Source organism: Carcharodon carcharias, chromosome 12 (assembly GCF_017639515.1).
Source record: "Carcharodon carcharias isolate sCarCar2 chromosome 12, sCarCar2.pri, whole genome shotgun sequence".
Taxonomy (NCBI): Eukaryota; Metazoa; Chordata; class Chondrichthyes; order Lamniformes; family Lamnidae; genus Carcharodon; species Carcharodon carcharias.
The window spans coordinates 1,813,559-1,885,647 of NC_054478.1; the positions used below are offsets into that span (position 1 = coordinate 1,813,559).

The 72,089-nt window shown below is 46.1% G+C and overlaps 2 protein-coding genes across 2 annotated transcripts in view; one reads left to right on the forward strand and one right to left on the reverse strand.

The window, feature by feature from the left end:
* Nucleotides 1-550: 550 nt before the first annotated feature.
* On the reverse strand, nt 551-47,818 carry LOC121285054 (rac GTPase-activating protein 1-like). The gene is made up of 15 exons (XM_041201175.1): nt 47,737-47,818; nt 47,440-47,639; nt 39,344-39,477; nt 28,046-28,118; nt 27,727-27,780; nt 27,526-27,630; nt 20,426-20,543; nt 19,761-19,894; nt 16,336-16,500; nt 10,158-10,253; nt 9,625-9,823; nt 7,677-7,779; nt 5,881-6,013; nt 2,119-2,233; nt 551-792 (listed from the first exon to the last, which is right to left on the reverse strand). Exons 1-15 carry the CDS (start codon nt 47,816-47,818, stop codon nt 551-553), a joined length of 1,953 nt encoding a protein of 650 aa, XP_041057109.1.
* Nucleotides 47,819-63,981: 16,163 nt separating this feature from the next.
* LOC121285332 (chondroitin sulfate synthase 2-like) overlaps nt 63,982-72,089 on the forward strand; it is a 621,627-nt gene continuing 613,519 nt past the window's right edge. Inside the window, exon 1 of the mRNA XM_041201821.1 lies at nt 63,982-64,773. Within this exon, the coding sequence (XP_041057755.1) occupies nt 64,502-64,773 (272 nt within the window). The 5' untranslated portion in view covers nt 63,982-64,501. The remainder of the gene's footprint in view (nt 64,774-72,089) is intronic.

A 72,089-nucleotide genomic window follows, 5' to 3' on the forward strand; every position in this document is an offset into this window, starting at 1 on the left:
AGGGGAGTGCCTGGGAGGGGAATCAGGCCAGCGTCGAGGGGAGTGCCTGGGAGGGGAATCAGGCCAGCGTCGAGGGGAGTGCCTGGGAGGGGAATCAGGCCAGCGTCGAGGGGAGTGCCTGGGAGGGGAATCAGGCCAGCGTCGAGGGGAGTGCCTGGGAGGGGAATCAGGCCAGCGTCGAGGGGAGTGCCTGGGAGGGGAATCAGGCCAGCGTCGAGGGGAGTGCCTGGGAGGGGAATCAGGCCAGCGTCGAGGGGAGTGCCTGGGAGGGGAATCAGGCCAGCGTCGAGGGGAGTGCCTGGGAGGGGAATCAGGCCAGCGTCGAGGGGAGTGCCTGGGAGGGGAATCAGGCCAGCGTCGAGGGGAGTGCCTGGGAGGGGAAATCAGGCCAGCGTCGAGGGGAGTGCCTGGGAGGGGAATCAGGCCAGCGTCGAGGGGAGGGCCTGGGAGGGGAATCAGGCCAGCGTCGAGGGGAGTGCCTGGGAGGGGAATCAGGCCAGCGTCGAGGGGAGTGCCTGGGAGGGGAATCTCCAGTCCCAGGAGAAAGCAGTTAGAATCCATTAGGGTAGGCCTGACACCAACCCCCATCAAAATGAGGTGGCCAGCCACAAGCTCTAAGACCCCCTAGGTGGGGTTGGAGTGATCGATGAGAACATGGATCCAAATGAAATGCTGGACCCATTTGCAGTTTGAGGGTCCACTCAGAAGACACCACTGGCCACACATGCAATAGTTCAGAGTCCTTGATGTCAGCTTGTGACAGAGCCCAGGACAGAGGATGTGGATCTAAAGCTGCAATGGAGAACCACACTGACAAAGGGTCAGCATGAGGGAGACGCTAAAACAGAGACCTTACCCCCGCAGGAGGATGGAACTGACCTGAGCAGCAGAGCTCCCTGTGTCTCGAGCAGTATTTATCCCCAGATCATCAAAACCGATCTGATCATCAGATTGCTGTTTGTGGAATCTTGCTGTGCTCAAATTGGCTGCTGAGTTTCCTGTAATTGTGACTACACTTCAAAAAAAAAAAAATCATTGGGTCTAAGGGGCTTGGGAATTCCTGAGAGTAGTAGCAAACAGAATTCAACCTGGAAAAGTGAGAGATAATGCACATGGGGAGGGTAACAAGGCAAGAGATTACACTATGAACCCAGGTAGGACCCTGGAAAGTACTGAAGATCAGAGGGACCTTGGTGTGTATGCCCACAGATCCCTGAAGGTAGCAGGGCATGTAGATAAGGTGGTTAAGAAGGCATATGGGATACTTGTATTCTATGCCTCGGCTAATAAAGGCAAGAGCAGGGAGGTTATGCTGGAACTGTATAAAACACTAATTAGGCCACAGCTGGAGTACTGTGTGCAGTTCTGGTCACCACATTATAGGAAGGATGTGATTGCACTGGAGAGGGTGCAGAGGAGATTTACCAGGACACTGCCTGGGCTGGAGGGTCAGAGCTATGAGGAAAGATTGGATAGGCTGGGGTTGTTTTCCTTGGAGCAGCGAAGGTTGAGAGAAGACCTGATAGAGGTGGATAAGATTATGTGGGGCATAGATAGGGTCGATAGGAAGGCACTTTTTCCATTAGCAGAGGAGTCAATAATCAGGGGGCATAGATTTAAGACAAGAGGTAGAAGGATAAGAGGAGTTGAGAAATATTTTCACCCAGAGGGTGGTGAGAGTCTGGAACTCAGTGTCTGAAAAGGTGGCTGAGTCAGAAACTCTTGTAACATTTAAGAAGTGTTTAGATATTCACTTGCGTTGCCACAGCCTCCAGGGCTATGGGCCAAGCGCTGGAAAATGGGATTAGTGTAGTCAGATCCTTTTGACTGGTGCGGACAAGATGGGCTGAACAGCTTTCTGTGCTGTAAATGTCTGAGTATGTTGTTCCACACTCAACTGCTTTAAGTGTGCCCCCCTCTCACCTCTCACGCATTGCTTTGTTCACCTACCCACTCCCTCTTTCCAACATCCTCAGTAACCCACCAAACTGGCCTCCACCACCATTCACCACTGGCTGACCTCTGAATCCCAGACACTCCATCCCAATTTGTTCTTCCACACAGAGCTTTGGTCTGTCACTGAGATTTCTACTAAAAATAAAACAAGAGCATTCTCACCAACTATGAGGAGACCTGGTTCAGTGTTGCTGGGTCCCATCTGGGCTGTACCCTGTCCCACCGGCACTATCTGGTTCCAGTAGTCAGAGGACAATGAGAGAAGCTGCTCCACAACCTGAAGGAGTGAAGAATATGCAACAGCAGCAAAGGGATTGAGACCAACCAGATAGAGGATTCAGTGCTTGATCCTTCTCAACATTTCATTGAAATTCAATTAGGGGTAGAGTGTTGTTGATAGCAGTACAATCACCTACAGGATACCATTCACCAAGACCCTCAAAGCACCTTCCAAACCCACGACCACTACCATCTAGAAGGACAAGAGCAGCACATAGATGGGAACACCACCACCTGGAAGTTCCCCTCCAAGTCACTCACCATCCTGACTTGGAAATATATCGCCATTCCTTCACTGTCGCCGGGTCAAAATCCTGGAACTCCCTCCCTAACAGCACTGTGGGTGTACTTACACCACATGGACTGCAGCGGTTCAAGAAGGCAGCTCACCACCACCTTCTCAAGGGGCAATTAGGGATGGGCAGGCCAGCAATGCCCAGATCCCTGAACCAATAAGAAAATTTTCAGGATTAAGAGTATTTTTTTGTTCAGGTGGACAGAGATGTGGGAAAATTAGATCAGTTCATGGATTTAATTCAATTCCCATTTTCATTTAGTCACAGAATCACAGTGCAGAAGAGGCCCTTCGGCCCATCGAGTCTGCACCTACACGTGAGAAACACCTGACCTACCTACCTAATCCCATTTACCAGCACTTGGCCCATAGCCTTGAATGTTATGATGTGCCAAGTGCTCATCCAGGTACTTTTTAAAGGATGTGAGGCAACCCGCCTCCACCACCCTCCCAGGCAGTGCATTCCAGACCCTCACCACCCTCTGGGTAAAAAGGTTTTTCCTCACATCTCCCCTAAACCTCCTGCCCCTCACCTTGAACTTATGCCCCCTTGTGACTGACCCTTCAACTAAGGGGAACAGCTGCTCCCTATCCACCCTGTCCATGCCCCTCATAATCTTGTACACCTCGATCAGGTCGCCCCTCAGTCTTCTCTGCTCCAACTAAAACAACCCAAGTCTATCCAACCTCTCTTCATAACTTAAATGTTTCATCCCAGGCAACAACCTGGTGAATCTCCTCTGCACCCCCTCCAGTGTAATCACATCCTTCCTATAATGTGGCGACCAGAACTGCACACAGTATTCCAGCTGTGGCCTCACCAAGGTTCTATACAACTCCAACATGACCTCCCTACTTTTGTAATCTATGCCTCGATTGATAAAGGCAAGTGTCCCATATGCCTTTTTCACCACCCCACTAACATGTCCCTCTGCCTTCAGAGATCTATGGACACACACGCCAAGGTCCCTTTGTTCCTCAGAACTTCCTAGTGTCATGTCGTTCATTGAACACTTCCTTGTCAAATTACTCCTTCCAAAGTGTATCACCTCATACTTTTCAGGGTTAAATTCCATCTGCCACTTATCTGCCCATTTGACCATCCTGTCTATATCTTCCCAAGACACTCAACCTCACTGTTAACCACCCGGCCAATCTTTGTGTGATCCACAAACTTCCTAATCCTACCCCCCACATAGTCATCTATGTCGTTTATATAAATAAATGATTAAATCAATTCCCAATTCACATTTACAGACAATTTCCAGTGTAAATGGGTTACTGTAATTACACATCAGTGACCCAGGGCTGTGATCAGCATCAATGAGACAGAGGCACTTGCAGCTGACATGGGTCACAGGTAATTCCCGTTATAGTGGGGACAGAAACTCAATGGAAACAGCTGACAGGAAGTTTTTTTTATTCATTTAGGGAATCTTGGTGTCACTGGCTAAGCCAACATTTATTGCCCTGAAGGAGGTGGTGAGCTGCCTTCTTGACCCGCTGCAGTCCATGTGGTGTAGGTACACCCACAGTGCTGTTAGGGAGGGAGTTCCAGGATTTTGACCCAGTGACAGTGAAGGAATGGTGATATATTTCCAAGTCAGGATGGTGAGTGACTTGGAGGGGAACTTCCAGGTGGTGGTGTTCCCATCTATCTGCTGCCCTTGTCCTTCTAGATGGTAGTGGTCGTGGGTTTGGAAGGTGCTGTTTATGGAGCCTTTGTGAGTGGGTGCAGTGCATCACGTGTGACTGCTACTGTGCGTCAGTGGTGGAGGGAGTGAATATTTTGATTTTTAAAATCGAACCATACCAGACTGATTCCAGATTCCTGGGATGGCAGGATTGTTGTATGAGGAGAGATTGGGCTGACTAGGCCGCTGTTCACTGGAGTTTAGAAGAATGAGAGGGGATCTCATTGAAACATAAAAATCTGACAGGGATGGACAGACTGGATGCAGGGATGATGTTTCCTCTGGCTGGGGGGGGGGTGTCTAGAACAAGGGGTCACAGTCTCAGGATACAGGGTAGACCATTTAGGACTGAGATGAGGAGAAACTTCTTCACTCAGTGAACCTGTGGAATTCTCTACCTCAGAGGCTGTGGAGGCAAAGTCACTGAATATATTTAAGGAAATAGATTTCTAGACTCTAAAGGTGTCGAGGGGTATGGGGAGAGAGTGGGATTATGGCGTTGAGATAGAGGATCAGCCATGACCATATTGAATGGTGGAGCAGGCTCAAAGGGCTGAATGGCCTACTCCTGCTCCTAGTTTCTACATGAGCACAAGGGGTGAAAAGGAATAGAAGGATATGTTGATGGGTGAGATGAAGAGGGGGGTGGGAAGAGGCTAGTGTGTGAAGCATAAACACCAAAATGAACCTGATGGTTTTGTAAGTTCTCTATATAATTGTGTTTGTCAATCTGGATTAAACAGAAACACAAACTCTCCAAAAAAAAAACACCAACAGACAAGAGGAGATTCATTAACTGTTCATAAGACTTAATACTATCCATCAGGGTCATTTGGGACAATACCCTGGGGTCCAGCACTCCTCACCCCAATTTATGCTCCTCTAACTGCAGATGAATTAAACAGACCTGCTGCTGATATCTCCTTTCAGAGGGTGCAGTCACTCTCACACAAGCTTGAAAGATCCCAGTTGTCCCCAGTTTGTTCCACACAGGATCTGGGAGAAACATTTACCAGAATCTCAAGTTTCCATTGTGGCCTTGCTGTTCACAGACCTGACCATGTCACTACTCTAGAGAGGGTAGGATGGAGTTTTACTGGAACTGTTCCAGGGATGAGAGACTTCAGTTAATGTGGAGAGACTGGAGAAGCTGGGATTTTTCTCCTGACAGCAGAGAAGGTTAAGGGGAGATTTAGTAGAGGGGTTTTGATAGAGTAAATAAGGAGAAATTGTGGGGCAGATTTAAAGTAATTAGCAAAAGAACCAGAGGTGAAATAGAGGCACAATGGGCTCCTCTTCTGCTGTATCTTTCTAGTCCTTACCCTGCCCCCTTCAGTAAAACCTAGTTCAGTTGCTTGAACTTCTCCATCTCATTCTTTCCCTCCAAGGCTCGGAACAATCCAGAACCTTGGATGACAATGGCATCAAGGGATATGGAGATAGCATAGGAGGTTGGCATTGAGGTAGATAATCAGCCATGATCTAATGAATGGTGGAGCAGGCTTGACAGGCTGAATGGCCTACTCCTGTTCCTATGTTCCTTCAATAGGATTTCCAAACCCAGATCCACATACTCTAGGAGCAGATCCCTCCACTGATCACTCTGCCTTGGAAATGTGTTACTAAAAGACAGAGTCCCAAGGACTGGACACAAACCTTTGGCTGGCGTTGCGTGTCCTCAAAGACCTCCAGTGGATTTGGGTTGGGGTTGGAGTGACCCACGATGGTTGGACCAAAGACTCTGGCAATGTTCTGTTTATCCATCCTACATTCTGGACTCTCCATCACCCTAGCAGCAGACAGACAGACAGGGTCAATCATTATTCCCTTCACCACCTGCATCTCACTGACAAAACCCAATCTAGACCTTGCAACCTGAGCAACTGCTTCACTGATTGGGCTGGAGCACAGGTCCAGGCACAAGATGCAAACCTTGAGTTAGGCCCACCCCAAGCACAGATCCTGCAGGTGTTACTGGTGTGGTATTAGCTTGCACTGTCATTGAGCCATAGAGGTCTACAGCACAGAAAAAGACCCTTCGGCCCATTGAGTCTGGGTGGGAGGGTGAGCTGTGAGGAGGATGCAGAGATGCTTCAGTGTGATTTGGACAAGCTGAGTGAGTGGGCAAATGCATGGCAGATGCAGTATAATGTGGATAAACGTGAGGTTATCCACTTTGGTAGCAAAAACAGGAAGGCAGATTATTATCTGAATGGCTATAAATTGAGAGAGGGGAATGGTCAACGAGACCTGGGTGTCCTTGTACACCAGTCGCTGAAGGTAAGCATGCAGGTGCAGCAGGCGGTAAAGAAGGCAAATGGTATGTTGGCCTTCATAGCCAGAGGATTTGAGTACAGGAACAGGGATGTCTTGCTGCAATTGTACAGGGCCTTGGTGAGACCACACCTGGAATATTGTGTGCAGCTTTGGTCTCCTTATCTGAGGAAGGATGTTCTTGCTATAGAGGGAGTGCAGCGAAGGTTTATCAGACTGATTCCTGGGATGGTGGGACTGACGTGAGGAGAGATTGAGTCGGTTAGGATTATATTCACTGGAGTTCAGAAGAATGAGGAGGGATCTCATAGTAGAAACCTATAAAATTCTAACAGGACTAGACAGGGTAGATGCAGGAAGGATGTTCCTGATGGTGGGGGAGTCCAGAACCAGGGGTCACAGTCTGAGGATATGGGGTAGACCATTTAGGACTGAGATGGGGAGAAATTTCTTCACCCAGAGAGTGGTGAGCCCGTGGAATTCGCTACCACAGAAAGTAGTTGAGGCCAAAACATTGTATGTTTTCAAGAAGGAGTTGGATATAGCTCTTGGGGTGAAAGGGATCAAAGGATATGGGGAGAAGCAGGAGCAGGTTATTGGGTTGGATGATCAGCCATGATCATATTGAATGGCAGAGCAGGCTCGAAGGGCCGAATGGCCTCCTCCTGCTCCTAGTTTCTATGTTTCTATGAGTGTGTGCTGGTCAAACAAGTACCTAACTATTCTAATCCCATTTTCCAGCATTAGCCTATGGCATCACAAGTGCACAACCAAATACTTAAATGTTATGAGGGTTTCTGCTTCTACCACCCCCTCAGGCAGAGAGTTCCAGATGTCAGAGGGGCAGACCTCCAGTGACACATTCACCTGAGATCCTGCCCACTTGGGTGCATGGTAAGGATCCAATGGAACTATTGCGAATGCAGAGACTTCACCCTCAAACCAATCATGTGGTCATTCATTGCAATGCTGCTTCTCTGGGATCTTGCTGTGCAAAGCTCTGCCAAAATCTTTGCTTCATTGTAGGTTAAGCACACATGAGAAGCTTTGCATGGATGTCACACGGTGATGTAGAAATGCAAATCTGTGGAACCCAACAAGGTCTTGAGCCTTAAACTGGATCAAAGCCACTCAGGACGTTGCAAACATTCAGCCAGCTTCAGGTCGATGAGTCTTACCTCTGAAGATGGATGATGAGAAAGGCTAACGTGTCGCGATTAGCACGAGGCAGGCTGTGCACAGCTCGACTGAGGCCTCTGCTGCTCTCATTATCTGGGAGGTCTAGAGAGAGAATAGAAACATGGACTGGAGCTTCACAGTTTAGCAGAACTGCACAGGTCTCGCACATCATTCCTGAACTCACCCCTGCCTAACAGCACTGTGGGAATGTCTTTAGCACACAGGCCTCAGGGGTTCAGGGTAGCTCACTACTGCTTTAAGGACAAAATATCAGCCTCAACAGGGACACCCACTTCCCCAAACATTACCTGATCTCGACAGTGTGGAGCAGACAGCAGGTGACGTTTTTGGTGTGGGATAGAGCCGGAGAGCTGGGCTGGTTAAGGATAGCAGGTTTCCTTCCCGAAAGGACATTGGTTAACTCAGTTCCCTTTTGAATTAAAATCTATTGTCTTTGCGCCAAATCAGGATATTTTCATTTTAATGCTAACATGACCAAATTAAAATCAACTCCAAGACAAGTGGGATATTTATTGAACTGGCTGCTCAGCCTTCAAATTATTCAAAGCAAAAAAAAAAAATCAAATAAAGGAAATTCCCCACTTTAGTGTTTAACAAACAATAACTAGTCACCATTAGAAACAGCAGGCATGGATAGTGAAGTTTGAACAAATTAGAGGACTCATACAATCAGAATGGTTACAGAGCAAAAGGAGGCCATTCAGCCCATCATGTCAGTGCTGGCCCACTGCAGGAGCATTCACCATGGTATTTCAGGCACAGAAACAGGTCCTTGTAGGTGGTGATGCCGCACTCGAGCCCAAAATATTACATTTTACAGAACCTTCCATCCAGGTTCAGGATTGTCCTGCATCCTTTTGTTGAGAAATTCTAATATCAAATGTTCAAACCTTTGACAAGCTTGCTTTCTACAATAGATGATGGCAACGACCTGTTTGGTATCCAATGGATGGAATGCATCATGATTATTAGCACAGTTAAAGGGGGGATTAGGCTGGGTGGCTTGTTTCTGGGCTGGCACAGACATGTGGGCAGAGTGGCCTCTTTCTGTGCTGTAAACTTTCTATGATTCAAAGGACTTGGAGCAAACCCAGTTACGTTAAATTTGAATCACACCTCGGTTGATCTACATGTGAAACATTGAACACGTGTTCTCTCCATAGTTGAGAAAAAGGAGAGGGGTTCTTGGGGCTAGTGTAGAAAAGGTGATAACAGGATGAAGAGGTTACAGCCATCAGAAAAGATGCAGAAAGACCCCCAGCCTGTTCATAGGGAACAGGGATGGAGGGAGTACCTGGTAGAGGTCTTTAAAGTTACAAGGAGTTTTGAAAGGCTAGACCTAGGGGTGATGATTCCATTTGGATGGGAGGGGTGATTGGTGTTTAGGCAAATGATATCATGTTTATACTGATAAACACCACTCATAACGGATTGGGTTAACCTTGTTGGTTCATTTATTAAGACTAGGCACATGAGAACAGTTATAACAGGTATAAAGCTTGAAGACATCAGCAGCAGAGCTGTGCGTGTGCACTTGGCTCAATAGCAAAAGTGAAACCAAGACTGGATTGCATAGCATACTTCCCTTTTAGTGATGTCATGCTGCTATCCCTTAAAGACATTACAACAAATAGTATGGATGGATTCAAGGGGAAGCTGGATAGACATGAGGAAGAAAGGAATAGAAGGATATGCTGATAGGGGGAGATGAAACAGTTTGGGAGGAGGTCCGTGTGGAGAAGAAACACCAGCATGGAGCGGATAGGCAGAATGGCCTGTTTCTGTGACATTAATTCCATAAACATCCAGGAAGGATCCAACACAATAAAACCCAACCTCCATGTCCAGAACTGTACAGAATGCAGAGGATAGGAAGTGGAGAACGTCACGACCACCTGGAGCTTGGTGAGAGAGGAGTTGCCATACCCGTCAGTGCCATGAATGTTGAGTGGAGCTTGAAGGTCACCAGAGGCTCTTTCAGTTTACGGAGAAAGTCCTTCAGCAACCCACAAACCACATGGATGTTGGAGACTCGACCGAGCAATGGGAGACCCTTCCCTCGCACATAGTTTTCTTTCAGCTCCCTCACTGTCCGCTCACCACCAGGTATCCTGTAAATCCCAGGCTGGGAGGGAGAGAGAGAGAGAGAGATAGACAGCAAGCAGAGTGTTAGGACAACATGCCACCCCAACACACAACACATTGTCCCAATTACACACAGCATCTCAGCTGACAACACCCTGGGCCAGGTCACCACTCTGCTACAGGCAGTGTGGAGGATGGTCAGACCCAGCAACCACCTAATAACCCCTCCCATCCACACAGGACCAAATAACCTGTAAACAGATCCCTGAATCCCTCAGTTAGATTCCACCCTTACAGTTACTCTATACACACACACAACTCTCAATGGTCACTAATAAACCTCATTCTTTGAGTTAGTTCACAAGGCTCCTCACCTCCTGTAAGCCTCTTTGTTCAATTTCATTGATACAATGGACGACCAGAGATGGGATCATGGGAATTGTCTGTGGAGCAAAATCTGCAACTGTTCCCTGAAAGAGGACATGTCGAGGTTAGTGACTGGAAACTCACCCCTTTGTTAGCCTCTGTTACTCTCAGTCTGCCCCTTCCATGGACACCAGCGTCTCTCTGGTACCTCAAAGCCAGGATACTGAACCTGGAGGCACCAGATTAACACCAACTCTTCAGCCAACACCCACCTAGGGTCACTGGACATGGTCAGGAGCCAGGAGCCAGGACCCTCTCCCCTCCCATCCAATGGCACTGAGACCCACCCTCACTCCAACTCCTGTCATGACTAAGACCAATGAACTCTGCTCTGACTGGACAGACCAGAGGAACAAGCTGATGTTTTCTCACCTCTTCTCCACTTCTGATTACATATCTGTATCATCACCAGGCCTCACCCCAGCCTCAGCTATTCTGCTGCTGAAACCCTCATCCATGTCTGTGAAATTCCCTCCAGAATGTCCTCCCACACTCTACCCTTTCTAAACTTAAGCTCATCTAAAAGCACTGTCCAACCTTTACACCAAGTTCTGTTCCCCTAACGCCCCTCTGCTCACTGAGCGACATTGCTTGACCAGGAGCCAGTGTCTCTATTTTAAAATTCTCATCCTTGTTTTCAAATCCCTCCAGGCTCTCTCCACTCCCCCAACTCTAATTGCTTCCAGGCCTACAATCCTCAGGGATCTGTGCTCCTCTAATTCTGGAGCATCCAGGATTTTCACTGTTTCACCATTGGCAGCCAAACCTTCAACTACCTTGTCCTCAAGCTCTGGAATTCTCCCGCCGACCCTCTCCCCCTGACCCTCTCCTCCCGACCCCCCACCACCTTTAAGATGCATCTGAAAACCTACTTTTCTCCTGTTGTGATATTTCCTTATCTGACTCACTGTTAAACGATGTTTGATAATGCTCCAGTGAAGGGCCAGGAGACATTTTACAAAGTTAAACAGGCCTCATGCTCTGAAGAGTCTCACAGACTCAAAACATTAACTCAGTTTCTCTGATGCTGCCAGACCCAAATTTTTCTGGCTCTGTTTTTATTCCAGATTTCCAGCATCTTCAATATTTTGCTTTTAATTTATGCTGTAGAAAGGCAAGACCACAACCATAAGATGTAGGAGAAGTAGGCCATTCAGCCCATCGAGTCTGCTTCACCATTCAATGAGATCATGGCTGATCTGATAATCCTCAACTCCACTTTCCTGCCTTGTCCCCATAACCCTTGATTCCCTTACTGATTAAAAATCTGTCTATCTCAGCTTTGAATATACTTAACAACCCAGCCTCTACAGCCCTCTGTAGTAAAGAATTCCACAGATTGACTACCCACTGAGAAGAAAAAATTCCTCCTCATCTGTTTTAAATGGGTGACCCCTTACTCTGAGATTATGCCCTCTGATCCTAGACTCTCCCACAAGGGGAAACAACCCCTCAGCATTTACCCTGTCAAGACCCCTAAGAATCTGATATGTTCCAATAAGGTTGTCTCTCATTCTTCTAAATTCCAATGAGTACAGGCCCAACCTATTCAACCTCTCTTCATAAGAAAATCCCTCCATACCCGGATCAACCTAGTGAACCTCCTCTGGACTGCTCCTTAGATATCTTTCCTTAGATCAGGGGACCAAAACTGTTCACAGTATCCTAGGTGTGGTCTAACTAGTGCCTTGTATAGTTTTAACTAGACTTCCCTATTTTTATACTCCATTCACTTTGAAATAAAGGCCAACATTCCATTTGCCTTCCCTATTACCTGCTGAACTTGTATGTTAGCTTTTTATGATTCATGCACGAGGACCCCCAAATCCCCCTGTGCTGTAGCTTTCTGCAGTCTTTCTCCATTTAAATAATATTCAGCTCCTCTATTCTTCCTGACAAAGTGCATAACTTCACATTTTTCCACATTATATTCCATCTGCCAATTTTTCCCATGCACTTAACCTGTTTCTCTACCTCTGTGGACTGTCATCATCACCCCTTGCTTTCCTACCTATTTTTGTGTCTTCTGCAAACTTGGTGATAGATGAGGGAAGTGAATGTACTAAGTCATTAAAATATATTGTAAATCATTGTGACCCCAGCACTGATCCCTGTGGCACTCCACCAGTTACAGGTTGCCATCCTGAAAATGCTCCCCTTATTCCTACTCTGCCTTCTATTAGTTAGCCAATCCTCTATCCATGCTAATATACTACCCCCACACTATGGGCTCTTATTAAGTAGCCTTATGTGTGGTACCTTATCAAACACCTTTTAGAAACCCAAATATATTACATCTACTAGTTCCCCTTTATCTATCCTACTTGTAACTTCCTCAAAGAATTCTAATAAATGTCAGACATGATTTCCCCTTCATGGAGCCATGCTGACTCTGCTTGATTAGATTATGTATTTCTAAATGCTCTGCTATTGCATCCTTTATAATAAACTCCAACATTTTCCCAACGACAGATGTTAAGCTAACTGGGCCTATAGTTACCTGTTTTTTGTCCCCCTCCCTTTTTGAATAAGAGTGTTACATTGGCAGTTTTCAAATCCTTTGGGACTTTTCCGGAATCTAAGGATTCTTGGAAGATTACTACCAGTGCATCCACTCTCTCTGTAGCTACTTCCTTTAATATCCTAGGATGCAGCTCATTAGGTCCAAGGGACTTATCGACCTTTAGCCCCATTAGTTTCCAGAGTGCTTTTCCTCTAGTGATAATTATTGTATTCACTTCCTCCCCCACTTTTGCCCCATGATTTAGTATTTTTTTGGAACACTATTAGTATCTTCTACCATGAAGACGGAAGCAAAGAATTCATTCAACTCCTCTGCCGTTTCCGGTTCCCCATTATTATTTCCCCAGCTTCATTCTCTAAGGGGCCTATGTTCACTTTGGCCTCTCTCTTCCTTTTTATATATTTAAAGAAGCTCTTACTGTTTTTATATTACTCGCTAGTTTACCCTCAGTTTATTTTCTCCGTTTTTTTGGTCATTTTTGTTGATTTTTAAAATTTTCCCAATCTTTGCCACATTGTATCAAATTGAAAGAAAAACATGCATTCTTAACTTTCTTGGTTAACTATGGTTGGTTTATCCTCTTCCTAGAATCCTTCTTCCTCACTGGGATATATCTTTGTCGAGAGTCATGAACTATTTTCTTAAACATCTGCCATTGTTCATCAACCCTCTTTTCTGCTAAACTCCTTTCCCAGTCCACTCCAGCCAACTCTGCCCTCATTCCATTGTAATTACCCTTATTTAAATTTAGCACAGTTGTTTCTGACCCAAGTTTCTCACTCTCAAACTGAATGTTAAATTCTACATGTTATGGTCACTGTTTCCTAGGGCATCCTTCACTCAGATCATTTATTAAACCTGCATCATTACACATTACCAAATGCAAAATAGCCTGATCCCTGGTTGGATTCACAATATATTGTTCTAGGAAAATGTCCCGAATACGCTATTGTTAGGAAATAGAGATAACTTAAGTAAGTTATACTTGTATTTGTGGGTGTTAGGAATGGAATTTAAACTTTAAAGCTAAAGTTTGATTTGTATTTCTGTATCTGTGTGTTACAAAAGGTCAAATGGAGTTTTAGTTTCACTTTAAAAGGCTGCTTGCATTTCTACTGAGAATGTTACAGCCCCCATAAAGTGAAAGTAAACACACAAGAGTAGGAAGAACAGTGCTGTTGCCTAGCAAGAGGGGCCAGATAGGTCAGTTCCACCAACAGACACACACACAGAAGAGGAAAGACAGCAGTTTGTTTTGGAAGCTATTTGAGTTCAGTTGGTTCAAAGGCAGCTGTGAAGCAGAAGCAGCCTAAAAATGGACAGATAGCAAATCCCAAGCCAAGAAAAATCCCAAAAGCCCAGGGGAGTGGAAAAAGAGAAAGTCCAAAGAACACCTTCTAGTTAAAGGAAGGACAGGAACCTGGGAAAATGTCCTAAGTGAAGTTAAGATGGAGGGTCAGAGAGAAAGGTTCCAAGCTTCAGATTTAAAGAGAGAAAAGGTTGCAAGAAGCAAGAAGGTTCAAAGAGACAACTGAAGGTTTATAATTCTTTGCTATGTGCATGTGAAGCAGTGGCATACTGTTAAGCCTGAATTGGTGAGAAAGGGTGCATGGAAGACAACTTGAGTGAATGTAGTGACCCAGGGAAGAGGACCATCAGAAGGAGAGTCTGAAACCCTGAAGGTGGACCCTTGTGGAAGGTGTCTAAGCGAAAAAGTCAGTTTGGGAGAAGATTCCAAGGCAAGGTCCTGAAGAGTGGAAATTGGAATCCCTTGTGTGAAGGATGGAATTTAGTGAGACTGGTTGGCTCTCGGTGTGACAAGTGTCTGGGGGGAGTTGAGGAGAGATCCATAGCATCTGTTTGAGGTGGCATCTGTCACTTGGTTTCAGAGTGCGGTGTGTCTGACCACAGGGTGCCATAGGTTTACAAGGGCTGTGTACTTACTGTCAACATTAGAGTATAAGATAGCTTTTATAACTTGTGTTAGCCTTAAAAATCTGTATACATTTGTAAAGGTATAGCTGTGGGTGAAGGAGTATTGTAATATAGTTCATCTTTTCTTACTGAATAAATGTTTTATTCTTTTGTTAAAAGTAGATCAGCTGACTCCTATGACTCTGTTCCCTAGCCACTCTCTACGTATCTAAACAAACAAAAATAAAAGTGAGGATCGATCACTGTGGGTTCCACTCTGGGATCGAGCTTGTCCAGGGGAAGGCAAATGCAATGTTGGCATTTATTTCAAGAGGACTAGAATATAAAAGCAGGGCTGTGCTGCTGAGGCTTTATAAGGCTCTGGTCAGACCACATTTAGAATATTGTGAGCAATTTTGGGCCCCGTATCTCAGGAAGGATGTGCTGGCCCTGGAGAGGGTCCAGGGGAGGTTCACGAGAACGATCCCAGGAATGAAAGGCTTAACATATGAGGAACGTTTGAGGACTCTGGGTCTATACTCGATGGAGTTTAGAAGGATGAGGGGGGATCTGATTGAAACTTACAGAATACTGAAAGGCCTGGATAGAGTGGACGTGGGGAAGATGTTTCCATTAATAGGAGAGACTAGGACCCGAGGGCACAGCCTCAGAGTAAAGGGAAGACCTTTTAGAACAGAGATGAGGAGAAAGTTCTTTAGCCAGAGAGTGGTGAATCTGTGGAATTCATTGCCACAGAAGGCTGTGGAGGCCAGGTCATTGAGTGTATTTAAGACCGAGAGAGATAGGTTCTTGATTGGTAAGGGGATCAAAAGGTTATGGGGAGAAGGCGGGAGAATGGGGTTGAGAAACTTATCAGCCATGATTGAATGGCGGAGCAGACTCGATGGGCTGATTGGCCTAATTTCTGCTCCTATGTCTTATGGTCCTATGGGTAACCACAGCTGGGATTATAACACTGAATTCTTGCTCATGTCTACCTCTGCCAATTTGATTTTCCCAATCTACAAGAAGGTGAAAGTACTGCCTTTTTTACATGTCCTAATTATCTCCTGATTTATTGCCTGTCCTACAGTATAGCTACCATCGGGGGCCTATAGACTACGCCCCATCAGTGTCTTCTTCCCCTTGTTATTTCTTATCTCCACCCATACAGATTCCACATCTTCCGATCCAAGATGCTTTCTTGCTATCGTACTTATTCCATCTCACGGTAACGAAGCTACCCCACCCCCCTTTCCTTCCTGCCTGTGCTTTCGAAAAGTCACATACCCGAGGATTTAGTTCCCAGTTTTCATCTCCTTGTAACCACATCTCTAATGGCTATAAAATCATACCCATTAACCTCTATTTATGCCATTAATAAATTTATTTTGTTTTGAATGCAATACACATTTAAGTAAAGAGCCATTAATTATGTTTTTTTAAAACCATTATTTTCCCTGAGTCTATTTGCTGCTTTTTAATGTTTGTACACTCTGTCCCTTCCTGTTACACTCTGGGTATTAATACCTAAATAGCTGCCCTGCAACACTGCCTTATCCTTTTGCTTTGTAAGCCTACATATCCCCTTTTCCAGAACCCTTCCCATTTAGTTTAAAGCCCTCTCTCCAGCAAGTTGTTGTTGCTCGAGAGACTGAAGAGGGAACTATTCCACCCCGTGTCCATACCTCACCATTTTTGACAGAGGTCACAGTGAAATTGGGTGCACAAAGTGCCGGACATCGATCCTTACAATCTGGATGGGTTACCACACTGCAGCTCTGACACTTCAGAGCTATCCGTCCAAATCGGATCCGTCTCCCACAGGGAACACATGCCTCTGGCATAATGATCTGGGGGACAAGACAAAGAAATTCTGACTTCAAACAGCTGATAACTCATTTCCCTGACCAAGGCAAAGCAAACACCCAATTAAAAGCAGCAATTGGCATCTTGGTGTCAAAGAGCATAAAATCCCTCCAATAGTTCCATGTGAAACATTAAACCACAGTCCTGTCTGCCTCGAGGTGGCTGGAAAATAAAAACGCCCCTCGAGCCTGCCCCATCGGCTGATCTGATTGGAGATCCATTCACACTTCCCCACCTATCCCCAAAAGCCTTAGATTCTTGACTAACAAGGGTGTCCATCTACCTTTGCCTTAAAAATACTGAATGACCCTGTCTCCACCGCTCTCCCAGGAACAAGGTTCCAAAGATTCAAGACTCAGAAAAAAATTCTCCTCATCTTCATCTTAAATTCGATCTTATTTTTTTAAACCGTCCCCAGTTCTAGTTTTACCCACAAGGGCAAACATCTGTTCAGCATCCACCCTGTCAAGTCCCCTCAGGATCTCATGTTTCAATAAGGTCATCTCTCATTCTTCTAAACTGTATTGGATACAGGCCCAGCCTATTCAACCTGGAAGTTCCCCTCCAAGCCACTCACCATCCTGACTTGGAAATATATCACTGTTCCTTCACTGTTGCTGGGTCAAAATCCTGGAACTCCCTCCCTAACAGCACTGTGGGTGTACCCACACCACATGGACTGCAGCGGTTCAAGAAGACAGCTCACCACCACCTTCAAGGACAATAAATGTTGGCTGAGCCATCAACACCCACATCCTATGAATGAATAAATAAAAAACCTTTCCACATAAGAACACACCGCACCACATCCCAGTGTGTGAACCTTCTCTGAACTGCTTCTAACACAATTAAATCCTTTCTCAAGGAAGAGACCAAAACTGTACACAGTATTCCAGATGTGGTCTCACCAGTGCCCTGTACAGCTGCAGTAAAATTTCTCTACTTTTATATTCCATTCCCCCTGCAATAAACACCAACATTCTATTTGCTTCCTAATCACTGGCTGTATCTCAATACTCACTTAATGATTCATGTACCAGGACACCCACATTCTTATTTCTTTTAATTCATTCATGGGGCGTGGGCTTCGTTGGCTGGGCCCAGCATTTATTGCCCATCCCTAGTTGTCCTTGAGAAGGTGGTGGTGAGCTGCCTTCTTGAGCCGCTGCAGTCCATGTGGTGTAGGTACACCCACAGTGCTGTTAGGGAGGGAGTTCCAGGATTTTGACCCAGCGACAGTGAAGGAATGGTGATATATTTCCAAGTCAGGATGGTGAGTGACTTGGAGGGGAACTTCCAGGTGGTGGTGTTCCCATCTATCTGCTGTCCTTGTCTTTCTAGATGGTAGAGGTCGTGGGTTTGGAAGGTGCTGTAGAAGGAGCCTTGGTGAGTTCCTGCAGTGCATCTTGTAGATGGTACACACACTGCTGCTACTGTGTGTCAGCGGTGGAGGAAGTGAATGTTTCTGGATTTGGTGCCAATCAAGTGGGGCTGCTTTGTCCTGGACAGTGTCAAGCTTCTTGAGTGTTGTTGGAGCTGCAACTCATCCATCACACTGACTTGTGCTTTGTAGATGGTGGACAGGCTTTGGGGAGTCAGGAGGTGAGTTACCCTCCACAGGATTCCCAGCCTCTGACCTGCTCTTGTAGCCACAGTATTTATATGGCTAGTGCAGTTCAGTGTCTGGTCAATGGTGACCCGCAGGATGTTAGTGAGGGATTCAGTGATGGTAATGACATTGAGTGTCATCAGGCAATGGTTAGATTCTCTCTTGAAGGTGCGCATCAGTGAGCAGGTTTTCGCTCAACAAGTGCCACTTGATAGCATTGTTGATGATCCCTTCCATTACTTTACTGATGGAGACTAGACTGATGGGGCAGTAATTGGCGGGGTTGGATTTGTCCTGCTTTTTGTGTACAGGACATACCTGGGCAATTTTCCACATAGCCGGGTAGATGCCAGTGTTGTAGCTGTACTGGAATAGCTTGGCTAGGGGCACAGCAAGTTCTGGAGCACAAGTCTTCAGTACTATTGCCAGAATATTGTCAGGGCCCATAGCCTTTGCAGTATCCAGTGTCGTCAGCTGTTTCTTGATATCACAAGCGAATTGGGTGAAGACTGGCATCTGTGATGCTGGGGACCTCCGGAGGAGGCTGAGATGGTTCATCCACTCGGCACTTTTGGTTGAAGATGGTAGCAAATGCTTCAGCCTTATCTTTTGCACTGATGTGCTGGGCTCCTCCATCATTGAGGATGGGGATATTTGTGAAGCCTCCTCCTCCAGTGAGCTGTTTAATTGTCCACCCCCATTCATGACTGGATGTGTCAGGACTGCAGAGCTTAGATCTGATCTGTTGGTTGTGGGATCACTTAGCTCTATCACTTCCTGCTTATGCTGTTTGCCATGCAAGTAGTCCTGTGTTATAGCTTCACCAGGTTGACACCTCATTTTTAGGTATGCCTGGTGCTGCTCCTGGAATACCCTCCTGTACCACCGAGTTCTGCAATCTCTCTCCATTTAAATAATTTGCTGCTTTTCTATTCTTCCTGCCAAAGTGGACAAGTTCATATTTTCCCACATTATACACCATCTGCCACATTTTTGCCCACTCACTTAACTTGTCTCTATTCCTTAACAGACTCCTTATGAGTTCTTTACAATTTACTTTCCTACCAATCTTTGTGTAATCAGCAAATTTAGCGACCATACCTTCAGTCCCTTCATCCAAGTCATCGATACAAAGCATAAAGAGTTGAGGCCCCTGGGCTGATCCCTTTAGTCAGTTTGCCAACCTGAAAAAGACTCATTTTCCCTGCTTTCCGCCTCCTGTTAGCTAATGAATCCTCTACCCATGCCAGTGTTACCTGCTACACCATGAGCTCTTATTTTACGTGGTAACCTTTGATGTGGCACCTTATCAAATACCTTCTGTAAATCCAAGTACAGCACATCCACAGGTTCCCCTTTATCCATGTTGTTTGTTTCTTCCTCATAAGAACTCCAATAAATTAGTCAAACATAATTTCTTTCACAAAATCATGTTGACTCTGCCTGATCACACAGATTTTCTGAGTGCCCCAATATAACCTCCTTAATAACAGATTCCAGCAATTTCCCAATGACAGATGTTAGGCTAACTGGTCTATAGTTTCCTGCTTTCTGTCACCCTCTTTTCTTTAATAAGAATGTTAGTTTCTCACTCATCTCACCCCTTGCAGCCCAACTGTCAGCGTATCCTTTTACCGTTTTAGAGACAAAGATGTGCGGCCTGGTTTGGGCTGCCTGCCGCGGGGTTGTGAATGGGTCTCCTGGTGGTGCTCCTGGGGCAGTCAGGAGGGCCTGCTGGCTTCCAGCAATGCGGTTCCCTGGAATCTGCCCTGTAACAGAAGGGACACAGTCAGTGAGCTTCCCTCAACCCTTACAACTGCACAGATCACAGCACAAGGCACAGGTCTTAGTTGGTTTGGGATACTAAATCTGAGGATCTTTATTTGCGCCGATCACTTTCAGCATTAGTTCCTGATAGCTGGGTGTAGACACTCAGATTTGTCTGCAAGTTGTGATTTCAATTTTATTGTTATTCATGTTCGGAGCTGTGAGAATCAGGCCTATGATAAAGTTAGTCTATTCTGACATGGAGGAGAAGGTGGGCAGAATTAAATTCAAATACAAACATCCTGTGGGCCTTTTGAAAGTGAGCCCTTCACTATAGATCGAACTGCAGACATTTCCAAGGGCTGTGGGGTTGGAGGGATAGAGGGATTTGAAAATAAGGATGAAAACAAAAAGTTTGAGGTGTTGCCAGCCCAGTACACCAGCAAGCACAGGGAGGTGGGTGAACAGGAATCAATAGGGGTTGGTGGTCCCAGAAGTGCTCGCTTCACCTGACTCCTGCGTCCTGCACAAACCTGCCAACAGGGGGAGTCGCTTGTTCCAGTCGGCGTGTCGGCGACGAACTAATTCCCTTGGGGAGCCCGTGTGAACCTCCCTCTCACTTCCCGTTTTACTGTCCGCAGTATCACTGTCCTGGAATCAACAGAAAGACAGATAGAACGTACTGAAAAGGTGCTATAGAAATGCAAGCCCAAGCGCTTACAGCCAACTAAATACTTCTAAGTGGAACACTAATGGAGGAAACCTAGCAGATAATTTGTACATAGCAAGATCCCACAAACAGCAATGTGATATGACCAAATTTTGTTGCTGTGATGTTGGTTGAGATAAACATTGGCTGGACCAGGGAGAACTTCCTGCCCTTCCAAATAGTGCCATGGGGTCTGTGGTAATTATGGTTTTAGTTAGTGTGTAATATACCTTTAACAATAATGCCCATTAAGATCACATCATCTTCAGCACCCAATGGGAGAGTAGTGCAGGCTACCTCAACAGTTAGTGTAGAGATAGAGTTTGAGTTGTAAACACACATGTAGTTGTTGCTGAATACCTCATAAATAAACAAAGTTTCCATCTAAGAAGTGTCTGCTGATCAACTTGATCATAGTTACCAACTCAGCCACCACTCAACACGTTCCTTCACATCCACACTAGGCAGATATAGCCTCAACTTTCTGTTACATCCAAAATTCTACAGGCCTCCAACTAATGGGAAAGATAGAGGAACAAATTTGCAAAAAAATATTTAGGAAGAAGTGCAAAAACTATAATAGGGGACTTAGTTATTCTAATATGGGCAGGAATCGTGGTTGTATAAATAGCAGAAAGGACAGGGGTGCGGGGGGTGGAGGTGGGGGTGGGGTTAGAAGAGTTGAGAGAGAGAGTCCAGGAGAATCTCCTACACCACTAGGTTTCTGAGGAAGGAGGTACTGCTAGACCTGGCTCTTGGAAACCAAGTGGGCCCAAGACAATCAAGTGTCAGCAGGTATAGGAGAACATTAGGAGACAAATTATCCGAAGGTTTGGCCAGGGGGAAGGTGGTGATATTGTTGTCACTGGATTAGTAACCCAGGGACCTGGGTTCAAATCCCACCACAGCAGATGGTGAAATTCAATAAAAATCTGGAAGTAAAAGTCAAATGAAACTATTGTCATAAACACTCACCTGGTTCACTAATTTCCTTTAGGAAAGGAAATCTGTCATCTTACCTGGCCTACATGTGAGCTCAGATCCACAGCAATGTGGTTGACTCTTACTGCCCTGAAATGGTTTCAGTTATAAAACCACTAACCAGTCAGACCACCAGAAGTGTCAACGACCATCCCAGCCCTGTTGACCCTGCAAGGTCCTCCTTGCTAACATCTGGGGGCTAGTGGAGAGCTGTCTTACAGGCTAGACAAGCAACAGCTTGACAGTTATACACAGAATCATACCTTACTGACCACCATCACCAGAAGTGGCAGCACAGTGGTTTGCTGTCAGAGCGAATTGTGCTGGGAGCCCTTAACATCAACTCTGGACCCCATGAAGTCTCATGGCATTGTCAAAGGGCAAGGACACCTCCTCCTGATTAGCACATACCGTGCCCTTGCCTGCACATAGACCCCCACTTCACAGCCCAACCACCACCTCAGCTGATGAATCAGTATTCCATGTTGAAGACCACTTTAAGGAAGCACTGAATGTTCTCTGGATAGGGGCTTCAATGTTCATCATCAAGAGTGGCTCGGTAGCACCACTACAGACTGAGCTGGCCAAGTCCAAAAGGACATAGCTGCTAAACTGGGTCTGCAGCAGGTGCTGAGGGAACCAAGAGGGAAAAACATTCTTGACCTCATCCTCACCAACCTGCCTGCTGCAGTGTCAAGGACAGATGCATCTGTCAGTGGGAGTGACCACCGCACAGTCATTGTGGAAACCAACTCGTGTCTTCACATTGAGGATACCCTCCATCATGTTGTGTGGCACTACCACTGTGCTAAATGGGACAGATTTCAAACAGATCTAACAACTCAAGACTGGGCATCCATGAGGTGCTGTGGGCCATCAGCAGCAGCAGAATTGTACTCAAACACAATCTGTAATCTCATGGCCCAGCATATCTCCCACTCTACCATTACCATCAAGCCAGGGGATCAACCCTGGGTCAATGAGTTCATCAGAGCCGTGTCCTCGGCCCAACCATCTTCAGCTGCTTCATCAATGACCTTCCTTCCATCATAAGGTCAGAAGTGAGGATGTTCACTGATGATTGCACAATGTTCAGCACCATACACAACTCCTCAGATACTGAAGCAGTCCATGTCCAAATGCAGCAAGACCTAGACAATATCCAGGCTTGGGCTGACAAGTGACAAATAACATTCACACCACACAAGTGCCAGGCAATGACCATCTCCAACAAGAGAGAATCTAACCATCACTCCAAGACATTCAATGGCATTACCATCACTGAATCCCACACTATCAACATCCTGGGGGTTACCATTGACCAGAAACTGAACAAGTGCAGCTCCAACAACACTCAAGAAGCTTGACCCCATCCAGGACAAAGCAGCCTACTTGATTGGCACCACATCCACAAACATTCACTCCCTCCATCACCGACACACAGTAGCAGTAGTGTGTACCATCTACAAGACGGACTGCAGGAATTCACCAAGGCTCCTTCCAAACCCACAACCACTACCATCTAGAAGGACAAAGGCAGCAGATAGACGGGAACACCACCGCCTGGAAGTTCCTCTCCAAGTCACTCACCATCCTGAATTGGAAATATATCACCTAGAGATTAATTAAGGAAAGTCACAAGGACTTGTTAGTTAGTGTCTACATTGACTGTTTTTCAGATAACAGAAGCTTGACTAGGTGTACATGGACTTCCAAAGGGCATTTGATAAAAGTGCTACCTAAGCAATATGGATGTGAGGTTGGTGAGTGAATGGAACCAGGTGCAGGTAGTTGTTTTTCGGACTGGAAGGTGGTTTAAAGTTTCCAAGGTTCAGTGTTATGACCTCTGCTTTTCTTGATCTAGTGTAGAGCATAACTTCAAAATTTGCCAATGACACAAAACTTGCAACTATTGTCAACTGTGAACCATGAGGTGGATAGTGATGGGCTTGAAAAGGATATAGACAGGTTGATGGATGGGTCAACAAGTGGCAGATAAAGTTCAATACAAAGAAGTGTGAAGTGAAACATCTTAGGAGGAGGAACATGAAGACAAAAACTACAGAGATAAGATAAAGGGTACTGTCATGCCCAGGAAAGGGTGTACATAGTGAATTTTCAGTTAATACTTCCATAAATTGGAGACAATCAAGCTAAGATGGCCACCACAAATCATGTTACTTTTGGCATTTGGACTACAGGCAGCATCAAATCTCCAGTACATGTGAACACAGGTGAGACTGTCTCAACCATCTGTGGAATTCAAACACCTCATTGTTTAAGGATGGACCAGTTTCCAGACTGATTATTCCAGGTTTCAAACTGGACTAAAAGGGAAGATTAAACTCAACAGCCACTATAACTTCCAATTATACCACAGTGACCACCCGATCCAAACTAGACTGGGTGGGCCTCAAGTGACTGGTTTCAGAGACTGCACCCTTATTACCTCAGAGCCAGACTCAAACAAACTGCAAATTATCAAGCAGTGAAAATACTTAACCTGTTCCAGTTTCAAAGTTCACCAGAGAACCAACCTCCTGGATATTCAACTTCAAAAAATCTCAAACTGTTGTGAACACTCCACTTTATGAGGCTCTAACTTCAACTTTAAAATCATTGAATGCATTCAAAATAAATCACAGGTTTGCCATGTGGGAGACTGGAAATTGTAAATCAGACTGAATTAACTGTAATCCGTAACTGTCTGTATCCATGTTTGTGTGTACACACGTGTTATTTTACTTCAGTATAGTGTGTGAGAATAAATAACATTAAAACTCATGAAAGCTTGCTGCTGATTTAATTAGAATACACACTCTCAAGAGTAAGAAAATACATCTTTCTATAAAAAGCATCCTGATTACAAGCTGCAGAATCACAGAATTTTAGTGGTACAGAAGGAGGCCATTCAGCCCGTCATGTCTGCACCGGCTCTCCAAATGAGCATTATGACCTGGTGCCTTTGCCCTGCCTTTTCCCTGTACCCCAGCACATTGTTTCTATTCAAATAATCAGCTAATGCCCTATTGAATGCCTCAGTTGAACCTGTCTCCACCACACTTCCAGTCAGTGCATTCCAGACCGAAACCACTCGCTGTGTGAAAAAGTTTTTTCTCACATCACATTTGCTTTTGCAAATCACTTTAAATCTGTGCCCTCTCGCTCTTGATCCTTTTACAAGTGGAAACAGCTTCTCCTTATCTACTCTGTGCAGCCCCCTCATGATTTTGAACATCTCTATCAAATCTCCTCTCAGCCTTCTCTCCAAGGAGAACAGTCCCAACCTCTCCAATCTATCCTCATCGCTGAAGTTTCTCATCCCTGGAACCATTCTTGTAAACCTCTTCTGCACTCTCTCCAATGTGTTCACATCCTTCCTGTAGTGTGGCACCCAGAACTGTACACAATACTCCAGCTGAGGTCTAATGAGTGTCTTATATAAATTCAGCATAACCTCCCTGCTCTTGTACTCTATGCCCTTATTAATAAAGCCCAGGATACTATATGCTTTATTAACTGCTCCCTCCACCTTCAATGACCTATGCACATATACACCCAAGTGTCTCTGCTCCTGCACCCCCTTCAAAGTTTCACCCTTCATTTTATATTGTCTGTCCGTGTTCTTCCTACCAAAATGCATCACCTCACACTTCTCCACATTGAACATCAGCTGTAAGAAAGCAGGTGACGATGCAATTCTAAGGGGCAGGGGGTGGCCGGAACAAAGGGGTCTGGGGTATATGTGCACAAAATCATTGAAGATGGCAGACAGATTGAGAGACTGTGGTTAATAAAGCATACAGCATCCTGGACTTTATTAACAGGGTATCATGAAATTAACAATTTTTCATAATATTGTTGTGGTTTGTTGTAAAGTAGGTTGTGTGTGTGTGTGTGGATGGTTGTCTGTGTAGTTGATTTAATTGAATTAGAGTCAGATAGACCACAAGTTTGAAATTATCAAAAGTAGTTGGGGTAAAAGGCATTTGAAATGCTAATGAGTAAAAAAGGGAGAGGGTTTAGCATGTTGGGTGTGAAGGGAATTTGCATTTTTAGATACATGAAAGGGATTGTTTAGGTTTCAAAGGGTTAGGATGTTTACAACTAACGAGATAAGCAAAGCCAAGCAATATGCTTATTTTCCCCAAAGGTATTGACCATATTGGCACTATGAAACATTTTTATATTATGGGAAAAGTAAATTTCTAAAGACATTTAGGCCAATGGAATTTAGCAATTAAAAGAGAAACATATATAAAGAGAAAGGAAGGCCATCAGTGGCCATGTAAGATTTAAAAAGGACCATGTAAAACATAGCCATTGGCATAGGTATAGAACGAGGAGGAGTAGGCCATTCAGCCCTTTGAACCTGCTCCACTATTCAATATGACCATGGCTGATCCTCTATCTCAACGCCGTACTCCCACTTTCCATACCCCTTGATGGCCCTAGTATCAAAAAAAATTTCTTTCTTGAATATACTCAGTGACCGGCCTCCACAGCTTCTGTGATAGAGAATTCCACAGGTTGACCACCCTCTGAAGAAATCTTTCCTATTTCAGCCCTAAATGGCCTGCCCTGTATCCTGAGACTGTGGTCCCTGGTTCTAGAATCCCCAACCAGGGGAAACATCTTCCCTTCATCCAGTCTGTCTAGCCCTATTAGACTTTTATGCGTTTCAATCAGATCCCCTCTCATTCTTCTAAATCCTAGTGAATACAGGCCCAATCGAACCGATCTCTCCTCATATGACAGTCCTGCCATCCCTGGTATCAGCCTAGTGAACCTATGCTGCACTCCCTCTATGGTAAGTATATCTTTTCTTAGGTAGAGAGACCAAAACTGCACACAATACACCAGGTGTGGTCTCACCAAGGCCCTGTACAGCTGCAGTAACAGTCTTGGAGAAAGCCTCCAGCCACTTTTTCTAGACGTCTGCCATGTCCAGTGACCAAGGGTGGGAAAGAGCCTTTGGAATTCCACTGTTGAGTGGGTGCTGTGGTAAACTTGCTGGTTTGCATACTTAAATTTAAAATCTATTTTGGAACTGTTACCTTAAAGGGGTGTGTAGCTGGGAGCCAGGTTAATTAGGACTTTTGGGTTTTAGTAACTAATCTTAAGTACTAGTTTGAAATCTTGTTAATAAAAACTAAATTAAAACATTTAAAATATATAAAAGGTGTCAGTGGACTCATTACTTCTGAATTCAGTGTGTGAATTTTCTCATAATAATCAAATTACAAACCCATTGTGACAGCGTGGCCAAGGTCCCCATGTGAATTTGGCACACATCACCTGCCACATCATAACAAGGGGCATTCAGTACAAGAACAATAGGAGGTGATGTTAAACCTGCCTAAAACACTCATGCAGCCTCAAGTACAGCATTGAATCCAATTTTGGACGCCACACTTTAGGAAGGATGTGAGAGGGTGCATAAAAGATTAGAATGAAGCTCCTTATCCCTGAAGCCAGGCTATAAGAATAGATTGGAGAAGTTGAGGCTGTTTCCCATGAAGAAGAGAAGGTTCAGAGGTGATTTGATCGAGGTTTTCAAAATCCTGAGGACAGAGTAGGTAGGGAGACAGAGTTTCCATTGGTGGAAGGATCATGAGTATCTCCAATAGTGCAGCCCTCCCTCAGTACTGCACTGTGATTGTCAGCATGGGTAATGGGATGAAGTATTTTGAGTAAAGTTTGAATCAGAAGGAAGGGAGATGCCCACACACAGGGATGATGGCTGGTGTCAGCTGTCTGCCTGTCTCTTACATAAACACTGCTGCAGCTTTATCTGCAGGAGAGATTCACAATGCACATGCCCAATTCTCTGCTTTCACACAAACATTCCCCACACCCTCCACTCCTTCAGTACTCCCAATGATTACCCAGCTATCTCCAACACCACCCAGTCAGGATGGTCCAGAGCCAACATCCACTTACCCTTCCAGGTGTGGAGCCCACGCCATCCACAATCTGGTCAAAAGAGTGTGAGCGAGATCTCCTGGGAACAATTGGACGACGATCTACCAGAATACGACTGGAACGCTGGAAAAGACAAAGGAAGATCCCAGGTTGACTGGCCTGTCTCAGTCTCACAGCCCATGAAAAAGCAGATCAAGAGGCAAGTTGGTGGCTTCCTACCCTCTTGTCCCGATTTTTCAGCTTTATTGGTTTCACTGTCGACAAATGTGTATCCTGTAAGAGGACAGAAATGTTAACGGAGTCCCACCCTTTCCAAGAACATTGCCGGATGTCCATTATTCCATTCCTCTTCCCTGCACACCACCCCACCCCCATCAAAACATGGTACTCCACCCCAACAGCCATAAACAGGACCCTCTTCCCCCACCCTTCAGAACCCTCCTCTCAGAATGGAGAGAAAAGACCAGAGCAATACCAATAACCCACCCACCCACATCTTCCCGCTTGCACCCTTACATAGAACTCAACACTCACTGACCGATAGTTCATCGCAGGTTCTGTCGTAACTGATGCAGGAGTTGGAAGTCAACGTTTCGTCAACTGCACGGAGTCTGGAAAAGGAGACAGGAGATCAGGCCAAGGGAAGGAAGGTCTTGCATTTATATAGCACTTCTCTACCTCAGGTCATCCCAAAATATTTCAGAGCCAATGAAATCAGCATTCTAACAGCTTTAGGACAGGATTGCCAGTTAGTTCCATACAAAATCAACAACTTGGAGCAATAATAAATGCTGGAAACACTCAAGCAGGTCAGGTAGCAGTTGTGGAGAGACAAGAGAGTTAACGTCAATGTGCTTTGAGCAAAGCCCCCAATGAGTGACAGACCCATGTCCATTAAACACCGATCTGGCAGCAAAAGCTTGGTTCAGAGAAGCAGGGTACGTATCCCAGGGTCATTTCGATAGCACCTCCCAAACCCACAACCACTATGACAGGAGAATGGTCTTTATACTTAAAATGTAAAAGGATAAAGGCTGTGGCTAAAAACAACAAAAGCACAATGTGAGGAACATTGAGAGAGCAGGGGGCTTCGTGAATTGATGTCAATGCACAATAACTAGAATCGGAGAGCGAGCTCAAAGTCACTCAGGCCCAGGGATCTGCACTGAAACCTTTATAGGCACAAGATAAGGCAAGAAGGATCTGCATTGCTCCAGCACCTTCCACAACCTCCGATGTCCCAAAGCACTTTTACAGCTAATGAAGTACTTTTAAAGTTGTAATTTAGGAAAGTGGCCAACTTGTACACAGCAAGCTCCCACTAACAGCAGCATGTCAATGAGCAGAAAACCTGCTTTCACAAAGGTGGAGGTGAAATATTGGCCAGGGCGAATTCAGGTTGTTTTAAAAAAATAAATCAGTAGAGGGCAGGCCTGAGTTTACCATTTCATCCAGAGGAAAACAGCTGGCAGAGCCGCTCACTAATGTCCTTTAGGGAAGGAAATCTGCTGTCCTTACCTGGTCTGGTCTACATGGGACCCCAGACCCACAGCAATGTGGTTGACTCTTAAACACCCTCTGAAATGGCCGAGCCAGACACTCAGTTGTAACAAACCACAACAAAGTCACAAAAAAGGAATGAAACCGGACACACCACCCAGCATCGTGCGAGGCACCAGAAATGACAACAGCAAACTCAGCCCTGTCAACCCTGCAAATTCCTCCTTACTCACATCTGGGGGCTAGTGCCTAAATTGGGAGAGCTGTCTCACAGACTAGTCAAGCAACAGTCTGACATAGTCATCCCCACGGGATCATACCTTACAGATAATGTCCCAGACACCACCATCACCATCCCTGGGTATGTCCTGTCCCACCGGCAGGACACACCCAGCAGAGGTGGGGGCACAGTGGTATACAGTCAGGAGGGGGTTATCCTGGGGATCCTCAACATCGACTCCGGATCCCATGAAGTCTCATGGCATCAGGTCAAACATGGGCAAGGAAAGCTCCTGCTGATTACCACGTACCGCCCTGCCTCAGCTGATGAATCAGTGCTCCTCCATGTTAAACACCACTTTGGAGGAAGCACTGAGGGTGGCAAGGGCACCGAATGTACTCTGGGTGGGGGACTTCAAGGTCCATCACCAAAAGTGGCTCGGTAATCCCACTACTGACCAAGCTGGCCGAGTCCTAAAGGACATAGCTGCTAGACTGGGTCTGCAGCAGGTGGTGAGGGAACCAACAAGAGGAAGAAACATACTTGACCTCATCCTCACCAACCTGCCTGTCACAGATGCATCTGTCCATGACAGTATCGGTGGGAGTGACCACCGCAGTCACTGTGGAGACGAAGTCCCTCCTTCACATTGAGGATACCCTCCATTGTGTTGTGTGGCACTACCACTGTGCTAAATGGGATAGATTTCGAACAGATCCAGCAACTCAAGACTGGGCATCCATGAGGTGCTGTGGGCCATCAGCAGCAGCAGAATTGTACTCGAACACAATCTGTAACCTCATGGCCCAGCATATCCCCCACTCTACCATTATTGTCAAGCCAGGGGATCAACCCTGGTTCAATGAAGAGTGCAGGAGGGTATTCCAGGAGCAGCACCAGGCACACCTAAAAATGAGGTGCCAACCTGGTGAAGCTATAACACAGGAATACTTGCGTGCCAAACAGCAGAAGCAGCAAGTAATAGAGCTAAGCGATTCCACAACCAACGGATCAGCTCTAAGGTTTGCAGTCTGCTATATCCAGTCATGAATGGTGGTGGACAATTAAACAGCTCACTGGAGGAGGAGGCTCCACAAGTATCCCCATCCTCAATGATGGAGGAGCCCAGCACAGAGGGAGCACAGGATAAGGCTCTGCAATAATCTTCAGCCAGAAGCGCTGTCTCAATCCACCTTGACCTCCTCCAGAGGTCCCCAGCATCACAGATGCCAGTCTTCAGCCAATTCAATTCACTCCGTGTGATATCAACAAATGGCTGAAGGCACTGGATACTGCAAAGTCTATGGGCCCTGACAATATTCCAGCAATAGTACTGAAGACTTGTGCTCCAGAACTTGCTGTGCCCCTAGCCAAGCTGTTCCAGTACAGCTACAACACTGGCATCTACCCAGATATGTCGTGTACATAAAAAGGACAAATCCAACCCAGTCAATTATCACCCCATCTGTCTACTCTGGATCATCAGCAAAGGGATGGAAGGTGTCGTTGACAGTTCTATCAAGCAGCACTTGCTTAGCAATAACCTGCTCACTGACACGCAGTTTGGGTTCTGCCAGAGCCACTCAGCTCCTGACCTCATTACCGCCTTGGTTCAAACATGGACAAAAGATCTGAACTCCCGAGGTGAGGTGAGAGTGACTGGCCTTGACATCAAGGCAGCATTTGACCGAGTGTGGCATCAAGGAGCCCCAGCAAAACTGGAGTCAATGGGAATCAGGGGGAAAACTCTCTGCTGGTTAGAGTGATACCCAGCACAAAGGAAGATGGTTGTGGTTGTTGGAGGTCAGTCATCTCAGCTCCAGGACATCACTGCAGGAGTTCCTCAGGGTAGTGTCCTCTGCCCAACCATCTTCAGCTGCTTCATCAATGACCTTCCTTCCATCATAAGGTCAGAAGTGGGGATGTTCACTGATGATTGCACAATGTTCACCATTCACAACTCCTCAGATACTGAAGCAGCCCATGTCCAAATGCAGCAAGACCTGGACAATATCCAGGCTTGGGCTGACAAGTAACCTTTCACATCAGGCAATGACCAAGAATCAAACCATTGCCCCTTGACTTTCAATGGCATTATCATCACTGAATCCCCCACTATCAACATTCTAGGGGTTACGACAGACCAGAACTAGCCATATAAATACTGTGGCTACAAAAGCAGGTCTGAGGCTGGGATTCCTGCAGTGAGTAACTCACCTCCTGACTCCCCAGAGCCTGTCCACCATCTACAAGGCAGAAGTCAGGAGTGTGATGGAATACTCCCCACTTGCCTGGATGAGTGCAGCTCACACAACACTCAAGAAGCTCGACACCATCCAGGACAAAGCAGACGCTTGATTGGCACCAAATCCACAAACATTCACTTCCTCCACCACCAACACAGTAACAGCAGTGTGTGTACCATCTACAAAATGCAGGAATTCACCAAGGCTCCTTCGACAGCACCTTCCAAACCCACAACCATTATCATCTAGAAGGACAAGGGCAGCAGACACATGGGGACACCACCTCCTGGAAATTCCCCTCCAAGTCACTCTTGACTTGGAAATATATCTTCACTGTCACTGGGTCAAAATCCTGGAACTCCCACCCTAACAGCACGGTGGGTGTACCTACACCACATGGACTGCAGTGGTTCAAGAAGGCAGCTCACCACCACCTTCTCAAGGGGCAATTAGGGATGGGCAATAAATGCTGGGCCCAGCCAGAGAAGCCCCACATCCCGTGAATGTAAAAAAGTGCCCCCTCCATCCTGTCCCTCTGTCAGTGCAGCAACCTGTGGGTACAACAGCCTGGATTTTGTGCTCAAGTTCAGAGTGGGACTTGACTGTGATTCTTGCTACCCACTGAGTTATCAAAACTATTGACAGCAGGCATCAGCATGGAATGTAGGAGGTGTGGTGGAGAAAGGCTGGATATTGTTGGAGGTCAGAGGCCAGTGCATAGACAGCAAATTCACATGATGCAGAGAAACTGAAGACGCTCATCAACCCAGATTCACAATAGAATGCAAGATAACAAGTCATGATACTTAGTATTCATTCTTGGCATGTGAGTATCACTGGCTAAGCCAGCAATTATTGCCCATTCCTAATTGCCTTCGGAAGTGATTGTGAGCTGCCTTCTTGAACCACTGCAGTAGCAAGTTTGGTCAAAACAGCGTTCAATTCAGTGGATAGTTAGTCAGCTATGTTGTTGCTGGACTGGAATTTTACCCAGTGTGTAGAAAGCCCAAGGGAGGGGGCAGTTCAGGACCTAATATTCGGAAATGAACTCGGGCAGGTGGGAGGTGTATCAGAAGGGGAGCATTCTGGAGATAGTGACCATAACTCAGTTAGATTTAGGATAGTTATGGAAAAGGATAAGGTTGGGCCGGGAATAAAAGTTCTCAACTGGGGAAAGGCTAATTTTACTAAGATGAGATACGATTTGGCCCAAGTGGACTGGGAGCAGCTACTTGCAGATAAAACTGTGTCTGAGCAGTGGGAGGCATTCAAGGAGAAAATAGAGAGAGTACAGGGCAAATATGTTCCCATAAAGACAACGGGGATGACCAAGTCCAGAGAACCTTGGATGTCAAGGGACATAAAGGTTAGGATTAAGAAAAAAGAGAGAAACTTATGGCAGATACCAAAGGCTTGATACAGTAAAGTCCCCAGAGGAGTATAAAAAGTGCAGGGGGAGCTTAAAAAGATTAGGGAAGCTAAGTGCATGAGAAAGCCTTGGTGGGTAGAATAAAGGAAAACCCAAAGGGGCATTAAAAAGAATATACAAAGGGAAGAGAATAACATGGAAAAGAGTAGGGCCAATTGGGGACCATAGAGATAATGTGTGTATGGACCCAGAAGATGTGGGTACAATCCTCAATGAATACTTGGCGTCAGTCTCCACAATGGAAAAGGACGACGCAGATATAAACACCAGGGTGGAGGACAGTGAAATATTAGTGAAAATTAACAGAGTGGAGGAGGTACTAGCAGGTTTAGTGGTCTTAAAAGTGGATAACTCTCCAGGCCTGGATGAGATATATCCCAGGCTGTTGAGGGAGACAAGGGAAGAGATATCAGGGGCCCTGGCAGTAATTTTCAAACCCTCTCTGGCCACAGGTGAGGTGCCAGAGGACTGGAGGACCTCTAACATTGTCCCATTATTAAAAAAGGGAGGAAAGGATAGACCAGGAAATTACAGGCCAGTCAGTCTAACCTCAGTGGTGGGGAAGTTACTAGAAAGAATTCTGAGGGACAGAATATATCTGCACTTGGATAGACATGGATTAATCAGGGATAGTCAGCATGCATTTGTTAAGGGATGGTCATGTTTGACAAATTTGATTGTGTTTTTTGAGTTAACCAGGAATGTTGATGAGGGTAATGCATTTGATGTGGTCTACATGGACTTTAGCAAGGCTTTTGATAAGGTCCCTCATGGCAGACTGGTCAAGAAAGTAAGAGCCCATGTGATACAAGGCAAAGTGGCACATTGGATCCAAAATTGGCTGAGAGGCAGGAAGCAGAGGGTGATGGTAGAGGGATGTTTCTGTGTCTGGAAGCCTGTTTCCAGTGGGGTTCCACAGGGCTCGGTGCTGGGGCCCTTGCTGTTTGTGGTGTACATAAATGATCTGGACTTAAATGTAGGGGGTATGATCAAGAATTTCACAGATGACACAAAAATTGTTCAGGTGGTAAACAGTGAGGAGGATAGCTGTAAACTGCAGGAGGAGATCAATGGACTGGTCAGGTGGGCAGAGCAGTGGCTGATGGAATTCAACCCAGAAAAGTGTGAGGTAATGCACTTGGGGAGGGTAACAAGACAAGGGATTACACTATGAATGGTAGGACTCTGGAAAGTACTGAAGATCAGAGGGACCTTGGTGTGCATATCCACAGATCCCTGAAGGTAGCAGGGCAGGTAGATAAGGTGGTTAAGAAGGCTTATGGGATACTTGCCTTTATTAGCCAAGGCATAGAATACAAGAGCAGGGAGTTTATGCTGGAACAGTATAAAACGCTGGTTAGGCCACAGCTGGAATACTGTGTGCAGTTCTGGTCACCACATTATAGGAAGGATGTGATTGCACTGGAGAGGGTGCAGAGGAGATTTACCAGGATGCTGCCTGGGCTGGAGGGTCGGAGCTATGAGGAAAGATTGGATAGGCTGGGGTTGTTTTCCTTGGAGCAGTGAAGGTTGAGAGGGGACCTGGTAGAGGTGGATAAGATTATGAGGGGCATAGATAGGGTGGATAGGGAGGTGCTTTTTTCAATAGTAGAGGGGTCAATTACCTTAAATCTATGCCCCCTGGTTAGAGGTAGAAGGATAAGAGGGGAGTTGAGGAGAAATTCTTTCACCCTGAGGGTGGTGGGAGCCTGGAACTCACTGTCTGAAAGGGTGGTTGAGTCAAAAATTCTTGTAACATTTAAGAAGTATTTAGATGTTCACTTGTGTTGCCATAGCCTCCAGGGCTATGGGCCAAGCACTGGAAAATGGAGCTAGCGTAGTCAGATCTTTGCTGATTGGCACAGACACGATGGGCTGAATGGCCTCATTCTGTGCTGCAAACAAATGAGAGTCGCATGTAGATCAGGCTGCGTAAGAATGGCAGATTTCCTTCCCTAAAGGACATTACTGAGGGCAATAATAGTAGGAGACTTCAACCATCCTAATATCAACTGGGAGTCAAACAACATAAGGGGCACTGAGGGAGAAAAATTCATGCAGTGTGTCCAGGAAAATATTTTCAACCAGTTAGTGACAAACCCAACGCGAGGAGATGCAATTCTAGACCTAGTCTTGGGGAACGAAGAAGGGCAAGTGGGTGAAGTGACAGTTGGCGACCATGTCAGGGACAGTGATCACAATTCAGGTAGATTTAGCATTACCATGGAAAAGGACAGAGATAAGGCAGGAGTAAAAGTCTTGAACTGGGGGAAGGAATATTTTACAGAAATAAGAAGGGACTTGGCTGAGGTGGACTGGACAGCACTGCTGGAGGATAAAACAGTGGAAAACCAGTGGGAAGTACCAAAAAGCGAGATCCTAATTGTACAAAGTAGACATGTCCCCTACAACAATAAGAGTGGTACTGCCAAATCTAGACCTGCCTGGTTGTCTAGAGGAATACAGGGGAAGATCAAACAGAAAAAGAAAGCATATGATAGGCATAAAGAACTAAGCACTGCAGATAGCCTGCACGAATATAGGAAGTGCAGGGACAAAGTAAAAAAGGAAATAAGGAAATCAAAGAGAGGGCATGAAAAAAGATTAGCAAGTAAACTTAAAGATAACCCAAAGATGTTTCACCAATACATTAATGCTAAAAGGTTAGTTAAGGAAAAAGTGGGACCTATCAGAGATGAAGATGGAAACTTGTGTGTAGATGCAGAGGCTGTGGGAAGGGTTTTGAATGAATATTTTGTCTCCGTGTTTACAAAGGAAAGGGAGGATGTAGATATAGTAGTCCAGGAGGAACACTGCGAGATATTGGACGGGACAGTCATAAAGAGAGAGGAAGTATTCGAAGGGTTGAAATCCTTGAAAGTGGATAAGTCACCAGGGCCAGATGGATTGTTTCCGAGGCTGCTGAAGGAGGTCAAGGAGGAGATAGCAGATGCTCTGAGGATGATTTTCCAATCTTCACTAGACACAGGGGAGGTACCGGAGGACTGGAGAAATACAAACGTAGTTCCATTGTTTAAAAAGGGATCAAAGGAAATGCCAAACAATTATAGGCCAGTTAGTCTTACATCAGTGGTGAGCAAATTAGTAGAATCAATCCTGAGAGATAGGATTAACTGTCATGTGGAAAGGCATGGACTAGTCAGGGATGGTCAGCATGGATTTGTTAAAGGAAGGTCTTGCCTCACAAGTTTGATTGAATTCTTTGAGGAAGTGACAAGAAGAGTTGATGAAGGTAGTGCAGTGGATGTTGTGTCCATGGATTTTAGCAAGGCATTTGACAAGGTCCCACATGGCAGATTAGTCAGGAAAGTAAAAGCCCATGGGATTCAGGGTAATGTGGCAAACTGGATAAAAGGTTGGCTTTGTAACAGGAAACAAAGGGTAATGGTCGTTGGATGCTCTTGTGAATGGAAAGTTGTCTCAAGTGGTGTCCCACAGGACCTGGTGTTGGGATCCTTGCTGTTTGTGTTATATATTAACGATTTGGACGTGAACATGGGGGGGCACGATTGGGAAATTTGCAGATGACACAAAGATTGGCCGAGCAGTGGATAGTGTAGAGGATAGTCATGATCTCCAAAATGATAATAGATGGGTTGGTGGAGTAGGCGGTAAAGTGGCAGATGGATTTTAACATAGAGAAGTGTGAGGTCATACATTTAGGGAGGTCAAACAGTTACAGGGATTACAAAATAAATGGGAATATTCTAAGAGGGGTAGATGAAGTGAGAGATCTTGGCGTACAAGTACACAGGTCCCTGAAGGCAGCAGTTCAAGTAGACAAGGTTGTAAAGAAGGCATATGGAATGCTCTCCTTCATTGGCAGAGGTACAGAATATAAAAGTAAGGATATAATGTTGGAATTATATAAAACACTGGTGAGGCCACAACTGGAGTATTGTGTGCAGTTCTGGTCACCACATTACAGGAAGGATGTAATAGCTCTGGAGAGAGTGCAGAGGAGGTTTACAAGAACGTTGGCAGGGTTAAAAAAGTGTAGCTACGAGGAGAGATTGGATAGGTTGGGGTTATTTTCCTTGGAACAAAGAAGGCTGAGAGGTGACTTGATTGAGGTGTACAAAATTATGAGGGGAATAGATAGAGTGGACAAGATAAATTTGTTTCCCTTGATGGAGAATTCTAGAACCAGGGGACATAGATTCAAGATAAGTGGCAGAAGGTGTAGGGTGGACATGAGGAAGAACTTTTTTTTTTTTTACACAGAGGGTAGTGGGTGTCTGGAATTCACTGCCCAAGTTAGTGGTAGAGGCAGAAACTCTAAACTCTTTTAAAAAGTACCTGGATCCACACCTTAAGTGCTGTAAGCTGCAGGGCTGTGGGCCGAGTGCAGGAAGGTGGGATTAGAAAGGGCACCTGGGTGTCCTTGGGTTGGCATAGACAAGATGGGCCGAATAGCCTCCTCCTGTGCTGTAACTTTTCTATGGTTCTATTGAACCAGTTGGGCTGTTACAGCAACCTGGCTCCTTTTCACTGGGATCAGCTTTCTATTTTCAGTGAATTTTAAATTTGCAAGCCGCTCACTCTAATTTGATCTAGTGTTCTACTATCCAGTAATCTAACAACGACACTACCGTCCCCACAAGAAACCCATCCCCACACCGGGTGAGACCAGCATGTTTTCTGTTCTGTGAGAGGCTCAGGAGCCCGAGACTGACACATGCACCCATGAGTCCTCCAGTTTCACTCTCCAGTCTGTGCTGGGGGAATGTTGGTGTAGTGATAATGTTACTGGGCTAAATCCAGAGATCCAGGCTCTAGAGAGGAGAGTTCAAATCCCACCAGAGCAGCTGGGAGAATTTACATTTCATTAATAAATCTGGAATATAAAGCTAGCCTTAGTAACTATTGATTTTGGTTGGTTCACCAACACTCTTTAGGGAAGGTTATGACCAGGACGAGGGGAGTGAGAAAATTATCAAACCCCACTCTCTGCAGGTGGTACCATTAATTTAAATGTTTAATTCTCTCACTGTAATGGCCAATCGTTTACCTATACCTCTAGTACCCAGATCAGGCTTCGTCCAAAAACTCAATGATTAATTTATTACAAAACAAAATACTTCTTTTAACAAGTTGCCAGTACTGGTTAACACAGTTGTAAATTGGGAAGTATAACTATCTATCTCTTCCTAAAGAAATCCCCCAGCACAGCCACACAGACAGAGTCTCTCTGCAGAGATAAGCTTTAGAGGATGGACATTATAAAATAAAGGATAAAGTCCACAGGGTCTTGACGCTGTTAATCTGGAGTTCCCTCACGTGAAGACAGGCCGCTGGTCTCGGTGGATGCCTGGACGTTCCCACCACTGGTCTCATTTGTTCAAAAAGGGAGGGAGACAGAGCAGGAAAGTACAGGCCAGTTAGCTTAACATCTGTCATAGGGAAAACGTTAGAAGCTGTTATCAAAGATGTTATACAAGGTACTTAGAAAAACTCAAAGCAATCAGGCAGAGTTAACATGGTTTTGAGAAAGGGAAATCATGTTTAACCAATTTATTGGAGTTCTTTGAAGGAGTCACATGTACTGTGGATAAAAGGGATGTGGTGTACTTAGATTTCCAGAAGTTATTTGATAAGGTGCCACATCAAATGTTATTCCAGAAAGTGAAAGCTCTTGGTGCAAAGGGTAATATATCAAGCTTTTCATTAAATAAATGGCTTTGCAGTTCAAAACAAACTCCTCCTTCTCAAGTACCATAAAGGTCCGGTGATTTATTGGAAGAGGCCTGCTTGTTTACAGTTCCAAAGCAAATTTATGACTTTAGAAAAAAAAATCCCAAGTTAGCAACCAAATATCCAGATCATACCATGTCCTTCCATTTTGTACAAGAGAAAAAAAAAAAAAATCAGTCTTGAGAGAAATGATTCTAACGGGAAGGAAATCTGCCATCTTTACTTGATCTGGCCTCCATGTGATTGCAGGACCACAGGAATGTTGTTGATTTAGCAGCTCTGTGAAATGGTGTGGGAAGCGACTCAGCTGGATCTAACCCGGAGAGAAGGAAACACTGGGGTCAGCACAGGTGGCAGTGGTTCAAGGTGGTGGCTCATAACCACATTACAGGGCAGCTGGAGATGGACATTAAATGCTGCCCTTGCCAGAACTGCCCACGTCAAGAACAAGAAAAAAGCAACCAAAATGTGATTGTCGGCCTTCCAAAGAGAATGAGTTCAGGCAGCAGAAAATCCTGGTGTCAGGGGTAAGCAGGTAGCTCCAGTCAGATCAGCCATGATCTTATTGAATGGCAGAGCAGTCTGGAGGGGCCAAGAGGCCTACACCTGCTTGTAACTCATAGGTCTTCATACAAACATATGAAGGAAGCTCTTGCAGAGTCTGCAGAGAAGATGGTGGCCCTGGGAGGGAAGCTAGCTAGTGGAAGATCATTGTGCAGATTGTACCTGGCACTGGTCTGCCCCTCTGTCTCAGGGTGACCTGTCAGAGCCTTGAGGAGACTCCGCTGATCTTCGTTTGGCAACGCTGGGCTTGACGCTTCACTCTTCAGAATGTCATGAACCAGCTGCAACCTGCGTTCCTGGCGAGAGGGAAGAAGGGAAGAGGACAATAAATAGGAGGAAGAGAGACTAGACCCAGGGGTCAGGGGTAGGATAAAGGGGTAAGTCCTTTAGGATGGGGGAGGGGAGGGGAGTCTGATGTGGGAAAATAAGGAAAGGCACCTGGAGACAGGACAGCCAAGTTTCAATCCAGATCCTCATCTTGCAGCTGCCATGGAAATGATAAGAGATGATCCAAATGGAGAGTGGAACTGAAACATGGAGTGATAATCTGTACCTAGTCCATCAGCCTCCACTGCCTGAAAATATAATCTAAACTACCCCATTGTGGGGCGTGTAAGAGAAGGGCATGGGTGACAAATACTCACAAATTGGCAGCACAAGTTGGTTAAGTGAATGGGACACTTGGATTTGTAAATAGGGGCACTGAATACACAAGAGGAAGTCATGTTAAACCTTGAGAAATCTCTGGTTTAGGGGTGTGTCTCCGATAATGAGCATTGAGACACTGGAAAATAACATAAGTAGGAGCAGGAGTAGGCCATTCAGCCCCTCAAACTTGCATAGCTATTCAATAAGATCATGGCTGATCTGCCCCAGGCCTCAACTCCTCTTTCATGTCTGATCCTCATCGTCCTCAACTCCCCAAGATTCCAAAAATCTATCTACCTCCTCTTTAAATACTTTCAGTGATCTAGCCTCCACAACTCTCTGGGGTAGAGAATTCCAAACATTCACTACCCTCTGAGAGAAGAAATTCCTTCACATCTCCACTTTAAATGAGTGTCCACTTATTCTGTAACCATGTCCCTTAGTTCGAGATTCCCCCACTAGTGGAAACATCTTCTCAACCCTGTCAAGCCCCCTCAGAATCTTGTATGTTTCAATAAGATCACCCCTCATTCTTCTAAACTCTAATGAATAAAGGCCTAACTTGTTTAGCTGTTCTTGATAAGTCAACCCCTTCATCCCAGGAATCAGCCTAGTGAATCTCTTTTGAACTGCCTCCAATAACAATATATCCTTTCTTAAATACAGGGACCAAAACTGTACACAGTACTCCAGGTGTGGCCTCACCAACACCCTGTACAGTTGTAACAAGACTTCCCTATTTTTAAACTCCAACCCCCCAGCAATTCAGACCAAAATTCCATTTGCCTTCTTAATTACTTGCTGCACCTGTTTCATGCTCAAGAACACCTAGATCCCTCTGTGCTGCACGTTTTTTTTGAGTATCTCTCCATTTAAATAATAGTCTGCCTTTTGATTCTTCCCACCAAAGTGCATGACTTCACACTTTCCTACATAAACTCCATCTGCCAAGTTTTTCCCCACTCACTCAACCTGTCTATATCCCTTTGCAGATTCCTTTTGTCCTCATCACAATGTCCTCCAAACTATTTTTGTATCATCAGCAAATTTGGATTCATTACACTCTGTCCCCTCCTCCAAGTCATTACTAAATATAAGTAAATAATTGAGGCCCTAGGACTGATCCTTGTGACACTCCAATGGTCACATCTTTCCAACCTGAAAAGGACCCATTAATCCCAGCTCTCTTGTCTTGTGTGTTAACCAATCCTGAATCCATGCTAATATATTATCCCCAGTGATGGTATTACCATCACCGAATTCCCCACTATCAACATCCTGGGGGTTACCATTGACCAGAAACTGAACTGGACTAGCCATATAAATACTGTGGATACAAGAGCAGGTCAGAGGCTGGGAATCCTGCAGCGAGTAACTCATCTCCTGACTCCCCAAAGCCTGTCCACCATCTATAGGCACAAGTCAGAAGTGTGATGGAATGTTCCCCACTTGCCTGGATGGGTGCAGCTCCCACAACACAAGAAACTTGACACAGTCCTGGATAAAACAGCCCACTTGATTGGCACCCCATCCACAAACATTCACTCCCTCCATCACTCACACACAGTAGCAGCAGTGTGTGTACCATCTACAAGATGCACTGCAGCAATTCACCAAGACTCCTTCAACAGCATCTTCCAAACCCACGACCACTACCATCTAGAAGGACAAGGACAGCAGATAGATGGGGACACCACCACCTGGAAGTTCCCCTCCAAGTCACTCACCATCCTGACTTGGAAATATATCTCCGTACCTTCACTGTTGCTGGGTCAAAATCCTGGAACTCCCTAACAGCACTGTGTGTCCAAAGATCGGTATCTCAGATGAGATTTACGGGGATGTTGCCAGGACTGGAAAATTGCAGCTATGAGGAAAGATTGGAGAGGCTGGGGTTGTTCTCCCTGGAACAGAGGAGGCTGAGGGGAGATTTGATTGAGGCGTACAAAATTGTGAGGGGCCTGGATAGAGTGGATGGAAAGGGCCTTTAGCAGATAGATAGGTGACTAGGGGGCATAGATTTAAAGGGATTGGTAGAATCTTTCCACCCAGAGGGTTGTGGGAGTTTGTGACTCACTGCTTGAAAAGGTGCTAGAGGCAGAAACCCTCAACTCATTTAAAAGGTGTCTGGATATCACTTGAAGTGCTGTATCCTGCAGGACCATGGACCTCCAGAGATGTGGTTTGGCCCAAGCAGACTGGCAGCAGCTACTCAGATATATAATGGGTATTTTACCAGATCATTTTAGATATATAAAGGGTAAGAGAGGGTCAAAAGTGGATATTGGGCCGCTGGAAAATGACGCTGGAGAAGTAGTAGTGGGGAACAAAAATGGCGGAGGAACTGAATAGGTACTTTGCATCAGCCTTCACAGTGGAAAACACGAGTAACATCCCCAAAGTTCAGGAGAGTCGGGGGGCAGAGGTGAGTATGGTGGCCATTACCAAGGAGAAGGTGCTAGGAAAACTGAAAGGTCTGAAGGTGGATAAATCACCTGGACCTGAAGGATTACACCCCATAGTTCTGAAGGAGATAGCTGAAGAGATAGTGGAGGTGTTAGTGGTGATCTTTCAGGAATCACTGGAGTCAGGGAGGATCCCAGAGGACTGGAAAATCACTAATGTAACCGCCCTGTTTAAGAAGGGAGTGAGGCAAAAGATGGGAAATTACAGGCCGATTAGCCTGACCTCGGTCGTTGGTAAGATTTTAGAGTCCATTATTAAGGATGAGATTTCAGAATACTTGGAAGTGCATGGTAAAATAGGGCAAAGTCAGCATGGTTTTATCAAGGGGAGGTCATGCCTGACAAATCTGTTAGAATTCTTTGAGGAGGTAATGAGTAGGTTAGACAAAGGAGAGCCAATGGATGTTATCTACTTGGACTTCCAGAAGGCCTTTGACAAGGTGCCGCACAGGAGGCTGCTCAGTAAGATAAGAGCCCATGGTGTTAGAGGCAAGGTACTAGCATGGATAGAAGATTGGCTGTCTGGCAGGAGGCAGAAAGTGGGGATAAGGGGGTCCTTCTCAGGATGGCGGCCAGTGACTAGTGGGGTTCCACAGGGGTCAGTGTTGGGACCACAACTTTTCACTTTATACATTAATGAGCCAGATGAAGGAACTGAGGGCATCCTGGCTAAGTTTGCAGATGATACAAAGATAGGTGGAGGGACAGGTAGTATTGAGGAGGCAGGGAGGCTGCAGAAGGATTTGGACAGGTTGCGAGAATGGGCAAAGAAGTGGCAGATGGAATATAACGTGGAGAAGTGTGAGGTCATGCACTTTGGTAGGAAGAATAAAGGCATAGACTATTTTCTAAATGGGGAGAGAATTCAGAAATCTGGAGTGCAAAGGGACTTGGGAATCCTAGTCCAGGATTCTCTTAAGGTTAACTTGCAGGTTGAGTGGGTAGTTAGGAAGGCAAATGCAATGTTGGCACTTATTTCGAGAGGACTAGAATATAAAAGCAGGGATGTGCTGCTGAGGCTTTATAAGGCTCTGGTCAGACCACATTTAGAATATTGTGAGCAATTTTGGGCCCCGTATCTCAGGAAGGATGTTCTGGCCCTGGAGAGGGTCCAGAGGAGGTTCACGAGAACGATCCCAGGAATGAAAGGCTTAACATATGAGGAACGTTTGAGGACTCTGGGTCTATACTCGATGGAGTTTAGAAGGATAAGGGTGGATGTGATTGAAACTTACAGAATACTGAAAGGCCTGGATAGAGTGGACGTGGGGAAGATGTTTCCATTAGTAGGAGAGACTAGGACCCGAGGGCACAGCCTCAGAGTAAAGGGAAGATCTTTTAGAACAGAGATGAGGAGAAACTTCTTTAGCCAGAGGGTGGTGAATCTATGGAATTCATTGCCACAGAAGGCTGTGGAGGCCAGGTCATTGAATGTATTTAAGACTGAGATAGATAGGTTCTTGATTGGTAAGGGGATCAAAGGTTACGGGGAGAAGGTGGGAGAATGGGGTTGAGAAACTTATCAGCCATGATTGAATGGTGGAGCAGACTCGATGGGCTGAATGGCCTAATTTCTGCTCCTATGTCTTATGGTCTTATAAAACTGTCAGAGCAGCGGGAGGCATTGAAGGAGAAAGTAACGAGTGTACAGGGCAAATATGTTCTCAAAGACAAGGGGGCAGTGGGGAGAACCAAATCCAGAGAACTCTGGATGTTAAGGGACATAAAGGTCAGGATTAAGCAAAAACAAACATGCTTATGGCAGATACTTAGGGATCAATGCAGCAGAGTCCCTGAAGAAGTATAAAAAGTGCAGGGGAAGCTTAAAGGAAATTAGGAAAGCTAAGAGTGCATGAGAAAGCATTGGTGGGTAGAATAAAGGAAAACCCAAAGGGGTTTATTAAATATATAAAGAGCAACAGAATAACTAGGGGAAGAGTAGGGCCAATTAAAGACCTTTGAGGTAACCTGTGTGGACCCAGAAGACGTGGATACAATCCTCAATGAATACTTTGTGTCGGTCTTCACAATGGAAAAGGACGATGCAGGTATAGACATCAGGGTGGAGAACTGAAATATTAGAGGAAATTAACAGAGAGAGAAGGTACTAGTGGGTTTAGCAGCCTTAAAAGTGGATAAATCTGCAGGCCTGGATGAGATGTATCCCAGGCTGTTGAGGGAGGCAAGGGAAGAGATATCAGGGGCCCTGGCAGTAATTTTCAAATCCTCTCTGGCCACAGGTGAGGTGCCAGAGGACTGGAGGACTGCTAACATTGTCCTATTATTAAAAAAGAGAGGAAAGGATAGACCAGGAAATTACAGGCCAATCTATCTAACCTCGGTGGGGAAGTTACTAGAAAGAATTCTGAGGGACAGAATATATCTGCACTTGGAGACACACAGATTAATCAGGGATAGTCAGCATGGATTTGTTAAGGGAAGGTCATGTTTGACAAATTTGATTGTGTTTTTTGAGGAGATAACAAGGAGTGTTGATGAGGGTAATGCATTTGATGTGGTCTACATGGACTTTAGCAAGGCTTTTGATAAAGTCCCTCATGACAGACTGGTCAAGAAAGTAAGAGCCCATGAGATCCAAGGCAAAGTGGCACATTGCATCCAAAATTGGCTGAGAGGCAGGAAGCAGAGGGTGATGGTAGAGGGATGTTTCTGTGACTGGAAGCCTGTTTCCAGTGGGGTTCCAAAGGGCTCGGTGCTGGGGCCCTTGCTGTTTGTGGTGTACATAAATGATTTGGACTTAAATGTAGGGGGTATGATCAAGAAGTTCACGAATGACATGAAAATTGTTCGGGTGGTAAATAGTGAGGAGGATAGCTGTAAACTGCAGGAGATCAATGGACTGGTCAGGTGGGCAGAGCAGTGGCTGATGGAATTCAACCTGGAAAAGTGAGAGGTAATGCACTTGGGGAGGGCTAACAAGGCAAGGGATTACACTATGAATGGTAGGACCCTGGAAAGTACTGAAGATCAGAGGGACCTTGGTGTGCATATCCACAGATCCCTGAAGGTAGCAGGACAGGTAGATAAGGTGGTTAAGAAGGCATATGGGATACTTACCTTTATTAGCCGAGGCATAGAATACAAGAGCAGGGAGGTTATGCTGGAACTGTATAAGACGCTGGTTAGGCCACAGCTGGAGTACTGTGTGCAGTTCTGGTCACCACATTATAGGAAGATGTGATTGCACTGGAGAGGGTGCAGAGGAGATTTACCAGGATGCTGCCTGGGCTGGAGGGTCGGAGCTATGAGGAAAGATTGGATAGGCTGGGGTAGTTTTCCTTGGAGCAGTGAGGGTTGAGAGGGGACCTGATAGAGGTTGATAAGATTATGAGGGGCATAGATAGGGTGGATAGGAAGGCAGAGAAGAAAAGAGTTGACGTTTCGAGTCCTCATGACCCTTCCCCACACACGCACACACGCACACCTTGGATTCGCCTAGTTCTGTCGAAGGGTCATGAGGACTCGAAACGTCAACTCTTTTCTTCTCCATCGATGCTGCCAGACCTGCTGAGTTTTTCCAGGTAATTCTGTTTTTGTTTTGGATTTCCAGCATCTGCAGTTTTTTGTTTTTATCTCTGGGTAGGAAGGCATTTTTTCCATTAGTAGAGGGGTCAATAACCAGGGGGCAGAGATTTAAGGTAAGAGGTAGAAGGATAAGAGGGGAGTGGAGGAGAAAGTTTTTCACCCAGAGGGTGGGGGGAGTCTGGAACTCACTGTGTGAAAGGGTGGTTGAGTCAGAAACTCTTGTAACATTTAAGAAGTGTTTAGGTATTCACTTGTGTTGCCATAGCCTCCAGGGCTATAGGCCAAGCGCTGGAAAATGGGATTAGTGTAGTCAGATCTTTGTTGACTGGTACAGACACAATGGGCTGAATGGCCTCCTTCTGTGCTGTAAATGTCTAGAGTCCAAATACTGGAAAGTGAGATTCAGCTGGTTGGCTCCATTTTCAGCCAGTGCAGACACGATGGGCCAAGTGGCCTCTTTCTATGCCATAAACTTTCTATGATTCTAAAATTCTCCCATACCTGGAAGCGTTCTGGTAAATCTCTGCACCCTCTGGAGGATCCTCACATCCTTCCTAAAGTGTGGTGACCAGAGCTGGACACGATACTCTAGTTGGGTCCTAACCAGAGTTTTAAAAAGGTTCAGCATAATGTCCCTGTTTTGTTCTCAATGCCTCTATTGATAAAGCCCAAGATCCCATATCCTATGCTAAACACTCTCTCAATATGTCCTGCCACCTTCAAAGATCGATGCACTCTACCCCCAGATCCCTCTGACCCTGCACTCTCTTTAGAGCTGTGTCATTCAGACTATACTGCCTCTGTCTGTCCCTTCTGCTAAAATGGATCACCTCACACTTGCCTGTATTCAATTCCACCTGCCACTTGTCTGCCCATTCTGCTAGCCTATCTATGTCCTGTTGCTTCAGTGTCACTGTTTGCCTCACCAATTTGGAATCATCAACAAATTGAAATTTTGCTTTCTAATGTCATATTTAAACAAAACGCAAAGCAGCGCTCCTATCACTGACCGATGGGGAACACCACTGTCTACCACCCTCCAGTCTGAAAGACAACCATTTACCACCACTCGCTGTTAGATTATTTTTTAAATCCAAGCTGAGAATGATCCTCGATTGTAGTAACCAAGCCTTTCCATGCAGTTTGTCGAATGCTTTCTTAAAATCTACATAAACAAGGCCTATTGCTTGCTTTTCAGTCTTCATTGTTAATTAATTAGACTAGTCAAACAGGATTGCTTTCATGTTACAAATCTTTGCTGCCTCTCCTTAAGTCAAAGTTTTCCAAATGGCTATTGATTTCTCCTTTTTCTCCCACCATCCACCCCCTCATGTCTCCAGATCATTCGTCTTGACTTTCTGGCCTCTAGATTGCGAGGTTAGTAACAGGACCACTGTAGCACAGCCTGTAAATAGAATAACCATCAAGATTAGATGCCTTGTTACAAAGGCTTAATTTCCAAACTAATCAATCGTAAACCAACAGTAATGTGCTATCACAGTTTTAACGTGTGTAAACACAATCTGCTCGGCTGAAGATTACACTTCCAGCTTATTGGGGGTTTTTCTCAGAACTCCCAGACTTTCCCCAAATTCCTACCAGCTGCTCACAAGCCACTTCTGCCTTTTGTCTTCTCCTCAGCTGCACATCCAGCTGGCTGCACGTATGTTTGAACCTCACATTGAGAGCAGTCAATTCCATCTCCACCTTTGTCAACCGACTCCGGTTCTCCAGCAGCTCCTCCTCGGCATTGCTCCATCTCTTCCTGCACTTCTCAAAGTTCCTCGCCAGCTGAATTGCTGGAAGACAAGATAGCAAGTTTCACAACATCAGGAGACTTTCTGACACCTTTATCTTGGAGAAGAGATGTTGTGCTCATATCACACAAGCACTCACATTGGTCGAGTACTTTTGATGCAGTAACATTCCAAGGTGCTTCACCGGAATGAATATCAAAACAAACTGGATACTCAGCCATATAAAGAGATATGGGGACAAGTGGCCAAATATTCAGTCAAAGATGTGTTAAGGAGCATAGAGAGCGAAAGCGAGAGTGAGGACCATAGAACACAAACAGTTATAGGCACAGCCAGCAATACTACAACTTGGGCTACACAAGAAGCACAAATTGGACAAGCAGAGAGATCTCAGGGTGTATGGGGAAAGGAAAGAGAGGGGCAAGGAACTTGAATAGAAGGGTGTAAACATACTGTGTAACAGAGACTAGAGTAAGACAGGTAGAGAACATAAAAGACCAGGACTCAAACTCAGTTCCCAGGATGAACCCACTTCCAGCCAAACTGGCTGAAAACACTGTCCGTCTGAGTAGATACACTGACTACTTCCATATATACGTTTTGGAGGTTACAATCACAGAGTTTCATCACAGTGAAGTTCTGTAGAGTCAAATAGAGGGAAAAGACTACAGCAGTGTTCAGGTAAGGTGGTGTATTAAAGGGTACAGGTAACAAGGGTTCAGTTATCAGATTATTTGAACATAAATTCAAATCTCACTATGGTAGATTGAGGATTTAAATTCAATTTTAAAAAATGTATAAAAGTGACCCTGAAATGGTCAGTAAAATTAAACTAACTCACAAATGCGCTTTCAGGACAAGGTCCTGTACATCCCTGCCCAGGGTTATACAGACTTGAAACATTAACTCTGTTTCTCTCTGCACTGATGCTACCAGGGCCTGCTGAGTTTTTCCAGCACTTTCTGATTTTATTTCAGTTCCACACCAACCTGGTAACCCTTAGCTGTCCTCTGGTCTAGTAAGATGCTTGGTTACATTGAACAGGTAAGCAGGGTAATTAAGGACAGGCAAAAAGCACCAGCCTTGTTAGTGACTTTCACATCATGAGAATGAATTTACAAAGTACACTCCAGCTCCAGATTCAGTCCTGACTCTGAGTACAATGAGCAACAATTACCTTGCTCATTACTGTAGAATATTCCTTCACACAATCCTATCAGGATATCTAGTTTCTTCTCCACACTTACTTCAAACATCACCATTGTTCAGTAACTGAAAGGGGGAAAACCTGTTATTTGCTCTAAATTCCAAAAAATCTAAACTACAACAACCCCACACAATCCCTGAGTATGCACTGGAACATTCCTTTAAAATCAGCAGCAATTGATAATTAAGCAGCCAGTTAATTGTAGACTCTGAACTCAAGCAACAAGCTGGGGGTTGTAGATAAACTAATGAGTCCAGGTGTCTCCTTTTCTCAATTGTTGCTGGACAATTGGTCAATCCAGAATAAAGATTTACTCCCTTAACTTTTCAACAAGAAACAGCTACACTCAACAAACACCAATCCAGGGAGTTACTGAAACAACAGCCAGCTTTATATAGTAATTCAGAGCCACTGCAGCAGGGTTGGTCTCCTGATTAAGGTACAAGTTGCCTGTGAATCCCACTGGTGAAGACCTTAGTGTTGATACGATGGGCCGGACCTGGAGCCTGTATGATCTAGACCTCGTCCCAGCTCTGGGTTGTCCTTTGCTATCAGACAATCCTCCTATTATATGCCGTCACCTCCTCATTACCTCAGGGTCTCTGTTCAGATCTGAGACAGGGACCTACAGTTCAGTCCATTATCTCTGCTCCTTGTTTCTGATTGAGCCACTTCTAACCCCATTCACTGTATCCACCACCCACCCTGTCCCTCTTAGGCCTAGCCTGTATTTCTCCCCTTGCTTTCTCTCTCAGGTCTATCCTGGGTTACTCTTACCTCTCCTTCTCTCTCTTGCATCTAAAACAGCAGCTTTCAGTTATCACCATCTATACCCCACAACAGGAGCATTATGAAGCAAATTTTCATACTGAGCCATCTGAAGAGATAGTAGGATGGACCAAATGTCAGTTTTAAGGGATGTCACAAAGGAGGAGAGAGAGGCGGAGAGGTTTAGGGAGAGAATTCCAGAGTTCGGGCAGCTTTCCTTCATCTGCACACATACGTTATCTTGCTGTTGTGCTTGTTTTATCTCCTGTAGCTTCTTTGCAATAGCCAGCAGCTGTTTGGTAATGAGAGATGTATACGCTTCCATTTCCCTGATAAAATTCAAATCTCTATTTTGGTTCTTTCAACTGTTATTCTTGATACATCTGCTGTCGTCTGGTACTTCTCTTGAATAAACTCAGTGACTGAATCATACCTCATTAGTCTCAGCCTGAAGCAATAAATTCTAGGTGGCATCTTCACAATCTCCTTCACGTTCAGAAGGGTGACTAATGGCTTATGTCGGTTTCAATTTTAAACCGCAACCCCATCACGTAACCTGAGAACTTTTCACACACCCATGTTGCTGCCAATGTTTCCCTCTCAATTGTAGCATGTCTCTTTTTTGTGTCTCTGAGTGACCTTGAGGTGTAGTCAACTGTTCTACCTTTACCATGACTTTGTACTTGGAATAAAACTGCACCTTGACCCATAGACGATGCATCTGCTGCTACTAATGTCAGCAGTTCTGAATTTGCAGTGTGCTAAAATTTCAGGAGAAATTAGAAGATTTTTGATCTTCTGTCTTCAGTTTTCCGAAGCCTGTAAATAATCTTGGAAACTCATTCCTGAATGTGCTACTGTTCATCAGCAACTTCATCAACTTTGCCTTCCTGTTTAATGACGATGATTCCTGGTTCTGGATGATGTACAGAGGTTCAATGATTTCTGTATTCTTGAATGTTAATTTTGCCAGGTGTTAACCTATGATTTTCAGTATAGTCCCAGCCTGGTCTTGTAACTGGTGTTACAATCTCTGCTGAGGTTACTACTGGGCAAGTCAGATCCCAGGGTGGAACCTGGCTTTATAGATCCTAACTTTCATTTTTTGTTTAGAAAAGTGGAGAGTGGTTATTGAACACATTCACAGGAGTCAGCTGATGGGTTTTTAACAAAAGAATAAAACATTTATTAAACAAGAAAAAAGAACTATATTACACTACTCCTTCATTCACAACTATATATTAACAGATATATACAGATTCTTAAGGATGACACAAGTTACAAAGTCTACCTTATACTCTAATGTTCACAGTAAGTATACAGTCCATGTTTTAAAAGGCGATCTGTAGTCAGACACACCACTCTCCAGGATCAAGGACATATGCCACCCAAAGCAGATACAGTATATCACTCATCACTTCCTCCTAGACACTTGTCACACTGCATCAAGCTTGTTAACTGGTCTCATGGAACTCCATCTTTCTCCCGAGCATTTCCAATCTCAATGCTCAAAGAACATGTTTTGGAACCTTCCCTCAAACAATGATTTCACTTGATCATCTTCCATAAAGATCCACCTCCAGGATTTCAAACTCTCCTTCTGGGTCACCATGTGCATTCAAGCTTCACCTTCCACACTCTCTCTCTCAGTTACTCAGCCATGCCAACACTGCCTCACAGGCCAGTAGTAAGGGGTCACCAACGCTTGGCTGTCTCCTTGGATCTTCTGGATTCTTGCAAGCCAATTTTGCCTTGATTCTGCTCTTTGCAGCTTTCTCTCTTTAATTCAGAGCCTTTTCCTCTGCTCCTTACTTTAACTTCATTGAACAGGATCTTGCTCCAGATTCCTGTCTTTGTCCTTTGACTTCTTGGGACCTTTCTCCTTTTCCTTTATGTAAGGAACATGTCTTTTTATTTCTGTTGGACTGTGGATTAAAATTAGAATGGCTGCAGTTTGAAAGACATGTCCACTGGGACAGGATGAGAGATACATACAATGTAGCAGTCCTGGAACACAGTGTGTCATGAAAGACAGGATGGTGCTTGAAAGGAGTCCTGGACCAAGGGAGCTGCCTGGCAACATTTTAATTGGCTCCTGACCAGGTGACCAGGTTTTGTGTGAGGGCAATGCAGCAGAATAACTCTAGCCTGAAAGGAAAAAGACCTAAAATCTCTCTCTCCTGTCTGTGGAAGGTTCCAGTAATTCCACAGTAATAGCTAGCTGGCTTTTTCTGCTCATATCTCTATAACCTGCTCTGTCTCTGAAAACCTCTGTCAAGAGGGAAAGGGGAAAAATCACTGGTAGTGACATTGAAAGGCAAGTGAACAAAATACTGAAAGTGCTGGAAGACCACCTCGTGTCATCAGCAAGAACTGAAAGGAATTTGGAAGACATCGATCAAAGTCAACCCATCGAATCCTGCACTCTGGAATTGGTGCTATTGAACTGTTTTATCCCACCCTTAAAATCCATGTTTTTGTGTCTTATGAGTCTTGTATGTGTGTATGGGGATTTAAGAAAGGGGTAGAGTTTAGGTTATAGAGTTAGAAATTAGCAGTTCATATTTCTTTCATTTCCCTCTGGTTAACAACAATTTGTTCAATAAACAGTTATTTACTTATTAAGTTTACAAACCTGGTACCTGTATTCTATTAACCTAAATCAAACAGTTCGGTAGAATTGGGGAAATCTGGTGGTTTGGTTAAACTTTTCACATTAGTCACAGCTCAGGGAATAATGGGGCTGATATTACAGCGTACTCTCCCCAGTGAGTCCTGACATGAGGGAGTGCTGCACTGTTAGGGTCAGTACTGAGGGACTGCTGCACTGTCAGAGGGTCAGTACTGAGGGAGTGCAGCACTGTCAGAGGGTCAGTACAGAGGGAGTGCTGCACTGTCAGAGGTTCAGCACTGAAGGAGTGCTGCACTGTCAGAAGTTCAGCACTGAGGAAGAGCTACACTGTTTGTGAATCAGGACTGAGGGAGTGGTGATGTGATTCCATCTGCGATGCTAGGGACCTTTGGATGAGACCAAGATGGATCATCCATTCGGCACTTCAGGCTGAAGATTGTAGCAAATAGTTCAGCCTTATGTTTTGCTTTGATGTGCTGGGCTCCTCTGTCATTGAGGATGGGGATATTTGTGCAGCCTCTTCCTCCAGTGAGTTGTTCCATTGTCCACCACCATTCAAGACTGGATGTTGCCGTTCCTTCACTGTCGCTGGGTCAAAATCCTGGAACTCCCTCTCTAACAGCACTGTGGGTGTACCTACACCACATGGACTGCAGCGGCTCAAGAAGGCAGCTCAACACCATCTTCTCAAGGGCAACTAGGGATGGGCAATAAATACTCAGTGAAGCCCACATCCTGTGAATTATGTAAAAAATATACATGTGATGCACCAGTTACCCCACTGCCTGTCACCACTCACAGTCTTGGCCCCACATGGTCAGTTGGACTGGGCACCAGGAACTCAATTCCTAAATGATCTGAGTGAGAAGAGGGCAAAAACAAAAGTATTATTGTTAAAAACAAAGTATTTAACAAATAAAGTGAAGGAGTGCTGGGTGTGTGAGACTGGAGAGGGAGAGATGAGTGAGTGTTTTGAGACTGGGGAGGGAGAGGTGAGCGAGTGAGTTGGGGTCAGATGAATAAAATTTTAGGTGTTGGGTCTCTGTTTTTCGGATCTCTCTGGGACCTCTTTGGGATCGATTTGGGATCTTTGACTGGTATACTGCTGGGATGCCTTGGGACTTCCCTGTCTCTCTGGGATCTCTCTGGCTCAGTATCTCTTTGATTTATCTCTGTCTGGGATCTCTACTTGGCATCTCTCAGTGAAAGATCCCTCTGAGATCTCTCTCTCTCTCTGGAACTTCACTTTGATTTCCCTCTGTCTTGGATTCTCAAGAAGATATAATAATTCTCAAAATGTTATTGGAATTCATTATAACTTAGAGTAATAGTGGGATGTGTCTGTGTGTGTGTGTGTGTGTGTGTGTGTGTGTGTGTGTGACTTAATTGAATTAGTCTGGGTGCTTTGATCTAAGGAAAGAGAATGAGGTTTGAAATGTTAGTTAGGTAAACAGGGAAGTTTAGAAGCAGGTGACAAGGGGACATTTGCAATTTTGAAATAAACCAGACTAGATTGTTTTCAAAGGCGGGGTGAAATGTATCACCTAGCCAGGTGAAGTTTAGAATCAGTGTGTTTATTTTTCGCAATGATTACCGGTAAAACTTAGTGCTATGAGGGCGTTTTATTATCAGGGAGATAAAGTCCAATTTCATAGTGAAACAATGGATATCTGCATTCAAAGAGGAAGAAGAGAAGACTAAGGAAATACATGTTAAAGATCTCACAAGTGTGAAAAAGCCTTCAGCATCTATGCCTCAAGTTGACCAAAGGACTGAAGTGAAGAGAACTCACTTTGAATTCGACTTGTTCAGGGTAATCATGTTTCTTTTCTGGGTCTTTTAAAATCTATGTGTCTTACTGTTACCTTAGCGAAAGTGTAACTGGGAGTGAGATTGTTTAGGGGATTTAGAAGTTATCAAAGTGGTAATTTGTAGATCTATGTATGTATTTAAAAACCATTTCTCTTATTAATAAATATTTAATCTAGTTTTATAAAAAAAAATAAGACTTGATGGTCTTATTACTACTAAATTCAAGGCACGCATCTCAAGATTATACAAATTGAAATTTAGTTGTGACAGTTGTTTCAGTTTTCGCTCTGGGATTTGAGAAGCTCAGCGTTTACCATCTGCTGTGTCATAACAGGGATCCCTATTTAGGATCTATGGGCAGAATTTTCCTGTCGGTGATTTGGGGGCGGGGCCTGCTCGCTGAGGGGAAAATAACGTGGGATGATGTCAGGAGGAACCCCCAACATCATCCCGGTCCATTTACATTTTTAGAAAGGGGGCGGACAGTGAAATCAGCTGTCCCCACGCCGAACTGTCACTGGCCAACTGAGGCCACTGACAGGATAATTAAAGTAATTAAAGACCTGCCCGTCCAAGCTTAAGGCTGGTGGACAGGCCAGGAGGGGTCACAGTCTGAGGCCAGGAGCCCCAGCGCCTTCTGATTATACAGGAAACCTCATCCATCAGCGGGACGAGGCTTCATGTTCCTTTTGTAAAAATGTAATAAAGTTAATGTCATTTTTATTAACATGTCCCATCTTGTGTGACATTCTCACATGAGGGGGACATGTTAATAATATTTTTATTTTTCTATTTTTTAACTGTTGTGCACAGTCGCTAATCTCCCTGAGACAGCACTTTGTCTCAGGGGTCGTGCAGGTGTGAAAGAGCGCACTCTGACAGCTGGGGATTCCCTCCCTCCCCCCACACAGGAAGAGCACAGCGCATAGCACTTCCTTTCGGGCAGGCCGCTCACCACTCAAAATGGCAGCGGGCCCCGCTTCGGCCGCAGGGGTCAGCTGTCTGCCCTCTGCTGAGCTGGTGGGGCCCGCCCGCTCATCAAGGGCAAAATTCTGCCCTATATGTGTGATCTCTCTGCCTGTCTCTCACTCTGGGATTTCTCTCTCTCTGGGATCTCTCTCTCTCTCTTCCTGGGATCTCCAAATCTATCTCTCTGTGATCTCTCTCTATGGGATCTATGGATCTCTCTCTGGTATCTGCTTAGTATGATCTCTCTCTCTGGGATCACTCCCTCACATTCACTTGGATTCTCTCTCACTGGGATCTTTCTCTCTCTCTGGGATCTCTCTTTCCCTCATTAGGATCTCTCTGTCTCTCCCTCTCTCTGGGATCTCTTTTTCTCTCTGGGATCTGTCTTTCTCTGGGATTTCTCTAGCTCTCTTTGGATCTCCCTCACTCTCATTCGCTTGGATTCTCTCTCACTGGGATCTGTCTCCCACTCGGACATTGGGCCAGGGTTTTCCGGTTGTTGGTGGGAGCGAGTGGGAGCAGGCGTGAAACAGGCCACTGCCTGTGATCGGGCCTGGTCTGCGATTCCCCACTGGCTGGCTAATTAACGGGCAGTCAGTGTGAAAGCCGTTCTGCACCGCTCAGTGCTACCAGGGTGGGGGCAAGGAGGATCGCAAGTGCTGAGGTTTGCACAGTAAGAGCTGCCTCAGGGTGTTGAAGATTTTTATCAATAAAAATAATTTTAAAACAATGTAAACATGTCTCATCATGTGACTCTGTTACATGAGCTGGGACATGTAAAATATAAGCGCAAAAAGTTTTAAAAAAATCTCTAGTTGAAACCTCACCCAGCCTGTGGATAAGGTTTTGTTTGGCCTAATCACCCACCCACCAACCAGACTGTTGGATGGACAGTGAAAAATTCCTATCGATTAGTGGGTTAAGGTCCTTAATAGGTTGTTTAATTGTCGGTGGACGTGCTGCCGATTCCCGCGTGTGCCTGCCAACTGAAATATTGTGCGAGTGTGCGATGATGTTAGGATGCTTGGAACGAGCATCATCTTACACTTGTTGGGTCAGGCACAAGCCCGCTCAATAGACCAAAAATTTTGCCCTTGAATCTCTCTCTGTTTGGGATTTTCTCTCTATCTTTCTGTTTGGAATTTTTCTCTCTCTCTCTGTTTGGGATTTTTCTCTCTCTGTTTGGGATTTTTCTCTCTCTGGGATTTTTCTCTCTCTCTGTTTGGAATTTTTCTCTCCCTCTCTCTGTTTTGGATTTTTCTCTCTCTCTGTTTGGGACTTTTCTCTCTCTCTCTCTCTGTTTGGAATTTTTTTCTCTCTCTCCCTGTTTGGGATTTTTCTCTCTCTCTCTGGGATTTTTCTCTCTCTCTCACTGGTTCTCTCTCTCTCTCTGGGATCTCTTCCTCTCTGTGCTCCCCTTCACTCTCTATCACTCTGGAATTTCTCTCTCTCTGGGATCCCTCACCCTCTCCCTCTGGCATCGCTCTCTGTGGGTTCTCTCTGGGATCTCCCTATCTCTCTGGATCCCATTCTGGAATCTCACTTGCAATCTGTGATCTCTCTAGCTCTGGGGTTGTTCTTCCTCTTAGATCTTTCTCTCCAGGGTCTCTCTTAACCTCTGCCTTTGAACCCTCTCAGAAGCATCTCTCACCTCTTTCGAGATTCTGAGATCTTTCTCCCTCTCTGGAATCATTTTCTCTGGGATCTACCTCTCTCTCACTCTCTCTAGGTTATCTGTCCATATCTTTCTCTGGGATCTCTCTCTATCTCAAACACACACACACAAACACACACAGATACACGCACACACTAGGATCTCTATCTCTCTCTGTGATCTCTCCTCTCTCACTGTGATCTCTGCTGGGATCTCTCTGTACTCTGTTTTGCTGGGATCTCTCTCTCTATGGGATCCATCTCTCTGGGATTGCTCCCTCAGAGATCCATTTCTATGGAATCCCTCCATCTGGGATCCCTTTCTCTCTGGGATCCCTCTCTCTGGGATCACTCTCTCTGGGATCACTCTCTCTGGGATCACTCTCTCTGGGGCCTCTCTCTCTCTCTGGGATCCCTCTCTTTGGTATCCCTCTCTCCGGGATCACACTTTTTGGGATCTTTCTCTCTGGGACCCCTCTTTCTGAGATTTCTCTCTCCGGGATCAATCACTCTGGGATTAGTTTCTCTCTGGGATCTCTGTCTCCATTTCTCTGAGATTCTGGGATCTCTTTCTCTCTTTCTCTCCCTCCCTGACTGGGATCTCTTTGACTGGGATCTCCCTCTCACTGGTATCTCCCTCTCTGTCTCTCACTGAGATCTCTCACTCACTGGGATACTTCTCTCTCTCTCTCTCACTGGGATCCCTCTCTCAATGGTATCTCTCTCTCTCTGTGTAACTGGCATCTCACACTCATTGGGATCACTCTCTCTCTTTCTCTGGGATCTCTCTCTCTCCCACTGGGATCTCTCTCTTGCTGGTATCTCTCTATCCCTCTCATTCTGATATCTCCCCTTCTCTTTCTCTCACTGGGATCTCTCTTTCACTCTTGCATCTCCCTCTTTCTGGGATATCCCTTTTCCCTCATTAGGATCTCTCACTCCCTCTGGGATCTTTCTCTCTCTATCTCATTCTGAGATCAGTCCTTCTTGCTCTATTTCTCTCTTGGATCTCTACCTTTCTGGGATTTCTCTCTCTCTCTCTGGGACCCATCTCTGTTTCTGGGTCCTCTATCTCTCACACACACTGGGATAAGAACAAAGAACAAAGAAAAGTACAGCACAGGAACAGGCCCTTCGGCCCTCCGAGCCTGCACGGATCATATTGCCCGTCAACTAAAATATTTTGCACTTCCAGGGTCCATATCCCTCTATTCCCATCCCATTCATGTATTTGTCAAGCTGCCTCTTAAACATCACTATCGTACCTGCTTCCACCACCTCCTCTGGCAGCGAATTCCAGACACTCACTACCCTCTGCGTAAAAAACTTGCCCCGCACATCTCCTCTATAGTTTTCTGTTCTCACTTTAAATCTATGTCCCCTAGTAATTGACTCTTCCACCCTGGGTAAAATCTACTCTGTCCATGCCACTCATAATTTTGTAAACTTCTATCAAGTCGCCCCTCAATCTCCGTCGCTCTAGTGAGAACAATCCGAGTTTCTCCAACCTCTCCTCATAGCTAATAACCTCCAGACCAGGCAGCATCCTGGTAAACCTCCTCTGCACCCTCCCCAATGCCTCCATATCCTTCTGGTAATGTGGCGACCAGAATTGCACGCAATATTCCAAGTGTGGCCTAACCAAGGTTCTATACAGCTGCAGCATGACTTCCCAGCTTTTATACTCAATACCCCTGCCAATGAAGGCAAGCATGCCATAGGCCTTCCTGACTACCTTATCCACCTGCGTTGCCACTTTCAGTGACCTATGGACCTGTACACCCAGATCCCTCTGCCCGTCGATGCACTTAAGGGTTCTGCCATTTACTGTATAATTCCTGCCTGTATTAGACCTTCCAAAATGCATTACCTCACATTTGTCTGGATTAAACTCCATCTGCCATTTCTCCACCCAAGTCTCCAACCATTCTATATCCCGTTGTATCCTTTAACAATCCTCTTCACTATCTGCAACTCCTCCAACCTTAGTGTCGTCTGCAAACTTACTAATTAGCTCAGTTACATTTTCCTCCAAATCATTTACATATACTACAAACAGCAAAGGTCCCAGCACTGATCCCTGCAGAACACCACTAGTCACAGCTCTCCATTCAGAAAAGCACCCTTCCACTGTTACCCTCTGTCTTCTATGACCAAGCCAATTCTGTACCCATCTTGCCAGCTCACCCCTGATCCCGGGCAACTTTACCTTCTGTACCAGTCTGCCATGAGGTACCTTGTCAAAGGCCTTACTGAAATCCATGTAGATAACACCCACTGCTCTTCCATCATCGATCATCTTTGTCACTTCCTCGAAAAACTCGATCAACTTAGTGAGACATGACCTCCCCTTCACAAATCCATGCTGCCTCTCACTAATACGCCCATTTGCTTCCAAATGGTAGTAAATCCTGTCACGAAGAATCTTCTCCAATAATTTCCCTACCGCTGATGTAAGGCTCACCGGCCTGTAATTTCCTGGATTACCCCTGCTACACTTCTTAAACAATGGAACAACATTGGCCATTCTCTAGTCCTCTGGGACCTCACCCGTAGCCAGTGAGAGAGGGAGAGATCCCAGTGAGAGAGACAGAGAGAGATCCTAGTGTGTGAGAGAGAGGAATCCCAGATAGAGGGAGATCCCAGAGAGAGAGAGAGAGAAAGAGAGTGGTCTCAGTGAGAGATCTCCCTCTCTCTGGGATTTCTCTCTCTCACACACTGGGATCTCTCTCTCTCACTGAGATCTCTCTCTCACACACACGCACACTAGGACCTCTCTCTCTCACTGGGATCTTTCTCTCTCTATCACACACACACTGGGATCTCTCCCTCTCTCTCTCACTGAGACCACTCTCTTTCTCTCTCTCTCTCTCTGGGATCTCCCTCTCTCTGGGATCTCCCTCTCTATGGGATTTCTCTCTCTCACACACACACTAGGATCTCTCTCTCTCTCTCTCACTGGGATCTCTCCCTCTCTCACTGGATCTCTCTCTCTCTGACTAGGATCTCCCTCTCACTGGGATCTCTCTCTCACTCACTAAGATCTCTCACTCACTATGATCTCTCTCTCTCACTGGAAACTCTCTCTCTCACTGGGATCTCTCTCTGTAACTTGGAAATCCCTCTCTCTCACTGGAATCCATCTCTCTCTCTCAGTGGGATCTCTCTTTCACTGTGATCTCCCTTTCTCTCTCTCACTGGGATCTCTCTCTCACACACACACGCTGGGATCTCTCTCTCACTGGGAGCACTCTCTCTCTTTCACTGGGATCTCTCTCTCTCTCCCACTGGGATCTCCCGCTGGCTGGGATATTTCTATCTCTGTCCCTCATTCTGATATCTCTCTCTCTCTCTCTCTCTCACTGGGTTCTCTCTTTCACACTTGGATCTACCTCTCTCTGGAATATCCTTTTTCCCCTCACTAGAATCTCTCACTATCTCTGGGATCTCTCTCTCTCTTGCTGGCGTCTCTCTCTCTCTTTCGGCATCTTTCTCTCTCTCTCTCCCACTGGGATCTCTCTCTCACTGGGACCTCTCTCCCTCACTCTTTCTCACTGGAACCTCTCTCTCTTTCAATGGGATTCTCTCTCTCTCACTGGGATCTCCCTCTCTCACTGGCATCTCCCTCTTACTCTCATTGGGATCTCTCACTCTCACTGGAATGTTTCTCTCTCTTTCTCTCACTGGGTATCTCTCTCTCACTGGCATCTGTCTCTCTCTCTCTTGCTGGGACCTCACTCACTCTCTCTCTCTCTCTCTCATTGGAAGCTCTCTCTCTCTCTCTCTCACTGGAACCCCTCTCTCACTGGCATCTCTCTCTCTCACTGGGATCTCTCGCTCTCAATGGGATTCTCTCTCTCTCACACTCACTCACTGGGATCTCTCTCTCACTGGGATCTCTCTCTCTCTTAATGGGATTCTCTCTCTCATTGGCATCTCTCTCTCTCTCACTGGTATCTCTCCCTCTCTATCACTGGAACGTCTCTCTCCAAGGGATTCTCTCTCTCTCTCACTGGGATCTCTCTCTCAGTCACTCACTGGGATCTCTTTCTTTCTCTCACTGGACATCTCTCTCTCTCACTGGGATCTCACTCCCTCTCTCTTTCTCATTGGAACCTCTCTCTCTATCTCACTGGCATCTCTCTCTCTCTCTCTGTCTCACTGGGATCTCACTCTTACGGGCATGTCTCACTCTCTTTCTCTCTGTCTCTCTCTCTCTCACTGGGATCTCTCTCACTGGGATCTCTCTCTCTCTCTCACACTCACTCACTGGGATCTCTCGCTCTCACTGGGATCTCTCTCTCTCACTGGGATCTCTCTTTCTCTCTGTCTCTCTCTCTCATTGGCATCTCTCGCTCTCTCACTGGTATCTCTCCCTCTCTATCACTGGAACGTCTCTCTCCAAGGGATTCTCTCTCTCTCTCTCACTGGGATCTCTCTCTCACTCACTCACTGGGATCTCTTTCTTTCTCTCACTGGACATCTCTCTCTCTCTCACTGGGATCTCACTCCCTCTCTCTTTCTCATTGGAACCTCTCTCTCTATCTCACTGGCATCTCTCTCTCTCTCTCTGTCTCACTGGGATCTCACTCTCACGGGCATGTCTCACTCTCTTTCTCTCTGTCTCTCTCTCTCACTGGGATCTCTCTCACTGGGATCTCTCTCTCTCTCTCACACTCACTCACTGGGATCTCTCGCTCTCACTGGGATCTCTCTCTCTCACTGGGATCTCTCTTTCTCTCTGTCTCTCTCTCTCACTGGGATCTCTCTCTCTCTCTCACACACTCACTCACTGGGATCTCTCACTCTCACGGGCATGTCTCACTCTCTTTCTCTCTGTCTCTCTCTCTCACTGGGATCTCTCTCTCTCTCTCTCTCACACTCACTCACTGGAATCTCTCGCTCTCACTGGGATCTCTCTCTCTCACTGGGATCTCTCTGTCTCTCTCTCTCTCTCACTGGGATCTCTCTCTCTCTCTCACACACTCACTCACTGGGATCTCTCGCTCTCACTGGGATCTCTCGCTCTCACTGGGATCTCTCTCTCTCACTGGGATCTCTCTTTCTCTCTGTCTCTCTCTCTCACTGGGATCTTTCTCTCTCTCTCTCACACACTCACTCACTGGGATCTCTCACTCTCACGGGCATGTCTCACTCTCTTTCTCTCTGTCTCTCTCTCTCACTGGGATCTCTCTCTCTCACTGGGATCTCTCTCACTGGGATCTCTCTCTCTCTCTCTCACACTCACTCACTGGGATCTCTCTCTCACTGGGATCTCTCTTTCTCTCTGTCTCTCTCTCTCACTGGGATCTCTCTCTCTCTCTCACACACTCACTCACTGGGATCTCTCTCTCACTGGGATCTCTCTTTCTCTCTGTCTCTCTCTCTCACTGGGATCTCTCTCACTGGGATCTCTCTCTCTCTCTCTCTCTCACACACTCACTCACTGGGATCTCTTGCTCTCACTGGGGTCTCTCTTTCTCACTGGGATCTCTCGCTCTCACTGGGATCTCTCTCTCTCACTGGGATCTCTCGCTCTCACTGGGATCTCTCTCTCTCTCTCACACACTCACTCACTGGGATCTCTCGCTCTCACTGGGATATCTCTCTCTCTCTCTCACACACACTCACTCACTGGGATCTCTCGCTCTCACTGGGATCTCTCTCTCTCTCACACTCACTCACTGGGATCTCTCGCTCTCACTGGGATCTCTCGCTCTCACTGGGATCTCTCTCACTGGGATCTCTCTCTCTCTCTCTCACACTCACTCACTGGGATCTCTCTCTCTCACTGGGATCTCTCTTTCTCTCTGTCTCTCTCTCTCACTGGGATCTCTCTCTCTCTCTCACACTCACTCACTGCGATCTCTCTCTCTCTCACTGGGATCTCTCGCTCTCACTGGGATCTCTCTCTCTCTCTCACACTCACTCACTGGGATCTCTCTCTCTCACTGGGATCTCTGTCTCACTGGGATCTCTCTCTCTCACTGGGATCTCTCTCTCTCACTGGGATCTCTCTCACACACCCACTCACTGGGATCTCTCTCTCACTGGGATCTCTTGCTCTCACTGGGATCTCTCTCTCTCTCTCACACACTCACTCACTGGGATCTCCCTCTCTCACTGGGATCTCTCTCTCTCACTGGGATCTCCCTCTCTCACTGGGATCTCTCTGTCTCTCTCTCACACTCACTCACTGGGATCTCCCTCTCTCACTGGGATCTCTCTGTCTCTCTCTCACACTCACTCACTGGGATCTCTCTCTCTCACTGGGATCTCTGTCTCACTGGGATCTCTCTCACTGGGATCTCTCTCTCTCACTGGGATCTCTCTCACACACCCACTCACTGGGATCTCTCTCTCTCACTGGGATCTCTGTCTCACTGGGATCTCCCTCTCTCACTGCGATCTCCCTCTCTCACTGGGATCTCTGTCTCACTGGGATCTCTCTCTCTCACTGGGATCTCTCTCTCTCACTGGGATCTCTCTCTCTCACTGGGATCTCTCTCACACACCCACTCACTGGGATCTCTCTCTCTCACTGGGATCTCTCTCACACACTCACTCACTGGGATCTCTCTCTCTCACTGGGATCTCCCTCTCTCACTGGGATCTCCCTCTCTCACTGGGATCTCCCTCTCTCACTGGGATCTCTCTCTCTCACTGGGATCTCTCTCTCTCACTGGGATCTCTCTCACACACCCACTCACTGGGATCTCTCTCTCTCACTGGGATCTCTCTCACACACTCACTCACTGGGATCTCCCTCTCTCACTGGGATCTCCCTCTCTCACTGGGATCTCCCTCTCTCACTGGGATCTCTCTCTCTCACTGGGATCTCTCTCTCTCACTGGGATCTCTCTCTCTCACTGGGATCTCCCTCTCTCACTGGGATCTCTCTCTCTCACTGGGATCTCTCTCTCTCACACACTCACTCACTGGGATCTCTCTCTCTCACTGGGATCTCTCTCTCTCACTGGGATCTCTCTCTCTCACACACTCACTCACTGGGATCTCTCTCTCTCACTGGGATCTCTCTCTCTCACTGGGATCTCCCTCTCTCACTGGGATCTCTCTGTCTCTCTCCCGCGATCGCCCTCGGCAGGATCTCAGTATCAGAAGTGACGTTTGGGAGGAGGAGCGAGGAGGTGACACGTAAAGAGGGAGAAACTTTAAAAACAGAGAAAGAGAGAGAAAGAAGGAGAGAGAGAGGGAAAAATACAGAGGGAGAGTGAGCGGGGGGTCGGGAAAGATAATAACTGTGCTGGAGAGAGAAGAGGGAAAGAGAAAGGCAGGAAAAGAGATAGAGAGAGAGGGAGGGATAGAGGGATAGAGGGATAGAGATAGAGAGAGAGGGAGAGATAGAGGGAGGGGAACCCCCTCCTCCCCAGGCCGGTTACTTTGTAACAAAGAAACTAGCGGCTGATCAAAGGGATCTGGGGATCGGGGGATTCCGGTCCCAGTCCCGATCGGTAATTCCCAATTCTTCCCAGTGATCCTCAGTTATTCCCGGTAATCCCCCGTGATTCCGGATTATTCCCGGCTATTCCAGGTGCTCCCCTGTTATTCCCGGTGTTTCCCAGTAATTCCGGTGATTCCCGGTGTTTCCCAGTGATTCCGGTGATTCCCGGTGCTCCCCTGTTATTCCCGGTGATTCCCAGTGTTTCCCGGTGTTTCCCAGTGATTCTGGTGATTCCCGGTGCTCCCCTGTTATTCCCGGTGTTTCCCAGTGATTCCGGTGATTCCCGGTGCTCCCCTGTTATTCCCGGTGATTCCCAGTGTATCCCGGTGATACCTGGTGTTTCCCAGTGATTCCGGTGATTCTCGGCGAATCCTGGTTATTCCCAGTGATTCCAGTTCGGGATGAGACTCTCCATGCTCTTGGCTCTGGTCCGGCCAGTGGGGCCAGTGGTGATCGGGGTGTCTCTGGGATTCACCCTGAGTTTATTGAGCAGTGGGTGGGGCGAGGAACCATGTTCCCAACCCCGGGAAGGTGCAGGAATCCGGGGAAGGAAACCCAGCTCCGTGGCTGCTGCTCCTGGAGGAGAGAGTGAATCCAAGTGGCAGGAATTCGAACCCAGGATTGTCCCATATAAAGCGGCAAGTGTGAAAAACCCAGGCAAGAAAACTGTCAGGTAAGGGAATGGGATCGGGAATGAGATTGGGAAGGGGTTTGGGGAAGATGTTGGGGGACTAGGATCAGGGAATGGGATCTGGGTCCGGAAATGGGATTAGTGAATAGGTTCAGGAGTGGAGAATGGGGAGAGGGGGGTGCAAATGAGGCACAAAGGTAAGGGGGTGGAGGGGTTACAGGGGCAGAGTGTAGGATTGGGATCAGGATGTGGGAATGGGGGAGCAGAGGATTGAGAGTTAGATGGACAGGAGTGTGGTTGGGATTGTGAAAGGGATCAGGAGCTAAGGTTGTAGAGATAAGCCAGGGAACTACAGGTCAGTGAGTCTCACGTCAGTGGTAGGGAAACTATTGGAGAAATTTCTGAAGGAGAGAATCTATTTCCACTTGGAGAGGCAAGGTTTGATCAGGGATAGTCAGCATGGCTTTGTCAGAGGGAGGTCATGCCTAACAAATTTGATTGAATGTTTTGAGGAGGTGATCAGCTGTGTAGATGAGGGTAGTGTAGTTGATGTAGTTTATATGGATTTCAGCAAAGCCTTTGACAAGGTCCCACATGGGAGACTTATAAAGAAGGCAAATGCACATGGGATACAGGGTAATTTGATAAGGTGGATTTAAAATTGGCTTAGTTGTAGGAGACAGAGGGTGATGACAGAAGGATGCTTTAGTGACTGGAAGCCAGTGTCCAGTGGCGTACCACAGGGATCTGTGCTGGGTTCCCTATTATTTGTCATTTGTATAAACGACATAGATGACTATGTGGGGGGTAGGATTAGTAAATTTGTGGATGACACAAAGATTGGCCAGGTGGTTAACAGTGAGGTTGAGCGTCTTGGGCTACAGGAAAATATGGACGGGATGGTCAAATGGGCAGATAAGTGGCAGATGGAATTTAACCCTGAAAAGTGTGAGGTGATACACTTTGGAAGGAGTAATTGGACAAGGAAGTATTCAATGAACGGCATGACACTAGGAAGTTCTGAGGAACAAAGGGACCTTGGCGTGTGTGTCCATAGATCTCTGAAGGCAGAGGGGCATGTTAGTGGGATGGTGAAAAAGGCATATGGGACACTTGCCTTTATCAATCGAGGCATAGATTACAAAAGTAGGGAGGTCATGTTGGAGTTGTATAGAACTTGGTGAGGCCACAGCTGGAGTACTGTGTGTAGTTCTGGTCGCCACATTATAGGAAAGATGTGATTGCACTGGAGGGGGTGCAGAGGAGATTCACCAGGATGTTGCCTGGGATGAAACATTTAAGTTATGAAGAGAGGTTGGATAGACTTGGGTTGTTTTCGTTGGAGCAGAGAAGACTGAGGGGTGACCTGATCGAGGTGTACAAGATTATGAGGGGCATGGACAGGGTGGATAGGGAGAAGCTGTTCCCCTTAGTTGAAGGGTCAGTCACAAGGGGACATAAGTTCAAGGTGAGGGGCAGGAGGTTTAGGGGGGATGTGAGGATAAACGTTTTTACCCAGAGGGTGGTGAGGGTCTGGAATACACTGCCTGGGAGGGTGGTGGAGGCGGGTTGCCTCACATCCTTTAAAAAGTACCTGGATGAGCACTTGGCACATCATAACATTCAAGGCAATGGGCCAAGTGCTGGTAAATGGGATTAGGTAGGTAGGTCAGGTGTTTCTCACGTGTTGGTGCAGACTCGATGGGCCGAAGGGCCTCTTCTGCACTGAGATTCTGTGATTCTGATTCTGTAATGTGAATAGGTTCAGGGATTGATGAATGGAGATTGGAACTCAGGTCGGTGAATGGGAATAAGGACTCCTTTGGGGGAATGGATTAGGAATTAGACTGGAGTAGGAATCAGGAATCAGTTGATGGAATTTAGATCTGGAATGGGATAGGGACAAGGACATGAATTTGGAATGGGTTGGGAGAAAAGGATAGGATACAAATCTAGATTGGGATAGAGGTGTGAATGGACTGCAGTTTCTAGGTTTGTGTTAGCAGGTGTGTGTTAACCAGAGCTCACACTTCTCTCCCCTCCTATCCCATAATGTCTGCACTGCACCTGACAACATGATCTCTCACACACATCATCCCAAAGACAACTGGAGTCTCCAGGAACTCATCCACTTCTCCGGGCTTCATCTTCAATTGTATATGTAGGTCTTCACCAGCAGGACCAGCCCTGGCCTGAACTGGCACTGACCTGTTTTCTAGCACCTGGTCACTTGTCAGTGATCAAGAGCAGGAACCCTGGCTGATTCCTCCTCTCTCTGTAACTCAGGGGTCACTGGACAGTGATCAGGAGCAGGAACCCTGGCTGATTCCCCCTCTCTCTGTAACTCAGGGGTCACTGGACAGTGATCAGGAGCAGGAACCCTGGCTGATTCCCCTTCTCTCTCTAACCCAGGGGTCACTGGACAGTGATCAGGAGCAGGGACCCTGGCTGATTCCCCCTCTCTCTGTAACTCAGGAGTCACTGGACAGTGATCAGGAGTAGGGACCCTGGCTGATTCCCCCTCTCTCTGTAACTCAGGGGTCACTGGACAGTGATCAGGAGTAGGGACCCTGGCTGATTCCCCTTCTCTCTCTAACCCAGGGGTCACTGGACAGTGATCAGGAGTAGGGACCCTGGCTGATTCCCCCTCTCTCTGTAACTCAGGAGTCACTGGACAGTGATCAGGAGCAGGAACCCTGGCTGATTCCTCCTCTCTCTGTAACTCAGGAGTCACTGGACAGTGATCAGGAGCAGGGACCCTGGCTGATTCCCCCTCTCTCTGTAACTCAGGGGTCACTGGACAGTGATCAGGAGCAGGAACCCTGGCTGATTCCCCCTCTCTCTGTAACTCAGGAGTCACTGGACAGTGATCAGGAGTAGGGACCCTGGCTGATTCCCCCTCTCTCTGTCTAACTCAGGAGTCACTGGACAGTGATCAGGAGCAGGAACTGTGCTAATTTTTCTCCTGTTAAATTAGGAAGCTAACATAAAAGGGAGTTCCAAAGTCTTCTCTAGGTATATAAATAGTCAAAGGTGGTAAAATGAGGAGGGTCTCTAGGTCTTTACCAAGGAATAAGATGTTACCCAGCCCACAGTGAAAGAGGAAGGAAATTCAGATCTAGAAGGGTTTAAAATTGCTATGGAGGAGGTTTTGGGTAGAATGTCAAAAATTAAAGTTGATAAGACACCAGGACTGGATGAGATGTATCCAAGGATACTGAGGGAAGTGAGACTGGAAATGGGGAAGGCACTGGCCATAATTTTTCATCCTTCCTTGGACTCAGCTGATGGTGCCAGAGGACTGGAGAATTGCAAATCTTACATCCTTGTTCAAAAACGGACATAAAGATAAGCTTAGCAACCACACTTTAACTTCGGTGAGGGGATAACTTCTAGAAACAGTAATTTGGGACAAAATTAATAGTCACTTGGAAAAAGATAGGTTAAATACAGAAAGCCAACACAGATTTCTTAAGGGAAAATCACGGTTAACTAACTTATTGGAGTTTTTTGAACAGACAACAGAGAAGGTTGATGAGGGTAATGCTGTTGATGTGGCATACATTGGCTTCCAAAAGGCATTTGATACAGTGCCACACAACAGGCTTGGGAGCACAGTTATAGCTCATGGAGTAAAAGGGACAGTAGCAACATGGGTATGGAATTAGCAAGGTGACAGGAAACTGAGAGTCGTGGTTGATGGCTGTTTCTTGTGCTTTTTTAAAATTCATTCACGGGGTGTGGGCTTCACTGGCTGGGCCAGCATTTATTGCCCATCCCTAATTACCCTTGAGAAGGTGGTGGTGAGCTGCCTTCTTGAGCCGCTGCAGTCCATGTGGTGTAGGTACACCCACAGTGCTGTTAGGAAGGGAGTTCCAGGATTTTGACCCAGCAACAGTGAAGGAACAGTGATATATTTCCAAGGCAGGATGGTGAGTGACTTGGAGGGGAACTTCCAGGTGGTGGGGTTCCCATCTATCTGCTGCCCTTGTCCTTCTAGATGGTAGTGGTCGTGGGTTTGGAAGGTGCTGTAGAAGGAGCCTTGGTGAATTCCTGCAGTGCATCTTATAGATGGTACACACACTGCTGCTACTGTGTGTCAGTGACGGAGGGAGTGAATGTTTGTGGATGTGGTGCCAATCAAGTGGGCTGCTTTGTCCTGAATGGTGTCAAGCTTCTTGAGTGTTGTGGGAGCTGCACTCATCCAGGCAAGTGGGGAGTATTCCATCACACTCCTGACTTGTGCCTTGTAGATGGTGGAAAGGCTTTGGGGAGCCAGGAGGTGAGTTACTCACTGCAGAATTCCCAACCTCTGACCAATAGATTTTGCATTGAGACATAGCTGGGAGACCAATCCCCCTGTGGGTGTACAGAAGTGGAGTAGGTGGGGAGTGACAGGAAACAGAGAGCAGTGTTTAATGGATGTTATTCGGGCTGGGGGAAGGTTTGTAGTGGAGTTCCCCAGGGATCAGTGCTGGAACCCTTGCGTTTTCTGATGTATATTAATGACCTAGACCTTGGTGAACAGGGCATAATTTCAAAATTTGTGGATGTGATGAAAATTGGAAGAATTGTGAACTGTGAGGAGGGTAGTTTAGAACTTCAAAGAGACACAGACAGGTTGGTGGAATGGGAAGAGAGGTGACAGATGAAGTTCAATGCAGAGAAATGTGAAGTGATTCATTTTGGTAGGAAGAACATGCAGACACTATATAAGATAAAGGGGGTGTAGGAGCAGAGGGGCCTGGGTGTATATGCGCACACGTCGTTGATGGTTGCAGGAGAGTAGGAGAGAGCGGTAAATAAAGCATACAGTATCCTGGGCTTTTTAATATGGCATAGAGGATAAGAGCAAGGAGGTTATGTTGAACTTGTAGAGTCAGTAGTTTGGCCTCAGCTGGAGTATTGTGTCCAGTTCTGGATACTGCACTTCAGGAAGGATGCGAAGGCATTGGAGAGAGTGCAGAAAATTTTCACAGAAGGAACGGTTGAGAGTAACATTGATCACGATATTACAAATTATGAATGGTCCAGAAAGAGTCCTGCTGCGCGCAGGTACATCACTGTATAACAATGGGATATAATACTGGTGGGGATGGGTCTGTCACTGTATAACACTGGGGTACAGTACTGGTGGGGACAGGTCTGTCACTGTATAACACTGGGCTACAGTACTGATGGGGACAGAACCAACATTGCATAACACTGGGGTACAGTACTGGTGGGATCTGGACCGTCACTGGAAAAACTGGGTTACAGCAATGGTGGGGACATTCCTGTCACTGTTTAATATTTAAGCTACAGTACTCAAGGGAGAGGTCTGTCACTGTATAACACTGGGATACAGTACTGTTGGGGACAGGTCTATCACTGTATAACACTAGGGTACAGTACTGGTGGGGACAGGTTTGTCACTGTATAACACTGGGGTACAATACTGGTGGGGTCTGGACCATCACTGGAAAAACTGGGTTACAGCAATGGTGGGGACATTCCTGTCACTGTTCAATATTTAAGCTACAGTACTCAAGGGAGAGGTCTGTCACTGTATAACACTGGGCTACAGCACTGGTGAGAATAAGTCTGTCACTCAATAGCACTGGGGGACAGTACTGGTTGGGTCCTGCCTGTCACTGTACAAGACACGGGACAGTACTGCTGGGGACAGGTCTGTCACTGTATAAAACAAAAACAGAATTACCTGGAAAAACTCAGCAGGTCTGGCAGCATCGGCGGAGAAGAGAAGAGTTGACGTTTCGAGTCCTCATGACCCTTCGACAGAACTTGAGTTCGAGTCCAAGAAAGAGTTGAAATATAAGCTGGTTTCACTGTATAACACTGGGCTACAGTGCTCGTGGGAAAAGGTCTATCACTGTATAACACTGGGTTACAGTACTGGTGGGGGCAGGTCTGACACTGTATAACACTGGGATACAGTACTGGTGGGGACAGGTCTGTCACTGTATAACACTGGGGTACAGTACTGGTGGGGACAGATCTGTCATTGTATAACACTGGGGTGCAGTACTGGTGGGGACAGGTATGTCACTGTATAACACTGGGGTACAGTACCGGTGGGGACAGGTCTGTCACTGTATAACACTGGGATACAGTACTGGTGGGGACAGGTCTGTCACTGTATAACACTGGGGTACAGTACTGGTGGGGACAGATCTGTCACTGTATAACACTGGGGTACAGTACTGGTGGGGACAGATCTGTCACTGTATAACACTGGGGTGCAGTACCGGTGGGGACAGGTCTGTCACTGTATAACACTGGGGTACAGTACCGGTGGGGACAGGTCTGTCACTGTATAACACTGGGGTACAATACTGGTGGGGACAAGTGTGTCACTGTATAACACTGGGGTACAGTACCGGTGGGGACAGGTCTGTCACTATATAACACTGGGGCACAGTACTGGTGAGAATAGGTCTGTCACTGTATAACACTGGGGTACAGTACTGGTGAAAATAGGTCTGTCACTCAATAGCACAGGGGGTCAGTACTTGCTGGGTCCTGCCTTTCACTGTATAACACTGGGGTACAGTACTGGTGGGTCAGGTCTGTCACTTTATGACACTGGGGTACAGTACTGGTGGGGATGGGTCTATCACTGTATAACACAGGGGTACAGTACTGGTGGTGGAGTCGGTTCTGTCACTGTATAACACTGGGGGACAGTACTGGTGGGGACAGGTCTGTCACTGTATAACACTGGGTTACAGTAATGGTGGGGACGGGTATGTCACTGTATAACACTGGGGTAGAGTACTGGTGGGGGCAGGTCTATCACTGTATAACACTGAGGTACAGTACTGGTGGGGATGGGTCTGTCAATGGATAACACTGGGGTACATTACTGGTGGGGACAGGTCTGTCACTGCATAAGACTGGTGTACAGTACTGGTGGGGACGGGTCTGTCACTGTATAACACTGGGGTACATTACTGGTGGGGACAGGTCTGTCACTGTATAACACTGGGGTACAGTACTGGTGGGGACGGGTTTGTCACTGTATAACACTGGGGTACAGTACTGGTGGGGATGGGTCTGTCAATGTATAACACTGGGGTACAGTACTGGTGGGGACAGGTCTGTCAATGTATGACACTGGGGTACAGTACTGGTGGGGACAGGTCTGTCACTGTATAACACAGGGGTACAGTGCTCGTGGGAACAAGTCTGTCTCTGTATAACACTGGGGTACAGTACTGGTCTGCATGGGTCTGTCACTGTATAACACGGGGGTACAACACTGGTGGAGAAAGGTCTGTCACTGTATAACACTGGGGTACAATACTTGTGGGGACAAGTCTGTCACTGTATAACACTGGGATACTTTACTGGTGGGG

Bases quoted from the DNA above. Each gene is read 5' to 3' on its own strand.
- LOC121285054 (XM_041201175.1), bottom strand. From the start codon at position 47,818: ATGGCTGAGTATCCAGTTTGTTTTGATATTCATTCCGGTGAAGCACCT. The intron at 16,501-19,760 runs GTAAAAGGATAC...CTTGTCCCCCAG, and splicing joins ACATCTTTGTCTCTAAAACG to ATCATTATGCCAGAGGCATG. The intron at 2,234-5,880 runs GTTTGTGTCCAG...TCACTCCTTCAG, and splicing joins ACACGCAACGCCAGCCAAAG to GTTGTGGAGCAGCTTCTCTC.